General features: G+C 40.5%; 2 protein-coding genes across 6 annotated transcripts; one reads left to right on the top strand and one right to left on the bottom strand.

The window, feature by feature from the left end:
* Positions 1 to 3,598: 3,598 nt before the first annotated feature.
* On the bottom strand, positions 3,599 to 6,340 carry hbae4 (hemoglobin alpha embryonic-4). 2 transcript variants are annotated; one of them, XM_080872074.1, is made up of 4 exons: positions 6,239 to 6,340; positions 5,977 to 6,092; positions 5,308 to 5,512; positions 3,599 to 4,330 (listed from the first exon to the last, which is right to left on the bottom strand). In XM_080872074.1, the coding sequence occupies exons 2-4, from the start codon at positions 6,066 to 6,068 to the stop codon at positions 4,202 to 4,204; spliced, it is 426 nt and encodes a 141-aa protein (XP_080728200.1). In that variant the 5' UTR covers positions 6,069 to 6,092; positions 6,239 to 6,340; the 3' UTR covers positions 3,599 to 4,201. The 2 variants fall into 2 exon arrangements, with proteins under 2 accessions (XP_080728200.1, XP_080728199.1); XM_080872073.1 differs by having other exon boundaries at positions 3,603 to 4,330; positions 5,977 to 6,326.
* Positions 6,341 to 14,198: 7,858 nt separating this feature from the next.
* Positions 14,199 to 58,400, top strand: rhbdf1b (rhomboid 5 homolog 1b). 4 transcript variants are annotated; one of them, XM_080873285.1, is made up of 19 exons: positions 14,199 to 14,508; positions 37,177 to 37,318; positions 40,266 to 40,399; positions 46,454 to 46,562; positions 48,006 to 48,212; positions 49,356 to 49,478; positions 49,726 to 49,868; positions 49,955 to 50,209; positions 50,287 to 50,398; positions 50,498 to 50,572; positions 51,173 to 51,334; positions 51,712 to 51,812; positions 52,005 to 52,068; positions 52,596 to 52,690; positions 52,824 to 52,899; positions 53,238 to 53,338; positions 53,487 to 53,640; positions 53,745 to 53,968; positions 54,766 to 58,397. In XM_080873285.1, the coding sequence occupies exons 2-19, from the start codon at positions 37,205 to 37,207 to the stop codon at positions 54,959 to 54,961; spliced, it is 2,445 nt and encodes an 814-aa protein (XP_080729411.1). In that variant the 5' UTR covers positions 14,199 to 14,508; positions 37,177 to 37,204; the 3' UTR covers positions 54,962 to 58,397. The 4 variants fall into 4 exon arrangements, with proteins under 4 accessions (XP_080729411.1, XP_080729409.1, XP_080729410.1 ...); XM_080873283.1 differs by having other exon boundaries at positions 46,454 to 46,682; positions 54,766 to 58,396; XM_080873284.1 differs by lacking the exon at positions 14,199 to 14,508 and adding an exon at positions 20,371 to 20,508 and having other exon boundaries at positions 46,454 to 46,682.
* The last annotated feature ends 13,689 nt before the right edge of the window (positions 58,401 to 72,089 follow it).

Below are 72,089 nucleotides of genomic sequence, written 5' to 3'. Positions count from 1 at the left end.
AATGTCCAGCGCAGATTAGTTGCTCAAAAGTGTACACACCATACGAGGGAGTGCAAATGAGAGATTTGCAGGTGTTTGTCTCTGCTGTTAAGATAAATGAGAGGAGGCGGAAGAAGAACCAGCATGGTTTTCTGTAAGGTTGAAGTATTTTGTTAGAAAGCACCGCGAATGAGTGTGTTCCAGGGGAACAAGACTGAGGTGGAGCGCAAGATTTATCCAGAGGAGAGCTACACTGTTATAAACTATTCCATCATAAACCTGACATCCGTGTGTATAGCTGACCTGTGCTATACCGAGAAGAACACCAAACATCATTTACCGTCAGATCCCGACCCCTCTATTTAGCAATGAAGACATAGCTAATGTGTCTCATGCGTAAATGCTCACACGGCCCATGTTTTTTATTTTTTCTGCAGATTGCGCACTAACACAGTCACATTGACACCTACCCCTTTTTAATGATAGAAAATACATTAATGCAACATTAAAATCTCTGTCTGCCCACTGCAGCAGGAAGGACCAAGTTAGAGGACAGAGCCAAAGATTTAGCATTCCGCTCACAGCTTTGGGCCACCCACCAGTCACAATTACGCACTCGCTTCCATTAAATGAACACACATCAACTATCGCATATCTTACAACCGAAATGACGCGTCTCCCCCCCTTTCCCCACAGCGGTAAGTTTCGCGTTAGACTATTGTTTCCTTCTTCCCTCTAATCTGTAACAAACAAAACTGAAAGTTTTGACGGGACTCAAAGGGTGGAAGTGTCTAAGATTAATGTCTTAAATCTAAGCCGTTCAATAGCTGTTCTTCTCCACAGCGGAACAGGTCAGCTGCAACACTGATTTCAGGTTTACACGGTGGAAGACTTTGTGATACAGTGCAGTTCCTGAGCTGTCCCATATATCTGTAACTCTGACATTAAGCCTGTGAAAAGCGGCGGAATTCATAATTCACAAGAGGATAGGTAAGGGAGAGAAATGACATTAAAGAAGTAGGAGACAATCCTACGGGGAAAGAAACAGAAAAGCAGCAGGGTGCTGTGATAGAATTGGCAGTGATAAAAATGGTCATGCGGATGACTTTACGTCACTCGGTCATTTGATTAGTTTATTTAGTTATAGCTGAATAACGCAAACTATCAAATGTGGCGGAATAGCCCCAGAAATTAATGAGAACTCAACAGTGAACCCATGGACTTGGGCGGGCACGTGACCGCCCCACTACTTGATCAATTAGCCCTTCACCTCTACACATCTTTACAATAGAGCTATTTATACACCACAAACTGGGCATAAAGATATTTGTGTTTATTTATAGAAGAGTTAATGTAGTTAACCGAAGCTAAGCTACAAAATAAAATGAGGTGTGGAAAAAAAATCTGAATTAACAGAAAAAAACCTACACTACACTTAAAAAAATGAATGAAAAAAGGACATTGAATACAAAAACAACTAATTAGAAAATACAAAATTATAGCTAAGTGCAGTGGAATCAAACTAATTTCAGCACCAGAGACAGCGCCGTGTTCAACGTCCTCACAGCAGCTTCATTTTTAATACGAAAGATTAAACGGGCTCCTTCTGTGTTTTTAAACATTATCAACAAGATAGAAGTAGATATTTATGCTTTTCACATTTAATGAAATAATGGAAAACAAAAACGTATAATTTCAGAAAATACATTACACAATAAACGTGCTAACTCAACCCTGAAAAAGTAAAACTACAAACACATAACGATCGAAGAATATCTTCATAACCTACCGAGAACAAATGCCCAGAGAGAGATCACCAGTTACAGTTTTTATTTTCTTCCACTTTAGTAACTTTTGTAAATGTACATCTGGAGTCATAGCTGTAAAATCAGGCCCAACAAAAGGACCTTATCTTTCCATGAGAATAAACTTTTCTGTCAATAAAAAAATATTTTTCACCAAATGACATTGAAAAATGGTGTATTGAAGAGCTAAATCACAGCTCCTTATTAAACACAGGCTATTTGGGTTTTTAAAAAAGTATCTAATTCATGTATTCAAACAATATTCTTAAGAGAAATTGTGAACATGTCTATGATACTAACGATTGAATTAGACTCTTCAAAATGACCTAGGGTCACTTTTACTTGCAAGGACGTCACATTTCATGACGTTAGAACAGAAGTCTGATGGTACAGATGAGGAAATAATTGTTTTATTCTCTGGTGAATTTGTATTTTTCTCACTTCCAAAGAAATGAGCACAAACAGAATTCTGGCTGGACTGTAGGGATCAAATAATCATTTCCTCAGTGACCTGAAAATGAATTTATAATGTTTGTCTCATGTGTTTTTCTAGATTTTTGTTTGATATTCTGTACAGTCACTGTACAGTAAACCTGCAAATTACAAACGTACAAATTTACCCCAGGATCAAATAATTATTCCCCCCACTGCGTACCTGACATCTACACCTGGTTTTTAACTATATAAAAATTAAAATTTTTTTAAAAACCCTCACATAATTAGATATTCTGACATCTTACATTAAATGTAATATTACTGTAATATTATTATTATTAAAATGATAGAAAATGTATTATTTATTAGTGAGTTATGAAGAAAAATGTACGTTTTAGGGTGTCCCACAGTACTACATTTCAATACAGCAGCCGAAAGGTGGAGAAGACTGCTGATTGCTCAACGTTTGAACAACAGTAGCTCCCTTCACCCTCCCTATCTCCAACTCTCATCTTCTCAAATCCCCCCAATCACCTGCCCTTCCTCTACCAATCTCATCTACACCCACACCCCACCTACTCTTCAGCATGTGCTCTAACTGTAACTGCTTCCTTACATATTGCACAGTCTCCCAGTTATTTTAATGCTAAGATTGCTTCAAGCAGACTCTTACTTCAGGCCAACAGGGCACGGTCCTCACAGATGTCAGGTGTATAAAAATTTCATCTGTGTCTCTGATGTTTTGTCTTTTTTCCCTCTCATTAAAAATATTTCAACCTTGTCTGACTCATGGATTTTCACGTACGCGAAGCTACAGATAAGAACCAAAGGTGAGAACACCAGTCTCTGCAAGTTTAGGGTTCACAGGAACTATCAAGCCTGTGCATTTTTACTTTACTGGGAAAGAAGTCTGAGGATTTTAACTTAAGCGTAGTACAGCTCCTAAATTATGAGTAATTTGGCATTATTTGGACTATGTAGCCTGTAAAATGTAGATTGTAAAATTACAACCGTGCGTAACTGTGCGCAGATACAAACAGAAGGCATAAATTATCTCTCATGCTCTTCACATGAGATGACTGCTACAATCAACTCAAAATGTTAAAACAACAACAACAACAACAACAACAACAACAACAACAACAACAACAAAAACCCAGCAAAGGTAAAAGCAAGGATGAAGAAATGAATGCAGTTCATTCTGCTGTCATGATATTAAAAACATTTACACTTCCATTAAGTAAAAAAGAGTATTAGCACGTTTTGGCAATCCTAAAAAAAGTTAATTTTTGTGTAATCAACCTCACAACAAAGATGTCTGTAAATTACAGAAGTTATTTCACTTAAATATCTAAAAAACTGACATTTAACATCTTGTCTATGAGCTGCTTTGAATATTGCATCAGCATGCGTCTGTATTACCACCAGTTTACCAAATGGGGGCACTGTTGCTCTGTGTACCGTAAATACTTTATTTGAGGTCCATAGATAAACCTGGAGAGTCCTCCCAATTCACTGGTGTTAAAACCTGAATCCTTTGTTTCTGTAATACTAGAAAAATAAAACAATAAAACAAAAAACAGATTAGATTTAATATTAAATGTGCCTTTGTAGTTGTAAATGTATTATTTATTATGAAAATATTTTACAGTAGGAAAGCTTGCTTAAGTAAAATAATGTAAATTATCAGCTGACATGACGGTGAGCAACTAAAAAAACTTAACTCAGTCAAATGATGAATTCCTTGAAAATGATCAACACAATGCATTTTGAACGTGATATGATAATGCGTGAAACACCACAGATTCGATTTGTTTTTATTTGATAATATAACAGTACAAAAACTAACACACGAATTGCACATTTTTTACCATTAAAAATGTAACAAAGTAATGACAGAGACACATACAGAGAAAAACAAAAAGATTTTACATAGCATCATAAATGCCTCGTATGCTTTCTGGAAACCCAGTGCTTGAGTCTCATCTGTATTTCTCAGCAAGAACAGCAGCAAACGCTGACAGGTACTTGTCCATGGCGGCGTGAGCCACCGGTGTGAATTCATCCCCCAAGTAACAGGCAAGGCTGACGAGCATACTGTGCGACAGCAGCTGCAGGAGAAACACAAAAGATTGGTAAAAAGTGAACAACATACTTACATAATTTATAGTATGTGTCAGTTTTCTGAAAATCATGAACCGTGCACACACTGCCATTTGTCGTCCCCAGTGTGTTATTGTTAATATAGTGATGTAGTATTGTGTAATTTGCACAGAAAGCATGTCTGATAATTTTAAGTGCCAAACAATGCATTAAAAATATCGTCTCCTCCTCACCCTCTCGCCTCACAACGGCTAGTTTCACAGCTTGTAATTCCCCAAACATCCACAATTGTCATATATGTATAATACAATACCGTATACTTATACACATTGTCATTTTGTTCACTTATAATTTTTTTAACCATTTTTCAGATTTCCCGACTGGTTCACATACTGCCTTTTTGCACCCCATTTCAATATTCCTGGAGGAACCCATTTAATCAAATGTATTATTTATTTTAATTAGTGCTGTCAAAAGATTAAAAAAAAACATTTTTCCATTTTTTTTCCTCCTCCATAAAACAAACTAGTTGATTTGTCATCTGAACAGGCTGGAAAAACAAAACAGCAGCAGACTTACAGTTAGTAAATCTGTTGTTTTCTTTTTAGTTCAGTTAAACTCTATTATAGAATTACTGAAAAAATCCCTACATACTAATAGGATTATCTTTTGCATGCAGAATTAAAATGCACAAATAAATACAATTTCATACATTGCAGTCACCTGTACGCCTTATAGCATACAACAAAGAAATTGCACAAGTATATATATTAACCCTGTAGCAAGTGCATCATATTTGATACATGAGTTTCTGGCAATTATTTTGTGGTTCAGGCTTTACTGGATTAGTAGATATACTTAATAGGAAAATCTGAATAACAAAAAACTGATTATCTCTGATTAAAAGATTAAAAGTAAATTAAAAAAAAATCCAATGCAAGAAGGGGATGGAAGGGCTGTAAATAGGTCTGAGGTGTTTAGGCACCTTAAAGTTTCCGGGGTCTACCCGAAGCTGGTAGGCGTGCAGAGTCTGCAGGGGAGCCAGGGTGACAGTTAGCTGACTGATGTCTTGGGCCCCCTCAGCTATAGCCAGGACTATCTTCTTCCCGTGAGAAAGCAGGTGGGAGGAGTTAGGACTGATGTCTAGATGGGAAAAATATGTCTTGGTGCCCGGATAAGAGGCAAACATCCTTAAGAAGGGAAAAGTGAAATTATTTCCATGCTGATATGATAGGAGCAACAGAGTAAGTGCTACATGTTGACTGTCTTTGGTCACCAACTATCATTTGTGTGAACTCGAGGCCCACAAGTTTCTAAAATGATCTCGGATCATTGCCAACACCTTGAAATCCCTATTAGAGATTTCAGGAATTACCCAGCAGTGAGCACTAGATAAGCGTTACATTCTCTTGCGGGATTTGTTTGCAGTAACTACTTACTTTAGTAATGGCTAGGAAATCCTGTAACAATACTAAAATCTAATATTAACATCTGCAAACTGAAATGAAAGCTTATTGGTAGAGGAATCTATTTATCACAACACACACTCTTACTGGAGATGTTACTTTGTGTGTAGGAGCCTAAATCTTCATGCAAAACCATTTAAAGACAATGCAGTAAAGTATGAAGGTTACACAGGTAAGTCTCAACCTACCTAAGGAGTGCATCTGCTCCAATCTCTGCTGCCACAGGAGTCAGTCTTTCCCATATTTCCTTAATTAAGTCTTTTTCCTTCTTGGACAACATTGTGGCCTATCATACACAGAACCACTGTAGCCAAATATGCAAAGTGTTAGGTCTTTACAGCCAAAAAAACAAACAAGAAACTAATCAACCATTTTTTGCGCTGCATTAACCTGTTAACCTAAATGCTAAAAAAGAAGGATGAGTGAAAGAGCAAAAGTAATAGTTCCTACTGTCTGAAGAAAACAGCTTGTACTGGTTGACCTCTCAGCAGATGTGTTGTCTCTCTCTGCCTCTGTGTTATCAGACCGCAGCCAGGGCAGGGTGCGGGCGACACACCACCACACTATCTGCTACCGTATGTGCGTCACACTGCATATTTACCATATCATTGGTGGGGTAGAGCTCAAGGTGCAGCTGTAGTTGAGCCCCCCCTTCATTGATGGTAGAATTCTTTTTCTTCAGCCTATTGTTAATAGTTTTTAATTTATAGGCATTTCAGCAGATTAGTTGCTGTATCTGCTTCAGGGCTTTTTGCTCCCATGTAATGAACAAAGACACACACGCACACTAAAAAGTAACATTTTAAAAAACTAAGACTGAATCATAAGTTTATTTTAATGAATATGTTCTCTAAACCTTAGCAACTATTAAAACAGAATTTAGTGCTTCTGTTAGCAACATTAAAATAAAGAAAATGAGTCAATACTAGTGTAATTTGGATGATAATCTTTTTTGTCTCAGCTGCTCTTATCTGCAGGTCCACAAGTTGCCGGTTACAGAACAGTGGGTGTGAGCCCAGCCCATAACGTTATGAACCACACTGCAGTGCACATAGAGATCACATACATATAAGCCAAGTTTTAATGCCTCTGCTGATCTTAACACAAGACGTGAAAATGAGCCAGTGTAAAACTACCTCACTGGACTCAGTGAGCCTTGTATGTAAGTTAATATTGTTTATTGGACTTGTTTCTGTTTCCAATTTGAAGCTTGAGTGAAGTTTAAACAAATAAATAAACAACAAATAAAGAAACTAAACGTTTCTTCTGGATACCAAAATTCAGAGTTGTAAACTTTGGATTTCTAGCAATGGTAAACTTACTGGGGAGCTGTTTTGCTCATTTCCAGATCCACGTTTTTTTTTTTTTTAACAGCTCGTCAGATCATCCACTGAAACAAGCTATTTTTTATTTTTAGCTCCTCTCCTTTTAAGCCACTCCTAATTCTCCTGATTGACTCTAGCTGTCCATAGCAGTTTTATATGGTGAACCAAAAAAACTCAGCAAGAGTGTCTTTTTGTTTGGGTAAATATACATTAAAAGTGATGTTTAATGCTGAAGAGTCACAGTTACTCAAGTGGCCCTTTAATATTTATAGTGATTAAATAACATTACATCAATAATAATTGGAAGAATAATAAGCTATAAAAAAAAAAACCCTTCTCATGTCAAAAGTCACATAAAACCTCTTATGTGGCTCAAAATTATTACCAAAGCTTAACATGGTAAATTAGAAATAACCTTTTTATTATGATTGTCGACTTGAATTTAGTGTTACACATATACTGTGCCAAAGTAAGTTAACGCACGAATTGAGCTGAATAGAAAAACAAAGAGATGAGATTAAAAAAGCCAGAATCGTTCAGTTTGAAAGAAACAACTCCAAACAATTACTCGCCTACATACACTGAACATCTATAGGAACATAGTTTTGATAATGGTCTCCTGTCAGTAGGTAAGCCCTACCACTGTTTGTAGCCACACTATAAATAATATCACAAATTCACAAAAATGAGAACATGCACAGATAATTAAAATAAAAGTAAATACATTAAAATGACACCACCATAGAGCAAGATATATGATTTCAAACAAGCACCAACAGTCTTCTGAGTCTTCAGGTGCCAAGTGTGAATCTGTCCACACCTACAAAGACCAAGCTTGTATTCTTAAAACAAGTATGCAGTTTTTTTGTTAGAGACATATTCCAGTTATTGCTTCAAACTGACTGGCCATGAGGATTTAAAAAGCCTTTTAATGTAGAGTATGTGTCCTGTAGTGCTTAAGAAATGAATGGTACCATTATGTCCATAGGTGGACTGTTAGGTTTTCTAGAATGTGCTCTTTGTTGTTCACCATATTTGCTATTGATTAAAGCTGCCTGCTCCAGATGAGGCTTGAACTCAGAACTGCTTTCCAGTATATTAAGTCATTGGTACTGTGCACTAACTGATTGCCCCACTGGAGCACCAGACTGTGACTGAAGATTTCCTTAATGGTGTTGAAATTCTGTTAAGCTCTTTTAAATGAAAACGGAAGATTTTGAATGATTTTTATGAACGTTTACTTAAATCAAGTAGTGAGACTAACACAGATTAAATTGCTATTTATGGTCATGTAACATAATTTCCACACTGAAGAGTCCAGGTGAGGCTTGAACCCTCAACCTTAGTATTTCTTCATACATTACTGCCTTAGAAACACTGCACGCTGACTAGCTGCACCACTGGAGCTGAGTTGCAATATAAAGATTAAATCAATTATTAATTTTTGATAACTGTTGATTAAACCAACCAAATAGTTTTGCTGGCTTTTAATGGCACATGGCTGCCGTTTCCTGAGCCTAGTTCTGCTGGAGGTTTATGTGTAATAAATTATTTGTTTATTTCACAAAACAATAAAAGACCGCCCCAAAAGACCACCGCTTACCTAAATGACTTCAAACTCACTCACTTAGACTAGGATGAAAGAAAGATGAACACACATACAGAGATTCCTTTATTTACGAATAAAATGATTTCTCTACCTGCTGTAACAAAAAAAGCCAGCATCAGCAGGAGTACATGTTTCAGTGAGCAGTACAACACACAGAGAGCCCTTTATTTGTTAGAGAAATAATATTAATAATAAATAAGTTTGCTGCCTTCAAAACCAAATAAACCGAATAAGCTGTGGGATCCATCTAATGACAGTTCAATGAAGTCCAACAATATGAGGCAAAAAAACCCCAAACAAACCTGTATGCTGTTGACTTTATTTGTTGATTTACATTTGTTTGCCTTATATAAATTAGTAACCACTAACTCATTGGTGTGATTGTACAATTCCAGGTTGTACAACATCTGCATTTATGAATAATCAGGTCTTGGCAACACAGCAGTTTTCAATCCAGCAACAAGAAGCACAATCATTCCAACATGTTTCCAGACTGTGTGATTTGAATGTTTATAAACTGCATGTCAGCAGTAAAATAAATACAACCATACAGTTATGATTGTTTTACATTAGCTACTTATCTTTCACTCATCCTGTGTTAAATTGTACTCTAATGTTTTTTTTAAATCTCAACCTTTAAAATAATACTCAAAAAAGTTAACATATTTCCCTCTAACACTGATAAAAGTCTCCTAAAAGCACAGCACGAGTCTGTTCTGATTACCCAAGGTAATTATCCTCAAAGCTAGTTTGGTGCAGCTCCTCAACACAAGCAGTTTTTACAGACAGAAGCGGTTCTTTGTACTCCCACGTGATGTGCCACACAACAAACTGGAAATAGCTTTAAGTGACATGTGTGCACATGTTTATGGCTTCTTGTATTTGTGCTGTTACCTGAGTGTCTGTAAATGAGCTTAAACCAGGATTTGGATGGTCGATACAGCATTTACGATCGCGGAGGTTCTGTCCCTCTCAGTATAGTGCTGAGAAAAAAGAACTTGGCAAATGATGTTTCCTGTTCTGGCCTCCAGCAGTAGAAGGAAGTGGCCTTTGAAGTGCTGCATGCAGCCAAGCAACTCACAACTAAACAGGCAGCAGGAGGAAACCTGCTCTCCAATACTCAGAAAAGACAAACTGCACACAGCTGTTTACCACACAACATCCCTTTTCAAACCTCAGCAAAGCTAAACAGTTTTGGCAATGGTTCTTTTTTTCAAGGAGACCGGTGTTTAGTGTGCAAATTTGTAAGCATGTTTATTTAAGCATAATTGAAACACTTTATTTAGCAACTGGTTCCCAATTCATTTTAACATCTTACATTTTCTTGTGTATAACTAGATGTAACCTAATTTTAAAAGCAACTTGAAAATACAATATATTCTACATTAGCTTCTTTCCTTTCCATCCATCCTTGAATAGTTCTTTAAGTTACTTTTGGACATTGTAATCCCTCAAATTTCCAAAGGTTCAATGGCTTCTTGCTTTGATTTTTTGTGTATGCATATTTCTAGTCATTATACCATTTCTGCAGGTTTAAATAACTGCCTTGCATTCTTTATTTTTTCATGTAACCTCCATTTCTACTGAAGTGAAAATTTATCCCTAACACACCCAGGAACACCTGGCCAGGCTTGCACAACCTGTGACCGCAAATATGATCCGTTTTCTAGGCTATGACCTGTGGGCAATATTGTTTCGCTTACAACAATCACATCGCCGTGTGAACTAAATGTTGTGGGGGTTATGATGAGAGACAGTGGTCAGATGAACCTATTAAAGACTTTAGATGGCTTTGTATAGAAGAGGATGGTAAGAAGATCCAGGAGACCAAGACACTGACCCTGAAGGGGAGTCTGTTTTAGGGCGAATAAATCACTACTGCAGTACCTGTGCTGGAAGAGATCTCTGACCAAGAAGATAAAATTACTTTACTATATATATATATATGACATGTTTGTTCCAGCATATATGTAGGACCCTTGGATAGATTTATCCTTGACATACAGAGAAATATGGATGTTTAAAACGCCAATATCTAAGATAAATAAAGAAAATGCCATTTAATGCATCAGCAATAGTAATAAAATTCATGCAGACATTATTTCATTTATGAAATGTGATAAACTTATAATTTTATTTCGTTTTTTTGCATTTGGTTAGTCTGTATTGATTCCCTCTTTTTAATTTGACCTGTTTTTTCATGCTTTGATTTGTTTTTTTATTTTTTATGCATATGTTTTTGTAATATTTAACCTTGAAGTTACCCAAATTATTGTATTTTATTTTTGCATTTAATTGTGTTGTTGTTGTCGGTTTCAAGTCTTTGCATATATGTTGACTGAATCATTGAGCCAAAATATATGCAAAATAGATTTAAGGTATTTTCACTTCTTTACCTGGTGGCAAACAAAAAAGCCAAAGCCATTATCTTCATCTCTCCAAAACCTTGTTGAACTAATGCAATAACATATCGGTTATGTATTTCTGATCGTGACAATTCTGCTCTTCAGTCATTACATTAGGTTTCACTAGCTTAACAGTACACAAATATTCCTGGGGTCTAGCGGGATCTTAAATATAGATTTCATGCATGTTTAGTGCTTCTGGAACATAATAAACTTTATTTCTTCACTTAGACCCTAATAATGAGGGATATGTCCAGTTGTTAAATATGCTTTCTTAGTTAACAATGTTTTGTCTCTTTTAACACTTCTAAATCCTACAATATGAGTACAATTTGCTCTTGGAATGATTTGAATTACTGGGACACTGGCGGCATTTGTAATTGTGAGCATTTTTCTTATTTTTCTACAGCTACTCTTAGTACCATTGATGTTAAGTTAGACTCTTTTTCTCTAATTGATCTTTCTGAGTTAACTTCAATAATTACTTCCTCCAAGCCATCAACGTGTCTTTTAGACCCCATTCCTACAAAACTGCTCAAAGAAGTCCTGCCATTAATTAATTCTTCGATCTTAAATATGATCAACCTATCTCTAATGATCGGCTATGTACCACAGGCCTTCAAGCTAGCTGTAGTTAAACCTTTACTCAAAAAGCCATCTCTAGACCCAGCAGTCTTAGCTAATTATAGGCCAATCTCCAACCTTCCTTTCATATCAAAAATCCTTGAAAGAGTAGTTGTCAAACAGCTAACTGATCATCTGCAGAGGAATGGTTTATTTGAAGAGTTTCAGTCAGGTTTCAGAGCTCATCACAGCACAGAAACAGCTTTAGTGAAGGTTACAAATGATCTTCTTATGGCCTCTGACAGTGGACTCATTCGATACTGTCGACCATAATATCCTATTAGAGCGATTAGAACATGCTGTAGGTATTACAGGTACTGCACTGCAGTGGTTTGTATCATATCTATCTAATAGACTCCAGTTTGTGCATGTAAATGGAGAGTCCTCTTCACACACTGAGGTTAATTATGGAGTTCCACAGGGTTCAGTGCTAGGACCAATTCTGTTTACATTATACATGCTTCCCTTAGGCAGCATCATTAGAAGACATAGCATACATTTTCACTGCTATGCAGATGACACCCAGCTCTATCTGTCCATGAAGCCAGATAACACACACCAATTAGTTAAACTGCAGGAATGTCTTAAAGACATAAAGACCTGGATGGCCGCTAACTTTCTGCTTCTTAATTCAGATAAAACTGAGGTTATTGTACTCGGCCCTGAAACGCTTAGAAATATGGTATCTAACCAGATTCTTACTCTGGATGGCATTACCTTGGCCTCCAGTAACACTGTGAGGAACCTTGGAGTCATTTTTGACCAGGACATGTCCTTCAATGCACATATTAAACAAATATGTAAGACTGCGTTCTTCCATTTGCGCAACATCTCTAAAATTAGAAATATCCTGTCTCAGAGTGACGCTGAAAAACTAGTTCATGCATTTATTACTTCCAGGCTGGACTACTGTAATTCATTATTATCAGGATGTCCAAAAAACTCGCTGAAAAGCCTTCAGCTAATCCAAAATGCTGCAGCAAGAGTCCTGACAGGGACTAGAAAGAGAGAGCATATTTCTCCTGTTTTGGCTTCCCTTCATTGGCTTCCTGTTAAATCCAGAATTGAATTCAAAACCCTGCTCCTCACATACAAGGTCTTAAATAATCAGGCCCCATCTTATCTTAATGACCTTGTAGTACCATATCACCCTATTAGAGCACTTCGCTCTCACTCTGCAGGCCTACTTGTTGTTCCTAGAGTATTTAAAAGTAGAATGGGAGGCAGAGCCTTCAGTTTTCAGGCCCCTCTTCTGTGGAACCAGCTTCCAGTTTGGATTCGGGAGACAGACACTATCTCTACTTTTAAGATTAGGCTTAAAACTTTCCTTTTTGCTAAAGCATATAGTTAGGGCTGGACCAGGTGACCCTGAATCCTCCCTTAGTTATGCTGCAATAGACATAGGCTGCAGGGGATTCCCATGATGCATTGAGTTTTTCCTTTCCAGTCACCTTTCTCACTCACTATGTATTAACAGACCTCTCTGCATTGAATCATATCTGTTATTAACCTCTGTTTCTCTTCCACAGCATGTCTTTTTTCTTATCTTCCTTCTCTCACCCCAACCGGTCGCAGCAGATGGCCGCCCCTCCCTGAGCCTGGTTCTGCCGGAGGTTTCTTCCTGTTAAAAGGGAGTTTTTCCTTCCCACTGTTGCCAAAGTGCTTGCTCATAGGGGGTCATATGATTGTTGGGTTTTTCTCTGTATCTATGAAGCGCCTTGAGGCGACTTATGTTGTGATTTGGCGCTATATAAATAAAATTGAATTGAATTGAATTATTATTCCTTGTAATGCTTTAAGGGCATTTCCTGATCATACACATACTTTTACTGCTGTGACATTTTTATAGGCTTTAAGAAATTGTAGGAGTTTTATATATCCTTCTCAATTAGTGTTCAAGGTGCTTTATAAAGGAATGTTGAGGAAAGTACTTTTTCATACATCACTTTGCTTCCAGATCCAAATTAGCAGAAATTTGGATTTCTGCTATATCGACCTTGCTCATGCTGTAACTGATGGAATGAGGGGTAGGACAGTGGCATGTTGGTTAGCACTGCTACCCTACAGCAAGAAGGTCCTGGGGTCAAATCCATTATCCTGCCTTTCTGTGTGGAGTTTGGCTCTTCTCTCCTGTGTCTGCATGGGTTCTCCGGCTTCCTCCTACAGTCCAAAAACATGCAGTTAGTGGGGTTAGGTTAACTGGTGATTCTAAACTGCCCATAAGTGTAAATAGTTATCTGTCTCCATGTGTTAGCCTGGTAACCTGTCCCAGAACCCTGCCTCTTGCCCTATGGCAACTAGGTTAAAATACTGCATATGACTAAAAAAACAACTATGTAGATTACTCTTAGCCCGTTTTATCGCCTAGCCTGTAGTTGCTCGTTATCGCCGATAGACGGCGCCCTCCAGTCGCCCTTAGGTCGGTCTGTCGGTCGGCGTCCATCCAGCGGTGGCGGCAGCAGCGGCAAAGTAGGCGGACCGGGTGAGAGACTACACATGAGCAGCTCAGTGGCTGACGGAGAATCCGGTGTACGCGCTATAGTACGGAGGCTTCAGCTGGCAGCTGTTTCACATTTTTATGGCACGTGAACACGGTACCGCCCTCACTAACATCTGGAGCTCGCGCTTAACAGGGAGACCACTCTTCCTTTTGGCCGCGTGATGAGGCAGGTAGAACTTATGTAGGGCAGTGAGCGTTTCACTGGCGGGGACCCCTCTGTGCTGTACTCGGCAGAAGGAACCGGCCTCATCTTGAAGGTAGGTGGGAATAACGTCGCCTGTCATAGCGGACATCGTCGCTGCTCAATGAATACACACCGTGTAGTATTTATAAGGCGGGAGCTGAGCTGTCAGCATCTCACTCGTGGTGCAGGTACGCTGTGTTTTAACTGCTTTGCAGCACACGGGCTCTCTGGGTGGGGTCTCCCGAGGCTCACACCAAACACCCATTGGTGGCACTGTGCGTTCATGCTTGTTGTGTGTGTGTGTGTACTAAGGGAGTTTAAGCCTTGTGAATTAAAACGCCACGCTGTTGTGTAGCAAATGTGTGTGACACATACCTTGGTCTGTCAAATGGGTGGAAGTCCAAGACATAAGGACCATTAGCGGGTCTAATGAGGTATGAAAGAGAGGAAGGGAAAGTCAGAATAAGGCAGACCTTGTTACCCACTGGCAAAATATCTCTGTATGTTGTCTACTCTTAAATGATATAGTAAGTCAAGGCAGGGTTGGATGATTCACACACACAAACAGACACACACGCTAGGGCACTTGCAGGTTTTTAAGAGTGATGAATTGATTTCAGAGTGCTGCAGGCTCGTCTGTTGCTGAGATGAAGGGGACTGCTAGAGTTGCTGGCTGCGCAGGAATCCCACAGAGACAATTAAACCACTGACCCGTGTCATCAAGGATTTGTTTTGCCTTCCTGTTCGGAAACGTGGTAGGGAGCTGAATTTTTGGGCCAGATGGCAGGAGCATACACTTGCACACACACTTGTAAAGCGCGCGCGCACACACACACACACACACACACACACACACACACACACACACACACACACACACACACACACACACACACACACATCACCTGGCGCAGCTGTAAAAAACTCCCTACTGAGGGACACAGCAGTTTTGGTCAGGGTTAAAACCTGCGATCTCAGTGATGACTTAATGGAGTGTGGCAAAAACAAATTCATTGCTCAGCTGTCACAAACACATGTTTCGTTAAGATTCTGTTCTTTCAGCTGTAACTGTGTTGTGTTGTATGTTAGTAGTACCTGATGTTACTAATAAGACAGGATGCAGGATGCTCTTTATTTTGGAGGGAAATGGATCTGGCAGTGAATTTGGACATACAATGAAGTATTTTATGAAAAATGTCTAGATTTATACCACTTCTAAACAAGTAAACCTGCTGTTTTCTATGATTTTCTGAACTGTTGATACAAGGCAGGCTGGATCGATGCTGCTGTGTTGTTTACACCAAACTCTGACACTACCATCCAAGTGCTGCAGCAGAAATCGTGACTTATCAGACCAACCAACGTTTTTTCAGGCATAACTTGCCCAATTATTGTGAATCTTATCCTCAGTTTTCCATTCTTAGCTGACAGGAGTGACATCTGGTGTGGTCTTCCGCTGCTGTAGCCCATCTACTTTAAGGTTCAGCATTTTGCATGTTCAGAGATGCTCTTCTGCATGCCTCAGGTTAAAAGAGTGGTTATCTGACTTCCTGCTGTCTTCCTGTGAGCTCTGACCTCTGACATCAACAAGGCTGCTCACTGGATATTTTCACTTTTTCAGGCCATCATTGGTTCGATGGTTGTGCAGGAAAACCCCCGAAAGATCAGCAGTTTCTGAAATACTCAGACCGTCTGGCACTAAAGCCAACTAACTACCCTTCCTTCTCAATTCTTATGTTCAGTTTGAACTTCAGCTGGTCGTCTTGACCAAGTACGCCTTAATGCACTGAGATGGTGGCGTGTGATTGGCTGCTTGGATGTTTGAGTTGAACAGGCATACCAAAGAGAGTGGTTGGAGATTGTACATATCATTTGATCTTTAAAATATAATAATCAAAACAAACTAACATTTCTAAAGCGAAAAACATTCAATTTCTCACGTTAAAGGAAATATATGTGGGTGATTTTAAACTTTGCTTTAAATTGCTGTTATTACAGATCCTTTCATCACTCTACAACTCTGTTACAAATACACGTGGAAAAGCAGCTCATGGTGTCATAAATCACCTCTGCTGTGAAGTCCTGATTATGATGGTGGCCCTAAATTAGAACTGAAAGCGCCTAATATAACCTGATGACAAAAGTACGACAGCACACATGCACCCACAGCGCTAAACAGGAAGCCAACAGCATAACCTAGATGTAAAACGGTAGGCATCTGTAAAGCATGAAGACATTTCGCAGGTGTGTCTTTGTCTCTTGCCTGGGCGCACTGAGGTTGCCGCATCGAGCTTGTTTGAACAAGTTAGACATAAAAGCGACGGTGACAATAGCAGGTTTATTTCTGGGCCGCTGCTCTCACAAGTGAAATGCACCTTCATGTTTATACTGAGCCCTCTCCGCTGGGTGCACCAGGGTGGAAAACTGCATTGGTTTTACAGGAGCCCTCAAGCATTTTCTACAACTCATTTTTCATGGCAGCTTGCCCAGGAGTGGATCATCTCTAGTGCCTACAAGCCATACTCTACATTTTTCATGTGATTTATGCAACTACTTGTTATCGGGCAACTAGTTCATTCATGTAGGATATGTCGGTAAATAGGTTTGCGCAAATTTGAATGGGAGGTGTCGTGGTTCCTTTTTTAAAAGGCATTTTTTCTAAAGGCGTGTTTTTACAAAAGGAGGTCAAATTGATCAAATAACTGCAAAAGAAGCAACATTCTCCCCAGCCTTAGTGGCAATTTCAGTTTAGAAGTATTTAAACAATGGTATACTGATGCTAAACTAACTCAGTGAAAGTGTAATCTTTGATGACTCCTAAACATCTCAAGAAACCCTCCAACTAAATGGTTGTGTTGGCGATTTGTGCCTGTCATTTCAGCTGGCTGCTGCAGGCATCCCTGGCCAGTCTGCAGTCTAAGTGGCAGACACACACAAACTCTTGACTTCTGATCAACAGTGGAGTTCTGGCTGATGGGGACCCACACCCAGTTTCACACCTTGGCTCAGGCGATTAGAGGATCATCAGGGGGTCCTTTTGTCCCTCTGTGGGGGGTCACTCCCACTAGGTTTATATCTGGGACTCTCCACCATTTGACCTTAGAACTGAAGAAGCTTCTCGGATGAGAGGTGAAACGTCTTCAAGCAACTTAAAGAAGTCCAGACGCTTTTCTTTGCAAGCTCCTTTGACAGTGGAGTTCAAGCTTTGTCTTGGCTGCTTTTATGTTTTGCTTTCACTTGTGGTTTGGTTAGGGTTTGGCACAAAACCTATTTGGTTATAGTTCAGGAAAACCCCCAGTTTGGGTTAACTACATGCAGTTTTTTCCACACAACATAAAAAAGAAAAAGCTGAGAAAAAGCAAAATATCAACAAAAATTGAATCAATACGTTTTTGAGTTTTGGCAGCTTGAATTTTCTTGTTCATCTACTTAAAATATTCCTGTGAGGTTAATCCATTCTTGTTTTTCCAGACTTATGATTGGCAGTGGGAGTGCACTAGGCTTTGACCTTTGGGTTTGTGTTTGCTCCTAGTTGCTGACAATATATGATGCAGTATTGTCACAATGCCTCACTCACGATACAATATTATTGAGATTTTTAACATTTTGCAATATGCTGAGTTTTGGAATATCTGTTCCATCTAGTGATTCATCCATTTTCTTCTACTCTCCAATTCAGAGTATCGTAGGGCTGGAGCCTATCCCAGCTGTCTGTTTTATCCAATGAGATAAAGTTATGTCACATCTGTTATTTTTTTTCTCCAAAATGAGGTGATTAAGTATTCCAACACTGTCACTAAAACCTGACGTAAATGTTGCCACATGCTGGAGTCAGTGTGTTATCAGATATCTGCAATTGAATAAGGTCAAGTTTGGTAGTTACATGCAGTCTGTTTCTGATAATACAGTAATTAACTGGGATAAACTGTCAAAAATCGCACATCTGTTGCTGTTTACGTAGACAGACATTCACATTTTCACACAGCAAACTTCCCGTTCTACAGGAATATAACCAGAATACAACCAGCTGGCCGGCTGTTGCAAATTTTATGTTTCTAATACTAGCTTTTTAACATTAAATTTTATTGTTAAGCCCATCAGTATAGTGCAATTATGTGAACAAGAAAGTTCAAGTTGTCAGAACTCTTGTCTAAATGTGTGTATATTTGTAAAATCAACAAAAACTATCACGAGTTGAGAAAACTCAAAAAGCTTTTGAATCGTACTGTCACAATATTTAGATTTTTTAAATAGTTAAGCTTTCTCAGCTTTGCACATAGAATCACAAGTGCACTCTGCAGTGCTTTTTAGATATTCTTTATCCAATCACAATTGTTGTAGTAATATTGAATATTGTGTCATCCCCTGACTCTTATTTTGAAAGTTGAGTTGCTGCTAACCAGCTTCTCCGTGCCTTTTCTGTCATTTTTGACTTGGCTGCTGTTGTGGTAGTTCTTCATATTGTTCAGCTGCTTCTCCAGAAGCTCTTTTGTGTTGATGCAGTATCTTTACTCCACTGTCATGGAGATCAGCTAACAGATGGAAGGCCCTTTTAGGGAGAACCTTGAGTGTGTGCTGCTACGTCAGGCTCATGTTAGCTGCAGAGCAGAACAAGGTTTACTTTAAAAAGGTAGACTCAAAGTCTCCTCTCTCTGTGCCGGGGCAGCTGACGATCTCTGTTATTCTTGTGCACTTCCGTTTGTGTGCCTGCACGTGCACATGCAATTGCATACTGGCACTAACACTTGCCTCCATTGCCTTTCCTGCCCTTCCAGGATGCTGTTACATCTAAAAATGACAACAGCACAGCACATGATTTACATGCACGTGTACCACACAAATTACCTATGTGTTTTTCTGGAAGAGGAAAGTCTGAGGCATCAGCAGATTAGCTCAAATTCTGTAGTGAAGCCAGGTAAAAGGTGTGAATCCTCTAGCCATCTTTAACAAGTCCAACATGAGTTAACCCATACTTTTGGGTAGATAGTGTACACAGAGGAGTTGTCTGATTGTTTGGTAACTGTCTGGTGCTGGCTGCATAAAAAAGTTTGTTTTTACAGTCAGAGTGTGCAGAGGGGCAGCAGACCGCGGCTGCCTTTCATGGCTGGCAACAAATTCAGACCTTCAGCTGCAGCATGAATGATTAACAGTACGATGACATGACTTTCCTAAATGTGCACTAACAGGTAATGGTTAAATAGTTGAGTATGTGCAGCTTGTTTTACCCTGCATCCACCCCCCACCCCCCAAGAAACAAATGATCAAGATTTGAGCTGATCTGCACAGATCTGGACGGGGATTTCTCTAATCCTCTCTCTCCATTATTGTGTCTCTTCCTCTTTTTTCTTTTTTTCCTGTCACTACATGGTGCTTGCGCTTTCATTTTTTTTCCTCAGATAAGATCAGACAGGTGCTTTCAGTGCACCATGCAAGTAGTGACAGATAATAAAAAAAAAGGTGTTCACATTCATATGTGTGTTATTTTTATTTACTGTAAGCAATAAATAGAGAGAAACCTCTGCACTCTGACATAAGTATGCATTTTTAGTTTGATTTTAATATTCTCTAAAGTTTCCTCGATTGTTCAAGTCTCGCGTAAAAATAAAAATCAGACTCCATAAATTCGATGAAGTACCGTGCAACAGATTGTTGTGGGTTCACTTATTTATACAGTGTAAGTGCGGACATGCAGGTCACGGAACAGTCATGAGTGGATCAGTGTGATAAGTGTGTGATGGGGTGATGACCGATGGGCAGATGTGCAGTCTTGCAGTTACTGTGAAACATTTGTTTCAGGATGAGTTGGGTAGGAGCTGCATGAACAGATTTCCCGAGTGTATGTTGAGTCTTTGAAGAGTAGACTTGCAGTGGGTGTGCAGTGATACTGGAGGGACAATACCTTACTTCAATATTAAAAGTGAAAGAGATGGCGCTCCAAGTATCCTGAATCAAATTTTTAGGAGAGTTCTGGAATGACAAAGGCTGCGGTTGCCTCGCCTCTGCCTCCAAAGAAGCAATAAACGGACAAACAGGGAAGGACGTGAGGCACATGTGCTTGTTAGCATAAATGCAGGTAAGTCTACTCATTGTTTTTCTTGGCTTACTAAATCTAAAATCTGAATTACCACGGCATTTGCTCAAGAGCTCTGGAATGCACCAGGGGTGTTGTTCATGTCAACACTATGGAACAAGCTTTGTTTTTTTCCCAGTAATAATCCTTTGTAATTCTACTCAAGCAGTTTTATTGGAAAAGTTAAGACTTTCTCTCCATTCATTTAGATAATAATTGCTCAGAGGTGCTACCAGAATGGTTGCCTAATGGTGAGACTTGCTTCTACATGGATTAAAATGAACAGCTAGCAGTGTACCCACTATGGAGGTCTTTCAGTTGGTACCAAAATTAAACCTGTGTTCTTTGTAATGGCCAGCTGGGAAAATATAGTATTACAATATTAATCTTACCTAGTTATCCAGAATTCTTAGGCAGTATTAGTATTCCTAGCATGTTTCAGCTGTGTATCCAGTGTATTTTACTATTTAATCCTAACTTTGAGACAAATATTTTATCTGTTTATCCATCATTGTTGGCTAATTATTGCTCCACAGCTACTGCACTCTAACTGGAGACATACTTGCTAAATGACTTGTTGCAGGTGGTAATATCATAAAGCGTAGAGGATTGCTGGAACATCAAATCACTCCGGCCTCTTTGTGACTTTGGCGAGAATACTTTCACTCAGCATGAAAAGAAAATCAGTGAGAAAAGATCATCTTTATCTCGAAATTTAAAAAATAAAAGTCCGGATGAATAGAAAGCTGCCTGTCAAAAAAGAATTTTAATCTGGCCATTATGTGGCCTCCAAACACTTCTTCAGTGTCTGTTTGATGACAATGCTTTCCCCCGGCCAGACTGCTTTATGAAAATCCTGAATAACTCCTCTGTGTTTCTTTGAAACCACAATTATGACCACCATTTTTCCTTCATATTCTTTTCAGAGCCAATTCTCTATCCCCCTCGGTATCTTACTCTAATGTGGCATCTGTGGGCAATTACCATTAACTTTTCATACAAGGCCAGCCAACAGAGGAAGCTGTTGTATTGGCGCTCACAGCATGGATTTGCTGGCAACGTAGAGAGACGGCAGGAAGGAGGAATAGTAGGAGGGTTAGACGGCTGCTGAGGAGGCCTATTCATGTCTCCAGGCGAGCCCACACTTGACTAGACACTTATTGTAGTGGTGACCTTCCTGTCACCATGCAGCTAACACAAAACAGCTTCATATGAGGCGCATGTGCTGTTTGTCCCCTTCCCTGCGAGTCAACCCTTCCCTTGGTCTCGTTTTTAGTCGTTATTAATATTTCTTTTCCTAGTTATTACATTCTCTCAATGCCCCAGTGTTTGGCTGGTTTAAAGCCCCTTTTAACAGTTATTGTATTATATTATTATTTAATTAATTAGTAACTTATTTATCGCAAGTGTGACAGTATTAGCCAGTTAAGGTCACTGACTTACAGTATATGAGTGTTCTTCTAAAGTCCTTTTGGCTTGAGTTCAAGGGTTCATTTGTTTTAGACAGATTTTGCTGTTCGATTAGTCTGCACCTGTGCAAGGCTCAGACTGGCCATCAACACCACATTTAAAGAAACATTTAAATTGTTATCTTGATGTGAGTGTTTGCAATCAATGGTGGTAAAAATTTATTGTGGAAATTCGTTTTTTCTTCCCTGAGCAGTCATTTTTTAATGCTTTGTTTAGTTTGTTACATGAAAATAGTGATTAGTTACTAATTACTAATTACTTCTCCAAGAAAAAAATCTTGTTACTTCACTGGTTAGCGGCAGGTTACTTAGTTACTTTTTAAAAACTTAAAACACAACCTGAATAAAGCACCAAACCTTTCAGCCCAATTCTATTTTTTCTGCATAATCCATCATGTAAAATTGAATGAAATGAAAAAAAAATCTCTTTTTAAAACTTGTTTTATTTGTTTTAATCTTTTAACTTCATGCACATTGCATCAAGCAAAGATTATATTATATGCGACTGGCTTGACCTGGAAGAAATTTGTTTAACATTTAAACCTATTGTCTACATATTCCAGCATATGAAATAAAATGTTTTGTGTCTTTCAAATAGATGAAAGTAAAACACAGCAAAAAACAAATAAAATCAAAGATTCAGCAGCACTAAGTCCTGTTGCCCTTAAGTCTATTTTCAGCTGTTGAGCTGGAGTGGAGCCAGTGGAGGTTTGCCCGGTGCCGGGGGTTTCTCTATGAATCTCACATTCCCGTGGCAGCGTGCTAGGTGCTTGCTCAGATTTGAAGTTTAATTTTTCGCTTTAGGAAGAAGTTTTCCTCCCACGCAGATTGTACAGCAGATGCTAATGTTTTTATCACTTTTTAACCAATCAAACTCAAAGTAATGTCAGTACCTCCAAGCTTTAAACGCTGCACGGTCGTACTCTCTCCCGCACTCCATATTATCTATTGTTGATCACACGCCACAGACGTCGCATGTGTCATGAGACACTCTCACGAAATCACAGTTTAGTAAAGCAGTAACGCAGTGTGCTTACGGGAAAGTAACAGTAATCTAATTACTTTTTTTGCAATAGTAATCCCTTACTTTACTCATTACTTGAAAAAGTAAACGGATTACAGTAACGCGTTACTTGTAATGCGTTACTTCCCATCTCTGGTTATGTATAACTCTTATCTTTGCCTTTGACATTAAATGAGGGTTAAATCTTGTGTTTTCTGGCTATTTCAGCTAGAACGCAGTGCTCTAACCCAGGTTAACCATCAGACTCAGAGTTATTTGGCGTAAGTCAGTCTTTGGTTTTACATGAATTCCCCTTGCCCGCCCCAGAAGAGGGCATGGTGATTGGTCGGCTAGTCCTGTTTTTAGCTGAAAGGGAAGTCCTAAAAGCGCCCAGAATCAACCTTATAAAGTGCTCCTTTTATTTATTATTGAGGATCTAATGATCACTGATTCTAAGATGCCATGAAACATAAAACCCATCGTCAGTCTCAGTCTGCTCTCCCGGGGCTGTTACTGTGTAGTCTCTTTCACTCTGTTTTGGCTTCTGTCTCTCTTACCCTCTGTCACTGACTTTTTGTTCAGTATTTTCTTCCTTTCTTTTTGTCTCTTCTTCCCTCACGTTATTGTTCAGTCTGGTGTTGCCACCTTATAACAGACCAGGATGGTAGGCGGGGGAACCAGTCTTCCGTTCTTGCTGGCAAAACTCTGCACCATCATCTCAAGTCCCATACCAGGCACAGGGGCTGTAAACTGCTGCGCTCTCTCCAGCTGCATTTTTGGCAGCGATATATGCTATGAAGCTATGAGGTGTTGGAACATTTAAAGTGATGAATGGCAATGCTGCAGGCTAATTCTTACAGAGAGGTTTTCCATCGAGTCTTTTGTGTTGAATTATCTGCAGTTGCCAATAATTACCTACTGTTTAAACTAATAATGATACCATCAATTAATCCGAAAAGATTATACGTAAAACTATAAAAGATGGATTCAGTGCTTTGAGCGAAATGAAGAGAAGTGCTTTTAGCCTTTAAGCTTGCAATGTTTTTGATAGCCACCAGGGGGACGATAGCTGTGGTTACAAGTCTGTGGAAAGTTTACAGGACAAGTGGGCCTCGGACTTGAGACTGACGAGTCAAATGCCGACTGATGTGTTGTCTGACAGTGTGATCCATATCCGCTTGTCACATCCAGTTTCAGTACACAAAGATGGCGATTGCCACACGAATGCTTCATTTGCTTAATGTGTAAATAACGTCCTAATAGTGCAGTGTAATTCAAAGCTTGATCGTATCTGCATTGCTCAGGAAATTCAGTTACAGGCTTCTCAATGCTCTGACAAGATGAACATGTGAAGGATTTCATGCACCGAAACGAAACTCTGTAACTAAAAGGCAGAAACAGGTAAACGGATGCAGATGTTTGGCATAGCAGACAGACAGACGTGTACATGGATGCATACACATACACAACAAACAGCTTGTTTATGTTGTTTGGACATGCAGATGACTGTTTTCGTTTCAGAGGGATATTTTGTGTGTTCTGTGTCCATCTCCTCTCCACACAGTATCACACTGTTTGTTCTCTGCTTTGCACTGGATTTCCTTTGGGTTTTTTATGCTCTTTGACTTGGTGCAGCATGTCTTTTTTTTTTTTCTTACCCATCTTTCATCTTCTCCCAACATGACATAAAAACCATTTTCTCTCCATCTGTTTTTCTGTTTTTCCTCTCCTCTCTGCCTTGATGCATTCCAGGTCATCTCAAGTCAAGAGGCAGCGTGAGGTCGCGTCCCATTATCATGTTATAACGTCCTTGGAGAACTTTTCCCAGCCTTAATGAATGCATCCTTGCAACTTTTGCCACTTTTTTTTACTGGCATCACTGTCACAGTTTGATGTGTTATGAACTGTTTGCTTCCCAGCAATGGTTACCTTGAGGTTCGACGCGATCGCTAGCTCTGCACAGATAAAAAGGCTTGTCTTCCTATGCAGACTGCTTCATCAGAATTGTGTGGGTGTGAATTAAAGTGCAGCGGGTCGGATTTTGAATGCACGCACGTCTGCGTGCCTTTCCTGCTTGTCAGTCTGAAACTGCTTCCCCACGGGCCACGTGTCAATCTACAGTGTGGAAACACTTGATGCCGTTAGTCTGTGCCAATCCTTTAATCTCTTAATGACATTCATAGGAGACATTTTTTTTCCTTTGTGAAACACATCTGAGACTTTTGGATTATGCAAAACTAAGAGTGCAGGAAGTGTAGGTGTCGATTTTTTACTTCCCGCTTCTGCCCCAATTAAATCCATCCTGCTTCGATAGCTCACTAGTTGAGAGACATGATTGTACTAAGAGGCAGATTTGACCTCTGACCTGCTCTCATTGTTTGGGCTTCTGTTTATCTTTGTATAGCTAAGCAGCTTTTTTATGCCGTTGCCCTCTGCATTAAGGCAAAAGGACATTCTAGCAATTCTGCCAAGCATATTTGTAAGCAGATAAACTTTGCATTTAGATTTTAGAGTGTATAAATTATTAGAAAGTAATGATAAAATCTGGTTCTTGGAGTAAAAGGGAACATTTCTCTGCTTGCCTACAGGAGACTCATGGGTTACTCTCCATATATGTAAGTTTTTTTCCTTACAGCATAAAAGGCTTTTGTTGCAAACTGGTGGTCTGTAAATAAAACTGAATAAAAAGTGTCTTTTTTTTTTTAGCCTTTACTGGGTGATAGTACCTCTAACCCATTGTTAAGGGAGAGCAATAAAGCTTTACTAGAGATAATAAAACTTGCCCCTATTACATTTATTAATATGTGTCAAACCACAATATCAAATTGAATTTTTTAAAGATTTCGCATCTCTTGTAGTCAATATTATTCCCTGTCAGCTTTTCAGTTTCACAAGAATAAAAATCTGCTTTTTAGTAACACATTCCTTGGAAAAGTTGATCATCGTATATCTAGTCTGATGTTGATCGGTCACGGTTCTCACACTTATCATACTGCAGCTGACAAATTAGAGTAGAAGTAGGCTGCAAGGTACTTTCCAGGAATGTGAGGCATTTCCTAGCCTACAGTGTAGCTGTGAAAGGCAGACAGGATGAACATGGCACATTTCTGTTTATTTTAATTCTGCTTCTGATTGTACCAGTGTCCTCAAGGCAAAGTTTCAAAAGTTTATAAAATCAATTGACATTTTATTCTTTTTTGTGACATTTGAAACATCAAACTGCTGTAAACAAGCGATTCTGTCAATAAGAAGCCTTGCAGCTTCATTTAATAATTCAAAATTGTTTTACAAAGTGTGCAACCAGATCACGTTTGACTAAAGCAGTTTTATGGCACAGAGGGAGGTTGCTTATAGAGGAAGGTGAGGGCTGTGGTTTTCTTCTAAAATAGATGAGGAGCTCTTGAGAGTTTTTGTCATGGCAGATGGTGCAAAGATTCAAAAGCAGATGGAAAAATTGCTTGAAAAACGTTCATCTTCTGTGAATGAGAAAACCAAGCATCACTAAGGAATGGGATGCAAGGTGTCAAAGACGTCTTTGTGACAGGTTTAGACTACAGTGTGGTCTTAATCAGCCTGTCTCTTTTATAAATTATTCCAGTGTGTTGTGTTTGACAGTGGGATGTGTTTATGTACACACATACAGTAGCCTTAAGTAGCAGTGTCACTTGTGTGTGGGTTTCTTTTTGGTGGTTTTGTGTGTGTGTGTCTAAGTGGGTGGGATATGTTCCCGCACCCCTGTGCGCTGATCTGCACAGCGGCTGATTAACTAATGAATTGCTCACTGTCGTGTAATCTTCGGTAAGAAGATAAAAGACAGACGCCGCAGGACAATCAAAGCAGTGTTTAGACAGATGGTTTGAACTCATTAAGACCCCCCACTGTGAGTCTGTCAGCGCGTTTTGCAGCACAATCAAACTTGTAAGTGAACAATCTACAGATTGATGTTAAACAGGCAATCAGTGGTGGGCTTTCTTGTAAGAATGCATAGAAACTTACCGATTTACCAGTCTGTTAGCTTTTTACCAATCTATTAGTATTGGAATTTATATTGGCCAATGAATGAACATTTAAAAGATAGACATCGGAGGGATACTGTAAATAAGTAAACAAATAACTACATATGACAAATGTTAGGAAATCTGTTTATGTTTCATGTATCTGAAAGAAAAAAGATATGTTGGCCGATATATCGGGAATCTTTTTTTTTAAATCACCAAATAATGGTATGAATATCAGTCGACATCCTCACTTTCCTTCCTGTGTCTGGGACATAGAATTTTATAATTGATAAATAGCTGAATTCATCTGATCGTGAGTCCAGATAATTCAGTTCAGTGCAGCTGAATACTCTGAACACTGATGTCTCTGAGGAGCTGCTTTACAGTCTTGTTCTGTTTTACAATGTTTTTATTTTGTCAAATTTGAGTCTCATTTATTTGGGTTGAGCCTAATTATAACTAACCTGGGCAAAATCATTTTGTCATCCAGCGCATTTAATAAGCAGGCTGCAGAAAGAAAAAGCAAAAATAGTATCAACGAGAGGAGGTGGCTGCTTGGATTATGGCACAAAGACTGATGGTAATATAAACTGTTATGTTCATATTATTCGTTTATTTGTTCTTTTTCAAACATATTGCATGTTTCGGATATGCAGCTGAGAACACGATTTAGCAATGAGTCCAACTTAGACTTCTGTGGTGAATAATCTTTTCTGGCCAGCGTTCGGCCTCAGAGTGGCTGCCAAAATGTTAAATAAGGCTGCGTCTTATAACCAGGAGTTGGGGTATAGACACAAAAGTTAAAGTCTCCTCTTAATAATGTCTAAAGATCTAAATTAATTTTATACATGTTATTGTAAATCTTTTATTCAGCACAGTACTTTTATGTTTTTACAGTAAGAAACCCTCTAAAAGAAGCATTTAATGCTGCCAAATTTAGAAAGTCAGGAAGTCCAAAAGTCAACATACAATTTTAATTAATGTTTTTGGCAAGGAAAGACGTGACTGCTCTTCTCTTTTATTTGTCATTCATCATTTCTTGTTTTTACTTACTGACATGACCGAAATTCTGTTTCTGTAGCGGCAGATGTTTAATCATTTATTAGTGTTTGTTTAGAGGTAGTAGCAGATTAGAGAAACACACGCATGCACTCATCATCCAAACTCTGCAAACAGAAAGGAAATGACCTACTGTGTTATGACTAACATCTGGCACAGATGAGAGCCCAGAGCAAATGTAGTCCCTTTGTAGGGGGTTGGGATTGAGGGTAGGATGATAGAAGCACACAAGATAATTCAATGCAATTCAATTTTCATGCATTGTTACATAACCATAACAAATAATTAAAAGAACTGAGATGCACAGTTGTGGGAAGTCTCTGGGAGAAGGGTTTTTGTGTGCAAAAGGATCTGTAGGAACAGATGAATGCAATGAAATGGCAGTAAATCAGAAAAGCGCTGCCCTGCGAAGAAAAACTACTTTAACACTGAAGTTGAAATGGGCCCAGTGGTGCTGTTTGGCAGGTTGTAGTGCCTATTAGAACAGAGCAGTGCCAATGTAATAAAGTTCAAACCCTCCTGGGCTGTCTGAGTTTTAATCTTATGCTGAGTCCAAGCCAGTCAACTTGGAACTGCACTGATAATTGTCAGTTTTATAACACATTCTTGCTGGAGAGCAAAGGAAACACCAGGGCTCTTTACTAAATATACCATATATCCTTCAAATGAAAATAAACATATGACCTGAAATTTAACAGTTGTCTGGCATTATTATTAGAAAGAACTGCACAAATAAAATCCAAGTAACAACTTCACTAACACTCAGTGGATACAGTAGTAGGTACAGCTTGCTTTTGCCCTCAGATCTGCCTTAATCCTTCGTGGCATCCATCAGTGATTTTGGTCCATATTGACATGATAACATCACACGGTTGCTGCAGATTTGCTGGCTGCACACTCAGGTTATGAATCTCCCATTACACCACATACCAGAAGTGCTCTGTTGGATTTAGAGCTGGTGACTGTGGAGGCTGTTTAGGTACGGTGAACTCATCGTTATGTTCAAGAAACCAGTTTGAGTTGATTTGAGGAATGTGACATACTATGTGATCTTGATGGATACCATGTGGTCATAAAGGGATGAGCATGGTCAGCAACAATACTCTGGTAGGCTGTGATGTTTAAATGGTGCTCAGTTGGTACTAAGGGGCCCAGCATTTGCCAAAAACATATCTCTTACACCATTACATCACCACCCTGAAGCAAGCTAGAAGGCAGGATGGATCCATGTCCTCATGTTGTTCACGCCAAATCCTTGACCCACCATCAGAATATTGCAGCAGGAATCAAGACACATCAAACCAGGCAATGCTTTTACAATCTTGTCCAACTGGTAGCAGTTGGTGAGCTGGTACAAACTGTAGCCTCAGTTTCCTGTCCTTAGCTGACAGGTACGCAGTGTGGTCTTCTGCTGCTGTAGCCCATTTGCTTCAAGTTCAGTATACTGTGCATTCAAAGATGCTCTTCTGCACATCTTGGTTTGTAACGAACTGTTATTTGAGTTGCTATTGCTTTGCTATCAAAGGCAACAGTAATGCAAAAGATTAGTCTGGGCAATCTGTCAAAAGTCAGTATATTAAGGTTGCAATGAAACTGGCTTCAGCCAGCTGAAAAACTTTTATTGGTTTTCCACAATTCAAAATATGTAAAAATAAAATTATGCTGGTATTAAGGCATGGCCACACCATGCAAGTGTATTTAAATCAAGTGGAATCATTGGGATTTGTGGATTTGCTTCCAGCAATGAAACCAAAGCACAGAAATTTAGCCAGACATCATTGATCTTTGAGGGAAAGCGAGCCAAGGGTTTTAAAATGAAGAAAACATTTCTCTCTGAGAACATGAATTGTTACAAAAAGTAGAAGACAGTGCCTGGAGTCACTGATACAGAGACGCATTGACGTCTTGTGTCGTGGAAATCTAGCTAAGCTAAGCCTGCTTACTTCCCAGAACTCTAGAAGCCTTTTTTGCTCTTCTCTGACTTCTTGCTGAATGAAATTCTGTACAATCACAGATAAAATGCCAGGGGTGCTAAATGTGCTACCGGAGAGAAATAGAAAAGAAGCTCAGATGGATCCTGCCAATGGAAACAATGGAAAGTAACACTAAAACCAACCCAGTGCCCAGAGATTATACTGGACAGCAGGAAACAGTTGATGCCTGGGTGTTTTAATTGACTGTTTTTTGCCTGGCTGGCAGGAGCAGCAGCAGCTGGGCTGGCAGGTACGCTAGTTTACCAAGTGTCACATTGTCACAGAGTTTTTAAAGCTAAATATTCTAAAGATGCATGGATTAAGTTAACTGTGTTACTCGGTCTTTGCATGAAAGAAGTTGATGTAATACAGCACTCTGATTTAAATATTCAATATCCAGAATTCTTTTAGCCATCCTACCAAAGCACCCAAACAATTTTTGTGCAGTACACTGAATATTAAAAAGCAGAGTAAATGAAAGTCTTGCACCCTCAAAGAGGAGCCAAAAAGAAAGAAAAAGAACAAAGAAGGCAAGAGATTTAGAGAATAAAAGGGAGACAGTGCAGAGAGCAGATTGTGGCCTGCTTAACATGATGAGCCACTGAATATCAAAGCTTACTGACATGCAGTCACGGTAGCTTTACATGGTACAGTTACTGGTTGCAGCCTCAAAGACCAGAATGGTAAATGAACTGGTTCTTATATAGCGCTTTTCTACTCTTCTGAGCACTCAAAGCACTTTACACAACTTGTGCATTCACCCGATGCTTTCTAGCTAAATAACACGCATTCACACTCCGATTGATGCATTAGAGACCAATCTGGGGTTAGTATCTTGCCCAATGATATTTGGCATGCAGACTAGGGGAAGCCAGGAGTTGAACCACCAACCTTCCGATCAGTAGATGACCTGCTCTGCCGCCTGAGCTACAGCCACCCCAAAGGCAAAGGATCAGGGAGCAGTGTCAGGACAAGTCCTGCTTCGGTGCCAAAGAGATGCCTTTGTTTTATTCTGTCTCGACACGTCAGCAAATGTCACTCCATGTAAAGCAGATCCAATTACGCTACCATTCTGCTGCAGTCCCCTGAAAGCACAGCAGGCTGTGCACAGAAGTTCATATTTCCTTTGAGGTAACACTTTGACATGACAACATTGGAGTTTTGATGGCAAATTGAAGCCAAAATAAGAACTTAAAAGCCTTTAAACGTTCTTTTTTGCTATCATAAAAAGTATGCTACTTCATCCAGAGCAAGTAGTCAGTCTTAATGCTTTCAAAAGGAGAGGATAATTTTCAGAACTGAAATATGAAGGCTCTTTACTGGCAAGTTGGATTATGTGATGACACTATCTTTTGCTTTTTTGCTCAATTTGACTCACTGATATCAGTGACACCACATCCTGCTCACGACACTATCACAGCATCACCTCCATCGAATCGTGGGCAGTACAAGCTTCTGTGGCTGAACAGCAGGGCGATGTCATGTGGCATACAGCACGGGGATTACATAACCTAATCTGCCTGTCATGAAAAATCCAACTAGAGGAAAAAAAGAGGAGAGAGATCAAGATTATGGAATAACAAATGGCGAATGTTACAAAACCAGATAAAAAATGGGGATATTGATTTTGGACTGCTTTGCACCTTCTAGCAGAGACCTACAAAGACCTGATGCGGGGGGGCTGAGGCGAGCGCTGTGTAGTACATGCATGTGAGTGAATTTTGACCTTACTTGAAAAGTGCATATCAGAGTGCCTGAGTTCATGTTGCCGTGCACACACAATATCACCACTACAAAATAAGCAAAGGATGTGGTGAAGCAAAGGATTTTAGTGAAGCCTTCTATTTGCAGGGGTGTGTTTATAAAAGAACGCGCAGACTCCTTCATGTGACCGCAGAGGCACCAAAACACTGACACAGGCAGCTGAGAGGCGAAAAGAACGGAATCCAACTTTTGTTTGATATTTTACTTTGTGACCAAAAATTGCGTTGGCCCAGTGCATGAATGCACTCTACATCTACATGTGCATTCTCAACTTACAAAGAAGAATTCTAAAATACTTTATTAGATAATCTGAGTTCAAAGCCACATTGTAATTACATCTGTTTGATCACCTTGAAAATTGGCAGTAGCACGCTAGTGTTTACTGTATACTGTACTGTCCCAGAGTTTCTTGTAATTTTTAAAAAGTGGTCCTGAGCAACTGTTCTGCAGGCTTTCTAAAGGCCTTTCAGTCTTTCATCAGCACTTATTTTCAGTCCAGTCCTTGTACCGGACCTTTTCAGAGGAATGTTTTGTTTGTAAAACCACTTAACACTGACCTACGAATCATTCAATCATGAAAAAGAACCCAACTCAAAGGAGGAGAGAGTGTTGTGTCTACACATAACAGACAACATAGCAAAGAACCCATTTTAAACTGAATCACTTTGCTAGCAGCCAGTTGAAAAAACACACGTTTTCTTTCGTTGAATCTATAAAAAATGTTTGACAGACGTAAAACAGTATTTTTGCACCAATAAACCGTACATTTTTACAAAAAGCCTAAAACTTGGTCTAATCTGAGCATGCTGTTCAGTGTTTCCTTGAAAAGTTTGAAAAGAAGAAGTGGCAGGCCTAAATGCTATTTACAGCAGATGAACAGTACATGAAAGTCATGACTTACAGAAATAGGAAATAATCCAACAAAGACCTGACACAGGACCTTAGAGATGCATCTGGCCTTTTGGTTCATCAGTCTGTCTCAGTGAAGAGTGGCTGTCAAGAAGCCATTATTCTTAAGGAAAGGAAACAGGGAGAAAAGACAGAGATGTGCCAAATTACACAAGAACTGGATTTAAAATCAGTTGCCTTAGGTCAGGGGTGTCAAACTGAAATACACAGTGGGCCAAAATTCAAAACTGGATCAAAGTCGCGGGCTAACATTAATATTCATTGAAAAAAATCTTCCTCCAAATATAAGAATGAATCTTTTCTTATGGACTCAAACAAGTTTTGCTGAAAAACTGAGTATGGAACAAGCAAAGCTTAATACTAAGCAATATATATAACTTATATAAACGTATATATATAACTTAATATTGCACACATGCAAAATCGAAATTCCAATTAAATAACACATCAGTGGAATTCATTTCTTAAATAAAAATTGTATTTGCAGCCAAAACACCAACAGAGCATTCTGGGAATTGTAGTATTAGCAGTACATGAACTGTATAATACCAGCAGGCCAGCTCTAATAGTAATTTTGTATGGCTTCGCGGGCCAGATGTAATTAGGCTACGGGCCAAATTTGGCCCGCAGGCCAGAGTTTGACACCTATGCCTTAGGTCTTTTTTAGGTCTAAATTTTTTGCTTCGGATTCTCATCTAGGTCAGGAAAGAGGTCAAATAACAGCCATCTGTAAAACACAGTGGAGGCTCTTTCATGGGTTGAGGCTGCATTTCAGACAGCAGTGTTGAAGATCTTCTCAAAATAGATGGAATTACTGATCCAGAAAGATTGAAGTATTGTTGTATGTTTAGCCAGTATGACAATGATCCCAAACACGCTGCCAATACAGTAAAAATTTCCATTTCTGGATAGAAAACCACACAATGGATTTTTGTTAGTGTTTTAGCATGTTAGTAGGTATTTATAACAGGGTCTTTAAAGTGTAAATTCCAGTCACATTAATTTTGGGCCTTAAAGTGTCTGAAAACCTCCACATTCTGAAGTTTTTTTTTATACATTTGTTAATTATCTTTTTTTGGAAGGGGCGGGGTATTATTGACCATGCAGTAACAAAACTATAAATTAAAACCAACATGTTGCCAGTAGCCACTAATGGAAACTACAGCGTGTATAAAACACCCAGCTTGTGTTTTGTTTTGCAGTGTGAGGTGTCTGCTAATGCGACATACCCACTCATAAGTGAACATGTTAGGTGTTAAAGCTGTACAGTTGCGCAGGAAGTCAGAAAAACATCGGTTGCCATAACACACCAACAGCAGTACTGAAAATCCCACTCCAGTGAAACCCACTCTGCATTAGCAGCATCACTCCTGTAACTCCAGACAGTGCTTGGAGCTACGCTGACATTAAAGTGGTGGTGCTCTGGACTAATTCTGGCTCTGTGATTCTCATTCGTATCCGTCATCCTTTTCTTCTGCCAATATGGATGTGAAATAAGTCTTAAAAAGCATTTATAATCATCTTAAACAGGTCATTAAGAAATCTTGCTGGACTAAAGACAAAGCGCAAAGAGCAAGCTGATGAGGGTGTGATTAGTTTTGCAGACTTTAAATGCAAAACAAAGTATTGGATAAGGTGAAAATTAAGCCTAACGATTTACCTCGAGAGAGAAACATCTGTGCAAAATTTCATGGCAGTCTAGACAGCTCATGCAAAACCACAAATATAAACCTCATGGTGGCGGCTGAGCAATCGGGGGGATCGTCAAAGTCAGTAGACTTATCCCCTGGGAACCATGAATGTCTGCACAAAATATTTGGCAGTCTAATGCAATATTGAGATACATTATTTGATAAGGGATGACGCTGCCGCTCCTTCAGTCTTATGTTCTGCTGTCACTAACGGTTTGTGTTGATATTTAACATGAATATTTATAGTGTAGGCTGAGTATTAGAGAACAATACAGTTAAGGTTGAAGCAATCTAACAGAAGGTACGATTATTCTGTCAGGACTGACGTTTTTACCACCTAGACAAATGATTGTGGTGAACCCTTCCACTTTTCACTTAAATCTGTCACAACCCCTCCAAAATAAACTGTGCTTAGCAGAAATGAGTTTGTTTTAGCCAAACCAAACCTCCCAGACTCCACCAACCTGAATAGCTCCAGCATATAATACAGCTAAACATACTGTCTACAACAAAGAACATGCACAACTCACGCTCCTTGTTGTGTCACTACTCCTACTACCATCTGCAGCTGAGTAATCACGCTTTATTTGTGCAAACGCCCACCCTATACTGACAACATCGAGTTCACACCTGCTCTGTAGGCACTGCCATGTAAAGATCACTATCAAAATAGACATGGCCTTTTCGCCTGAGAGCAGATACACAAGAAAATCGGATTTTACTGAAAAATACACTCTCGAAATGACAAGCCAAGTTATCCAAAAAAGAGATTCCTTCGCGTTTTTGCTGCAACTCTATAGGTTTGTGTGCAGGAGTTCTTGGGCTTTGGAAGTACATGCCGTCCTGTCTGGATTCGTTTGCATCAAGAAGTACTCCTGCCTTTGATTTTCTGGCCAGAAGTCTGAATATCAGCTCCGGGATCACCTATGATGGAAGAGATTATTGTTGACTTTATGGCAAAAGAGGAGAGCCTGTAATTTCACTCACTGCCACGAATCACAGAACAATTCGCAGCAGAAACCTCGGCGGTGGTCGCTCATTACTTCTCACTAGAGCCCCATGCAGATGTCCTATTATGCAGTAATAGTCCCCTTCACTCATGCATAAGGACTTCCACTTGGCACAGGCTGTAACTGTGATCTGAGAAAGACTTCTCAAAATGAGCTGAAATGCAGACATCCTGCAGGGGCTCCAGTGGCGCAATCGGTCAGCGCGTGGTACTTATAAGACAGTAACCTGCAGAGCGATGCCGAGGTTGTGAGTTCGAGCCTCACCTGGAGCAGTGAAGTTTTAGGCTCTTCGGTTTATGAGATTTAAGCCAGACCGTGTGTGTGCGTGCGTGGGAGGGTAGAGTAGTGCTAAGTTGATGACAACTTTAACCCCACAAACACACTGCTGGCTTTTGATAGCTACACAATACTTTGTCTGATATTCTTTAAGCAATGAGCACAAAGTAGTTTAAAAATTACTCTAAAGACGGTGCTTGACTCTTCAGCACAGCAAGAACTTTTCACAATATATCACATATAGAACATCAATTACACCAACACAGATAATTAATCAGATAATTCACATATGCCAGTAGGTCAGGATCGTTTTTAGAGTAGAGTAACTAAATAAACAGTGAGACAGTAAACAGACAAAATGTGCACACATCATCAAGCAGCAGCAGCTTTGAGAAACAAATGACAGTTTTGGTTCTGCACATTATTAAAAAGTTCCAGAGCAAACATTCACAAACTGAGGAAATGTCTCATGAATTCCCATACAGCTGCTGTGGAAACAGATAAACAGGAAAACCCCTTTTCACTCTCTGAATGCCTTCAAAGTCATAAACCAGTGAGCAACTGAGATCAGTGGAAGCTTCGGCCTTTTAATTTCTTTTTTTTATCTTTCCGTCTGCTGGTGTGGCTCAGCTTGGGTCAAATTTTCTGTCTGATGCTGTCTGTTAACGGGCGGCCTGCAGTGCAACAGCATCCATTTCTCTCCACACAAGTGGCGTGCTTGTGTTTTATCTGAGCACAAGCCTTCCATGTGAGCAGCTTAGTGCCACCTTGTGGTTGTGAAACATAGCTGCACCAACGTGCCTCCAAAACTCCAGGGGAGGAGTAAGTACTGGTAGATCTTAGTTTGCAGATAAATGCTGAGTATCCTGTGGGAATGGAGAAAATATTAACTGGTGTTTGGGAAAAGTTTAAGCTCAGCTGAAATAATGTGTCATGTGTTTGCATTAAGTTATCTAAATGTGCTGCAGTGCTGCTTGTAAGACGGCAAACAGCAGAGTAATGCTAAGTTTGTGAGTTTGAGCCTTACCTGGAGCAAAGGAGCAAACTGAAGCTATCAGTGTTGAGGAGTTAAACTTCAGGACACCGGAGGCGGAACGGTGCAGCTTGCTTGTGGCCAGAATAAGAAAATAGTGGGCCGCTGCTCCTAATAATATCAGCATGTTTATTTCAGTCAGTAATTCAGTTGACACAATCATCTGAAAGAAGATCATATAGTAGATCTGCTCAACTGTGGTTCAGTGTCACTCCACACTGTGATTCAGTTTGTTAGGAAAAGACTTCAAGTTGTTGGCAGACTAGTGGCTCATAATTTGGATTATTCAGGAATTTGCCTCAGTACTGTGTCTGTGCGAGGTCACATCACGTGGATTACAGCTGTTTATTGTTAGCACGCTCTGTCTACTGTCTGCGATTAATCGACCAAGCTGGTCACTTTGGATTTTTTGGCTTGTGACAGTTCGGTAATTTGTCTGAGCACTTTTTCCAAAAACCCATTTCCTTCTCTGTTTGTGTTGCCCAGCTGGCAGGTGTCAGGAGAGGCAGCGAGCATGGATGAGCCGAGCAGCAGGAACAGCAGCCTGCAGAGGAAGAAGCCACCATGGCTGAAACTGGACATCCCAACCATCCAGCTGACACCGGATGACACGCCAGCGCCCAACCAGGTGAAGGCACAGGACTCAAAAGCATGTCTGGAGTAAAAGCAAGATAAGAGGTGTAAAATTCTGACTACAAGCACATGTTATACTGGAAAAAAATCAATGTTTTTGAGCGCTTTCAACAACATCTGGCGGTCTTTCACCTGGTGGCAACCAGTGTTGGTCAAGTTACTTGAAAAAAGTAATCAGTGACTAATTACTGATTACTTCCCCCCAAAAGTAATCCCGTTACTTTACTGATTACTTATTTTCATAAGTAATTAATTACTTAGTTACTTAGTTACTTTTTAAAAACACGATTTACAACCTGAAGAGGTGATAAAGCGATAGATCTTTCAGCCCAATTCTACTTTTTCTACATAATCCATCATACAAAATGTAATCAAATGGAAAAGTCTCTTTTTTTAAAACTTGTTTTATTAGTTTTAATCTTTTAACTTTATGCATCAAGCAAAAATTAAATTATATGCAACATTCTCTGACTGGAAGAAATTTGTTTAACATTTAAAACTATTTTCTGCACATTCCAGCACATAAAATAAAATATTTTGTGTGTTTACACTCAGTCTTTCAAATACAGTGGGGCAAAAAAATATTTAGTCAGCCACCGATTGTGCAAGTTCCCCCACTTAAAATGATGACAGAGGTCAGTAATTTGCACCAGAGGTACACTTCAACTGTGAGAGACAGAATGTGAAAAAAAAATCCATGAATTCACATGGTAGGATTTGTAAAGAATTTATTCGTAAATTAGGGTGGAAAATAAGTATTTGGTCACCTCAAACAAGGAAAATCTCTGGCTCTCACAGACCTGTAACGTCTTCTGTAAGAAGCTTTTCTGTCCCCCACTCGTTACCTGTATGAATGGCACCTGTTTGAACTCATCATCTGTATAAAAGACACCTGTCCACAGCCTCAAACAGTCAGACTCCAAACTCCACCATGGCCAAGACCAAAGAGCTTTCGAAGGACACCAGGAAAAGTATTGTAGACCTGCACCAGACTGGGAAGAGTGAATCTACAATAGGCAAGCAGCTTAGTGTGAAAAAATCAACTGTGGGAGCAATCATCAGAAAATGGAAGACATACAAGAGCACTGATAATCTCCCTCGATCTGGGGCTCCACGCAAGATCTCATCCCGTGGGGTCAAAATGATCATGAGAACGGTGAGCAAAGATCCCAGAACCACACGGGGGGACCTGGTGAATGACCTGCAGAGAGCTGGGACCAAAGTAACAAAGGTCACCATCAGTAACACACTACAACGGCAGGGAATCAAATCCCGCAGTGCCAGACGTGTTCCGCTGCTGAAGCCAGTGCATGTCCAGGCCCGTCTGAAGTTTGCCAGAGAGCACATGGATGATACAGCAGAGGATTGGGAGAATGTCATGTGGTCAGATGAAACCAAAGTAGAACTTTTTGGTATAAACTCAACTCGTCGTGTTTGGAGGAAGAAGAATACTGAGTTGCATCCCAAGAACACCATACCTACTGTGAAGCATGGGGGTGGAAACATCATGCTATGGGGCTGTTTTTCTGCCAAGGGGACAGGACGACTGATCCGTGTTAAGGACAGAATGAATGGGGCCATGTATCGTGAGATTTTGAGCCAAAACCTCCTTCCATCAGTGAGAACTTTGAAGATGAAACGAGGCTGGGTCTTCCAACATGACAATGATCCAAAACACACCGCCCGGGCAACAAAGGAGTGGCTCCGTAAGAAGCATTTGAAAGTCCTGGAGTGGCCTAGCCAGTCTCCAGACCTCAACCCCATAGAAAATCTGTGGCGGGAGTTGAAAGTCCGTGTTGCTCAGCGACAGCCCCAAAACATCACTGCTCTCGAGAAGATCTGCATGGAGGAATGGGCCAAAATACCAGCTACTGTGTGTGCAAACCTGGTAAAGACCTATAGTAAACGTTTGACCTCTGTTATTGCCAACAAAGGTTATGTTACAAAGTATTGAGTTGTATTTTTGTTATTGACCAAATACTTATTTTCCACCCTAATTTACGAATAAATTCTTTACAAATCCTACCATGTGGATTCATGGATTTTTTTTTCACATTCTGTCTCTCACAGTTGAAGTGTACCTCTGGTGCAAATTACTGACCTCTGTCATCATTTTAGGTGGGGGAACTTGCACAATCGGTGGCTGACTAAATACTTTTTTGCCCCACTGTAGATGAAAGTAAAACACAGCAGAAAATAAATAAAGTCAAAGACTAGCGGTCCTGTTGCTCTATTTTCACCTGTAAACCAGGAGTGGGGTAGGTGGAGGTTTACCCTGGTGCAGGTGTGCCGCGGTCAGTTGAAGAATCCGCGAGTTTCTCTGTGAATTTCCCATTACGTCGTTGAGCACTCGGTGCTTGCTTTTAGGGGGTTTTTTTCGCTGTAAAAAGAAGTTTTCTTCCCACGCACAACGGACGCTAATGTTTTTGTCACTTTTTATGGAATCAAACTCAAAGTAAGGTCAGTACTTCCACGCTTTAAACGCTGCACGCTCATACTCTCTCCGCACTCGATATATGATCCATTGTTGATCTGCACACAGCTGTTGTCACAAACGTCGCACTTGCTTACGTCACTGTCATGAGACACTCTAGCAAAAAAATCACGGTTTTAGTAACACAGTAACGCAGCGTGCCTACGGGAAGTAACAGCAATCTAATTACCGTTTTTTTGCAATAGTAATCCCTTACTTTACTTGTTACTTGAAAAAAGTAATCAGATTACAGTAACGCGTTACTTGTAACACGTTACTGCCCATCTCTGGTGGCAACTCAGTAAATTCCATCAAATGAAGAAGACCGTAGCACTGAAAACTCTAACCCTAGCGGATTGCTTCTTCTGTGTGGAATTAGCTTGTTCCTTGACATGCAGTCACTCATTCCCAGTGGTACAGAGCATGATTGTATCATTTGTGTGTGTGTTTATGTGTGTTTACGTTACAGCCAGTGAGGCGCCTGCGCAGCGTCAGCATGCCAGGGGAAAACCCTCAGACCTGCATTGCTGCCTTGGAAACCTCCAACAACTACCTCAGACCTCCTGCGGAGAGATTGCCCTCCATCACTCAGTCCATTAAAAGGTTAGACACACACACACACACACACACACACACACACACACACACACACACACACACACACACACACACACACACACACACACAGGGGTATATAAAGAGAACTCCTCTGTCCTCTCTTCCTATTTTCTCCAGCTGCTAATTTCCTCTTTCTGCTTCTGCAAGCAAAATCCATAATTCTAATAATTCCTCAACTAAACTATTAGATGCTTTTGCTTCCTTTCAATTAATCCTGCTCTCTTTTTTCTCTTTCCCCCCCTTTTACTTTGGCCTTGCTTTTTTCTTTTTTCTTTCCCTCTTTGTCTCCCTTCAAACCTCTTACTCCGATGTGAACGTAGTGAGAAAAGGGTGCACTTTGAACGCATCAACACCGTTCCCCCAAAGGGCCAGAGGAGCCCCAGGAGGGTGTCAACCATCCGAAGGCGGTCCTGTATCCCCAAGATACTGACCCGGCGGCGTTCATCTATACCAAAACAAATCATCAGGTACATGAGAGGTGAAGTAGGGGGCCAGGATAACAGCGAGTAGAAGCTGTTAGTTGATTTTTTTTGACTAGTGGTAGATTATTGGGTTTCAGCAAGCTCCAGGGATGCCAGCATGGACTTAGTTAGTTGAAACATCTTGTCATGTGAGTCTTGACTCAGACTTTCAGGTGAAAAGCTACTGCTTAACCCGTTGCAACACAAATTCTATCCTTTAAACTACTCACCTGATCTAAAACAGGACCTGAAAATGGGCTTTCAGCACAGGTTCGATTTCCTAAATCCCAAAGACAAAGCCCAAAAGGAAGTAAAGGACTCCAGTTCTCTGTCACTCCACTTGATTTGCAGTATGCTGAAAGGTTAATATGGGTTTATTTTTTTTGTCCAGTGATGCTAAAAACATGTTTGTTGCTTAATGTCTAATCCAGCCTTAACATTGAGTAAAACAGCTAAACTGAGACTGAAAGCTGGTGGACTAACATACAGACATCAAATAACTACTGAGTCTTCAAAACAGATGCTATTTGCTTGTAAGATCACACCTTTAACTCCAAAGGTGACATATCTGTGTTGTGTTTGTGCTTTATCTTTAAAACATGTTGAAATTCTCAGTAAAAATGGAGCTGATTTGTGAAGCATTTACACGCTATATTGAAAATAATAGAAATAAATTAAAAAATGATTTTCTTTTGAAATGTTCGTGTAAGATTTGATACATTTTATGATGATGACATGTTTATCACCCAGAACGCTTCATGTCATATTTATATTTACATTATATTATGGCAGTCATCATTTATGAATGCAAAAATGCTATTTTATGTCTGTCAAAACTGTTTTACTTTTGGCATTTTTCTTTGATTCAGCCAAAGAAATTGGAACAAATTATGTGTTCCTGACTTAGAAGGCTGTTAGTAAGTGTCCAAAGATACAGTTTACAATGGGTTACTGCTAAGTTGTCTGTTACATGTAGAAACAACACTGGTCCATCCTTTGAGGTACGTGCCTGTTTTATGCTTGAATGATTCATAGGTCAGTGTTAAGTGGCTTTACAAACAAAAATATTATTCATCTGAAAATGGTCAGATACAAGGATGGGACTGAAAGAAGCCAATGAAAGAGCCTGAGAAAGCCCAGAGAAGAACACTTTAAAAAGTGATAGGAAAAGTCAGTCTCCTTGGAAGCAAAACATAAAGAAATGAGGGGTGACTCATGAGTTTTGCTCAGTACTGTATGACAGTACTAAACTGGCCTGCCTGCAGTAACTGATACATTATTAAATATGACAGCGTTGAGCGGCTGAAACTGCGTGTCAAGCAATAACTGTGCAAACGTGTTTTTCAAAACTAACTTTGGTTCACACTTGATGCAACACAAAGAAAAACACATTACTGTCCCAACGTCTTTTCCAAAAAACATTAAGATGTACAAGTTTCAGCATTTAATGTGTTGTCTTTGTTATGTTTTCAGTTGACATGGTGGTTTAAAAGATTTTCAAACTCATTGGTCACATTTTCTTCATGCCACAGCTGCGAGGGTTTGTTGGTGTCAGTCCAGGTCATACACAGGACCACATGGTTTGTAGGAGACAACATAACACAAACGCTCATTCTGGCTATCTTATGTGCGTCATACCACTTCAAAGCGGCTGCTTAAACAGAATTAAATTAATGTAGACGTTTGAAGACGGAGCTGCAACTCAAACCTACAGATACTCTTCAAAAGAGAGTGTCCTAATGTTCTAATTTCATCTTGCAGAAATGTATTAGCTTTTTATTTGCATTTGTGGAAGAAGCACAGGACGCGTTTGATGTTCGTGAGAGAATTAATGCGATTGTATGTGACTCGTGGAGGTTAGCTGAGGTCCCTCCTCCGCAAGAGTTCACGAATCCATGCTAAATCTTTACTATTCAAACAAAGCACGTCTCTGAGTGTGATTTGTTGTGTGCACGCGGGGTATCTTGGAGGACACCCTGATGTTTGTTTATCTGGAGGACAAGCGGAGCGCTCTTTATGGGTCATTATTCATGTTAAGGAGGCCACAAAATTAAACGGTAGATAACTTTGCCATTCACCGCAAGTTCACACGCTCAGTTTGACTTCTTAAAGAAGCTCACGCGAGTTTCCGAACTGCAGAGCACGTTGGGGTTTTAGCTTGGAGCGATGAGAAAATAAACCTCTCCGGTAGTGTGTGTATATACAGTATGTGTGTATGTGTCATGTCCAGGCATGTCCAAGGTGCACTCCCTTCATCGTTTCTCCCTCCTAATGCCCATGATGATCTTTCTTCTCTCCCTCCTTCTAACGTTCCATTTCCTGTGGTATGTTAGAGGGAGAACTGGTGTTTACATTCACTCCTGCAAAACAAGGCAGAGACACAGGCCGGCAGAGGGAGAGGGGACTCACTGATAGAGATCGTTGGGGGCTGTTGATGTGGGGAAAATGTTCAGTTTGACGAGGACCAGCATCGCTGTCTTTTTTGCCCAGTAGGTCACATCCTTTCATGTGAGCTCTTAAGGAGGGACGTCTCCAGACAAATTAACGCTCTTTGTTGGGTATGGAAATTTAGGCTGTGTGTGCTGGTGACACAAGTTCAGAAAACAAAGATCCACCCACTCATTGTGTGTTATATAGTCCAGCTGGATGAAATTGGAAGCTCTCTGTGGATTTCTTTTCACGTCATGATGTGGACATCAGCCTCCCGTCTGACTGAGGAGTTTAGCACTGGATTCTCTCAAACTTTGATTAACCAGGAGAGCACAGTAGAAGAAAGGGATGTTCAGCAGACTCCAGACATGTGCTGATCCTCCGCTCTTTGCTTAGCGGTGACGTAGAGCTGGCCTGGATATCAGGAAATCCCCTTATGGAACGTTGTATGTGGGATTTGTGAAGGATCAGTTTGTATTTGGCAGATTGAGGTTTATTAGGAGTCAGGGGCTAAGCGGGGACAGTACTGGCGATGGAGATCACTCAGCTCCAGAGTCCCCAGCCCAATCAGGAATGAGCCATACCCTAAAGCCCTCTTGGAGATCTCAGGATAGGTGAGTGCGCTGAGGCAAACTGGAGCAGAGCAAAACATCTGGCTCAGCATGAGATGCTTTGGAAAGTCAGTGAAAATTCTCAACAAAGCACTTGTTCTGTCTTTGAGGGGGATTAAGATTTTCTCAAAATTAACTACAGGATTTAGAGTCACTAGCAGCTCACATTTTAAATTGCTTTCAGTCTTATATGTTGAGTTTTACGGAAGGGTTTGTGATTGCCAGCATGTACATCTCATCTGTTTTATGCCATCTCTTTAAACATAGGAAGTTTTGAAGCTTTGAAGAGAATAGTTCTGAAAAAGTGGCTTATTTGCTTTGCTTTAGGAAGTTCAGTAAGAAGACTGATAAAAGCTGTCATATATGTGGGATAAATATAAATTAAACTGTAGCCAGGAGATGATTAACTGTGATCTAATCAAAGTGTATAATAATTGGTTACTAGCGTAACCCACTGCCACTGAAACAGCTCTGTTCAGTGGTAGCATATCATTTTTGTTATTTAGCTGTCTATGGAAGTTAAACAAAAACGATTAAACTTGTTAACTTGTGACATTTAAAGGTGCCATTATTAGGCTCATTGAGTTGAAGGACCAACAAGTTTATACAACTGCGAGACACGGATCCGTCTCTATGTCCGTCCATCCACAGTTCACAAGAATCTCTACAGGATTTTTGCACAGAATGATCAACTAATCCAAATTATGAACCAAGGTCAATGTTAAGTTCATACTTTTATGAGTTTTATGAGTAATTTTCTATATTTTTGTCTCTTTAATGGCCAAATGAGACACTACGTCATTGACATGCTGGCCTTTTAAAAAATGGTGTAGACAACCAGCTTTCAATGGATGGACAAATAAATCCCTGATGACCTTTCAGCATATTGTGGTTCACAAGTATTAGAGGGAACTAGAGTGCTGCACACGTTTTTCAGGCTTTAGAAAATGTAACTCATGAGAGAGACTCTGGACTTCTCAGACTAGGGCAGATGAACCATTTACCTACCTCACAGCACAATGTTGTACTTTGTAGTTATGTATTAAAAAACTCATTCATATTGTTTCTAGAAAACATAAAAGTTGAAAAGTAAATATTAAATTATAGGAAAAATGTAAACCAACATAAAGTCGTACATAGGAAAACAACTTGAATGAGTTTGCCGTGAATTACAATGCGTTCTTAAAATAATGTCTATTTTGACTTTAATAGTAATTTTATCAGTGGTCACACTTGCTGCCTCCACATGTGGCTATGAATGAATGAGACTGGGCATGTGCAAACTGAACCAGCAGTAGTCTAATTGTTTTATAGCTACCTGGATTTTTTGTGTAGTGTTTGTTTGGATTGTGCAAAGCTTTACCCTTCTGCCTTTTCTTCTCCCTGATGCCCAAAATGCCGTGTGAGCCCATAATTACGTCGACTGTTGTTTCATGTGTACCAGCCTTACCTGGAGGATGTGGAGACTAATGCACGCGTGTTAAAATTGCTTTAATCTTCTGCGATGTGTGGTTGTTTCGTGCTGTCGTCAAGCAGTCTGAATGTTTTGTTCGCGTTTTGTGTGGGTGACTAAGAAAAAGAAAAGAAAGAAAAAGACATGCTCGCTTGCTCGTGCGTGTGCCCAAAAAGAAAAAGAACTGCTTTTCTAAACAAACAACTGTCACCGAGCCTGAAATGAGCCCATTTCTGAAATTTGGCCTTGTTGTTCCACCAGGATTTAATATTGTTTATGAGGTTTGTGTGATTGCTAGCTGCATTTAAGGAAACAAACATTTTGTAACTGTGCAAAAGTTTTTGAGAAGTCTGGATCTCCTGTCCTCCTTATTTCTCTCTCTCTAATCCCGCTGTTTACGTCTCCGTTCTTGCTCAAGGCATCCAGTCTAAATCCTACCGTTGTTTTGTTTTTGTTCCAAACCTGTTTCCTCTTTTTAAGAGATCCCTCTCTGGAGGGACAGTAATCAGGGCTGCGCCACCCCCACCCTGTCCTTGTGCAGCCTTAAAAGGCTTCCCCAGCTGGCGTTTTTCTTGATGATGAGGGCTGAGTGTTTATTACTAAACGTTCTGCTCTCTAAACAGCCTCCCCCTCCTCCCACTGATCGGTTAACACGCAGCCTGATGTGCGGACACAGTTCTTGGAAAAAGGGGGACCTGAATGCACATTTATCGAACTGAAATGTAATAAACAAAGACCCATATTGTGTCATCTACTCTGGGAATATGAGGCAACATCTGCTTCTTTTCTGCCAGCAGAGGGCTGTAAATTATATAAGGAAACAAGACAGTGTATTTCATCCAGGCTCTCAAAGCTGGGTTCAAACTTGCACACATTAGACAGAGATAAAAGTACAAGAAGAGCATCTTAGATGTTATAATATAAAAGTGTTGTTTTCTTGACTTTTTAAAATCATGGCCCGTATTTCATCCTGATTCATTATTAAGTTCTTGTGCTAAGATGAACCTGATTCATTTCTGACACACTACCACTACATCAAAAAAAGTATATGCTTTCACTAAGCAGAGTGTGTCCTCTCCCCCAGGGGTACGGCTGACTGGTTTGGGGTGAGTAAAGACAGCGACAGCACCCAGCGATGGAGGAGGAAGAGCCTGCAGCACTGCAGTCATCTGTACGGGGGTCTGAAGACGCAGGTGATGAGGGAGATGGAGCTTCACAGCCAAGACAATCTCTCCCTTGCCAGCACTGAGACCCCTCCTCCCCTCTACCTCCCACCCCTCCACCCCAGTCATCACCACTATGGCATGCAGAGGGTAGGCCTGCGCCAATGTGGGGGGGGGGGCGCATGTTAGAGGGATGGAGACGTAGATGGGCACCTTTTCTTTCATCACATTTCTCCCCCACCTCTCTCCTCCTGTTCTTCATGTCACATCTTGAAAATCGGGGTCGCTTTAGCGCCTTGCTTTGTTCGCTTTCGTAGGGTTCAATTGATGGGGTCTTAACAGAGAAAGAACTTTTTATTGACGATTTGTTTGACTAACCGCAAAAACAACAAGCCACTGAAAGTCACAATAATGAGTGCAGCACTGATATTAATTATACAGTTACAGATGACGGTTTTTCCAAGTAGCATTTTTAAACACATTAGACGTCTTTAGAAAGCATCGATTATTTCTGTTGTTACACAAAAATATAATTATTTCAGAAAAAAATAAAAATTACCAGGGTTAATATCATCAGTCCCAAGTTAAAACTGCAAAACTTTGAGCCGTCACTTTAGAAAGCATCAGCCCAAAAGTCAAAGAAGTCATTTTAGAGCTGAGAAAAAGAATTATTGAGAGAATGAGGTGGATATAGAAAGTTATCACAGCATTTCAAAGTTATAAGAACTGAAAAATCATCAAGAAATGTCTTCCTTCTCTCACCCCAACTGGTCCCGGCAGATGGCCCCGCCCCTCCCTGAGCCTGGTTCTGTCTGAGGCTTCTTCCTGTTAAAAGGGAGTTTTTCCTTCCCACTGTCGCCAAAGTGCTTGCTCATAAGGAGTCATATGATTGTTGGGTTTTTCTCTGTATCTATTATTGTACGATCTACTGTACAATATAAAGCACATTGAGGCGACTGTTGTTGTGATTTGGCTATATAAAGAAAATTGAATTGAATTGAATGAATTGAGTCACACAGTACACAGTAATACTAATGTAAGCATTCAAAATAAATCTAGGATGCTGGAAAAGCTGTGTTGAAATTCCTTGCTCTGTTAAATGCTTAAAAATTAAATTTTCATGGCGGGGGAGGGGAGGGGCTAATAATTCTGTACTCCTTTCATTGTGAATTCTGTGTAGCTAATAGCATGTCAGCGTAGCCCGCTAAGTGCTAGTAGCCTAAAAAGCCCTTGGTTTAGCAAATTTATCTGAAACTTTGCCCTTAATTTTAGTATAAAAGATCATATCAGACGTAAAACATAAAGCACATGTGAAGTAAAATCTACTTACCCCCTTTTACATCAATTTAACCCTAATATCGATGTGTATGTGCATCCCTGTTGCCTCTTCTGTTCTGTCGTGTCAATCGAGCTTAAAAGAAAAAGGTTGTGGTGAACCGACACACTTGTGCGACGCGTTGTGTTTGTGTGCAGATCGTAGACCCCCTGGCTCGGGGTCGTGCCTTCCGCAATGTGGAAGAAGTAGATGGCTTGAGCGCCCTGCAAACTCCCATGACGCCCGGCACAGCTTCCCTCTGCTCATTTTCCAGCTCACGCTCTGCCCTCAATCGTCTCCCACGACGACGCAAGCGAGAATCTGTCGCCGTCATGAGTCTCAAGGCGGCGGCGGCGCTAATGAAGGTGTATATTTGTTGTTTATTCCAGAATTCCTACCTAAGATGGTCTTGCTGTCTTTGAATTCTTCTACACTGCTGCCTGTCAAGATAGTCATGCATGTTCCTCCTTCCTGGTATTAAAAGCTCATGCAACAGATTCTAGTAAGATAGCCCATAAAAGGACTTTGATTTACATTAAGTTATTTCTTATTTGTCCCAGAAAAAATACACTTACCATAATGATTTGGCAGGTTTTTTTTCTGTACACAAGCATGTTGTGTAAAACAGGAGATTTGCGTGTCCTGTTGGGGATTAAAGTCAGGCGCTATACTTTACAGCAGTGTGCACGTGACTGTCCTTGTGTGAACCACGAGCTACAGAACACATATGTAAAGCAATTATGCTGCTGTTCAGAGTGTGCGTGTGTGTGGTGGGGGGGGATTACTGGGGGTTTTACCAGCAGATGTTCCGTGACAACACCAGTGAATGCTCAGTTATCTGCTGCTTTGTTTTCAGAGCACTCTGGAAGAGCTGAGCTCATATAGGTGCAAACCCGCAGAGGCCACATCGCATCATTAAGATACGCGGTCTCACTCTTTTGCATCAGTGCTTAGGTTTAGTTACCAAAAACTACTTGGGGAAGATTTAGGAAAAGTTTCACTACTGTGTTGTTCTCTTTTTGCTTGTGTTTTTTTTCCAGCAGGTGATCAAACTGATCCTTTGTATCTTCTCTCTCTGTCTCTCTTCTCCTCTGTTTTTCTTTCCCTCTCCTTCTGTTGAGCTTCTTCCCAACTTCTCTTTTCTTAAAAGTAAAATAAATAAATAATGCAGATCGAACAAGCAATGACAATCAAGTAGACCAGTATGGGAAACGGCATAATGATCCACTTGGGAAAGTAAATCTGTTGGGCATTTTTCTGGTTGCAACGGTGACAGACAGGCCAAAAAACATGATACTTAGATATTTCATTTAAGTGTGACGCCGAGGGGTTCATAGGTGAGCAGGTTAGAGCTTTTTCACTATTACCATGAACCCAGTGAGCCACCTTGTGGCTCTCATTTCGCAATGATAAAGTAATACCTTTATTATTAAGGTGCTTTTGTCGATGTGATTTAGAAAATTTCCTCCATCTTTGTTTGAAATGTCCTGTTTATGATCGTTTCTCAGGGCCGGACGTTAGGCGAGAGCACCGCTGGGCGGCGGCGCAGACGGAGTTTCATGCCTCCTAGTTTCTTCGAAGATGACACTGCGGATTTCCCCGATGACCTAGATACTTCTTTCTTCACCAGAGTGAGCAGTGGACACACTCTCTCAAAGCGACTTTTAGTCACTGTGACATTCATTTGAATTCACAGATTGATAAAGCTTGCATTTTTTCGTTCAGGATAAGAACTTCCTGCAGCATAGTTTTCAGTTCTGCAATCTTCTGAATGCGATAGCCCGCAGAGGCTTCATGTAGCAAAAACATGTGTGCTTATTTCTGTGAAATAAATTAAAAATACTGTCTACGATGTATTTATGAGATGAGTCTTTGCAGGAAGGCCTGCAGGATGAGTTGTCCAGCTATGCTGACGAGGTTTTTGAGACTCCGTCGGAGGCTGCCCTCAAACAGCTAGATGAGAGCGAGCTCACGGGAAGCGCTCTGGATAGGAACGAACTAGAGAGGAGTCATCTCATGATGTAGGTCTCCACTGTATCCTTCACATGCACACAAAAAAATGAAAGGAGCTGCAATCCCTTAGAATGCTTCCTCCTCCCCGATTCAGGCCTTTAGAGCGAGGGTGGCGGAAGGCAAAATCCGGCTCTGCGGTCCAACCCAAAGTCCGCCTGAAACAGGAGGTGGTGAGCGTCAACAGCCATCAGCAGCGAGGGCAAAGAATCGTGGTTCCGGTTAAGAAGCTTTTTGCCAGAGAGAAGAGGCCGTACGGGCTGGGCATAGTCGGACGTCTCACTAACCGGTCGTATCGCAAACGCATAGACAGCTACGTCAAGCGGCAGATTGAAGACATGGATGATCACAGGTGAGACGGGATGTGGCTGTTTAGAAATGTTTAAATGCAAAAAGTAAACAATGCATTAAAAATGCTTCCCTCTCCAGGCCTTTTTTTACCTACTGGATCACCTGCGTCCACCTGCTCATTACCATTCTGGCTGTCACCATTTACGGTATTGCCCCCATCGGCTTCTCGCAACACGAAACTGTCGACTCGGTAAGTAAAGTGTTCGACTTTTATAAGGGTTTAATGCTGCTTTGTTACAAATTTTTGAATATTGAGATTTTTATTTTTTATTATTTTTTTATTTTTGAGGTGCTGAGGAACAAGGGGGTTTATGAAAACGTGAAGTTTGTGCAACAGCAAAACTTCTGGGTGGGTCCGAGCTCTGTAAGTACTTCCAGTCTTTTATCCACCGCCTTTCACACTACTAAAAATCGCAGGCGAGTTTGAATCTCAGTGACCTCTGCCTCAAGGTCAGAGGTCAGAAGTCGAGTTTTCTAAAAATCTTGTGAATGCGATAATTAAAGAACAAAGTGATGTAGAATTGAAAGAGGCTGTACGCCCTCTTTAACCATAAGTGTGTATAATCTGCTCATGTATTCATGAACACTTGTTGTATTAGCTACTAATACACACAAATATCATATAAATATAATGTATAAATAGTACAATAAAGCAATGGAAAAATGGTTAAGTGTTAGTTTAAAGTTAAATGATTCAAACGCATGTCGAAATTAAATGCATGTATGATTTTTGACTAAATAAAGGAATAAATGGTTAAAATATACATTTTCTGTTGTAGTAGTATTTAAACACACCAGGTTCCATATTTAAATTAATCACACAATCTTCAGTTGAAATGAATGCGCAAATGTATTTGTTTGTTTCCTGTGGCTGGTGTCTTGAAAGACTTATTTGACAGAGGTGTTAGGATCTACATGGACATTTTTCTTTTCAAATTGTCACGTCATCTCTTCTTCGCCACAGGAAGCGCTGATTCACCTGGGAGCCAAGTTTTCCCCGTGCATGCGTCAGGATGAAGAGATCCACAAGCTGATCCAGGAGAAGCGAGCACTAGAGAGAGAATCGGGCTGCTGTGTGAGGAATGATCGCTCCGGCTGCCTGCAGACTCTACAGGAGGAGTGTTCGGTCAGTCACACCAGCTTAGATTTGAAAGAGTCTCAGCACCAACCATGACCTGTTTATTTCAGGCACACTATGATTTTATTGAAACTTGTGCTCAGAAAATGATACCTTACTGATGGGCAGGTCACCTACCAATTGGAAGGTTGATGGTTTGATCCCTGTCTGCTCCAGTCTGCATGCCAAATATCTTTGGGCAAGATATTAACCCCAAGTTGCTCTCTGATGCTGTTGGAGTGTGTATGCATGTTAGGTAGAAAACAGTGAATGAAGCATGTTGTGTAAAGCACTTTCAGTACTCAGATAGTGCTATACAAGAACCAGTCCATTGATGTATAGTGTCAGTGCATTCTGAATATACATGGCATGTCTTTGCTCTGCAGAGCACACTGGCAGTGTGGGTGAAGTGGCCTCAGCACCCCAGTGCTCCTTCTTTGAACAGTGAGCTCCGGCAACATGGTGCCGTTTGCCATCAGGACCCCAGGTAACATGATTATCATTCTTCAGCTTTAATAGAAAACAATTTTGGATGAAGGACTCATAACTTAAGACAAGAGCAACAGTCTGCCGGACAGACTTTGTTTTTATCCATGTGTGGGCTGAGCTGTTGGAGCCGACTTACCCTGCTGGAAGACGTCAGTGTTCACTCTTATTTCTTGTACTTTTGATTTTGCAGAATCTGTCTGGAGCCAGCCTCTGTTTCACCGCATGAGTGGCCGGATGACATCACTTCTTGGCCTGTAAGCGCAGTAACATGTTATCAGTCTAACCTCACAACATCCACAGGGTTAGATTAAGGGTTTGGTTTTATTTAAAACAAATGCTAAACAGGCCACTGTTCGGAAACTAGGAGATACATTTCCACTGAAGTCTTTAAGCATTTTTCAGTGTTACAGCTAAAATTCGTAACCAAAGCCAAACCCTACCCCTAACTCCAGATGGGCCAAGTGTTCATCTGATACTATTATTTATCAACGAGTAGATACATGGATCAGGTAGTATCAGATAGCAATGATTCTGTTTCTAAGCCAGTCATATACCAAAAGGCTAAGATGTCTGATTATACAACTGTAGCTCAGTACAACTGTACTGCAAGAGAGTCTCTAAAGACTAATGTAATATTGCATTTAAGTGGTTTGGTTCAAGTCAATGTGAGGCAAACAGTTGTCTCCTTGTTCTCCTTGTGTGTGTGTGTGTGGTTTTTTTTTTTCTAAACTGTTGTAACTGTAATCCGATGAGAAACTTTCACTGTGGTTTTGATTTGTAGGTTTGCACAAGGTTCAACTCGGGGAATCACACTAACCTCCCCCACATTGATTGCACCATCACAGGCCGGCCCTGCTGCATCGGAACCAAAGGACGGTGAGGATCGGGATCACTTATTTACAACACGTGCTCAGTAACAGCGTCAAACATTAACAGTATCTTTATAAATGTGTTTGAATAAAAGATTAGTACACTGATCTCTACTTAAAAACCTGAATTCGTGTTGCAGGTGTGAAATAACTTCTAGAGAGTACTGTGATTTTATGCATGGCTACTTCCATGAGGAGGCTACGCTCTGCTCACAGGTAGGACAAACAGCACACACACACCTTTTTTAACTGCATGTTTAAAAACAGTGGCCTGTGTAAATTTGCTCCTTTAAGTGAGAGCCTGGTGATTTAAAACATTGTTGCTCCAGGTGAGGCTCGAACTCACAACCTCGGCATTGCTCTGCAGGTTACTGTCGTATAAGTACCGCGCGCTGACCGATTGCGCCACTGGAGCCTGCAGCACACAGTGCAACAGAATGGACTGTGGACTGCATTCACCTCTGGCACGTTCCACCACAAGGTGGCAGCAGAGCATCACTGACTGTTGTAGCCGTAACCCTGACTGATTGTATTGTTGTTTTCATTTGTGTCAGGTGGCCTGCATGGACGATGTCTGCGGTTTGCTGCCTTTCCTCAACCCAGAGGTCCCTGATCAGTTCTCTCGGCTCTGGTTGTCCCTGTTTCTTCATGCTGGGTGACTGCACTCTTCCTTTCTCCCTTCAGTATTTAAAGCAGCCATGAAGATGTTAAATTATGGGAAAAACTTAGTTGCCTGAATACTTCAGTGAAAATGTGCATGCATTTGTGGAATGTTAAGGATAACTGGTTGCTTGTCCCTGCAGAATTCTGCACTGCTTGGTTTCGGTGTTGTTCCAGATGACGGTGCTGAGGGATATAGAGAAGTTGGCTGGCTGGCTCAGAATCTCTATTATCTACATGCTCAGTGGCATCACTGGCAACCTGGCCTCTGCCATCTTCCTGCCCTATAGAGCAGAGGTACAAGCTGATGTTGATGTTGCCAAAAAAATATCATAGTTATACATTGTTTTCATTTAGTCGATCTGTGTGCGATCTATAGGTGCCTGTCTTTTTCTTCCCAGGTGGGTCCTGCTGGCAGCCAGTTCGGCATCCTGGCTTGTCTTTTTGTGGAGCTGTTTCAGAGCTGGCAGATCCTCGAGCGACCGTGGCGAGCGTTTGCTAAGCTGTTGGCCATCTCTGTGTTCTTCTTCTCTTTCGGTTTGCTTCCCTGGATCGACAACTTTGCCCACATCTGTGGTTTCGTTTCCGGATTCTTCCTGTCCTTCGCCTTCCTCCCATACATCAGGTAAGTGACTATTGCTCTGTGTGCTTTTCTATCCAGGCTTTACTGCATTGGCAGTACATTCGAGGCCATTTTAATGCTAAGAAATGAAGCAGCTGCTAATCAGATGCTTTCTAGATGGTATTACATGGTAGGTCAAAATGTGACCGCACTTTTATGTGTGTTCAGTCCAGCTCTTGTGTAGCTCTTGTGTAATCTAGCATACCTCAGTGTTGTCTGATGGAGTAGAGGGATTAACTGAAGGGCCAGATGCATCTCTTAAACACTTTCATCTACTGTTTATCTGCTTCTACTACTTCTCCTTTCCTCTTTTCTTTTATCTTTTCTATGTTTTTTAAGACAGGCTGCTAGTAACAAAGTGCCTAAAGATACAGTTTAAAACAGATTCTGAATACGAGTGAAAAAGCAGTAAGTGTCCAAAGAAAAGCTGTGAAAGACCTTCAGAAAGCCTGGAGGACTACTGCTGAAGGAAGGTCTGACTCCTTGGAAGCAAAATATAAAGAAATGAAAGGAACGGTTCACATGTTGTGGAAATTGAAGAGACTGAAAACTGTTGCCACTACTTTATATTTAAAGCTAAATTAAGCTGGCGCTAGTTAGCTTAGCTTAGCATTCACTTGACTTACCTCTAGATTCTTTATTCTTTCCTTTGACTGAACGTTTCCTCAGTCTATATGCAGTGTTTTCATTCCCTTCATCACTTTCATGATTTAAGAGGTTTGATGCAAAACAATGACCGTTCTCTGAGGGAAGTAATGATGTCACTGTTGTTTTGTTGTTGTTGTTTTTTCACCCACCAGCTTCGGCCGTTCCGATATGTACCGAAAGCGAGTCCAAATCTGCGTCTTCCTGCTGATCTTCCTGGGTCTGTTCTCCGCTCTGGCCGTTCTCTTCTACATCTACCCCGTGAAGTGCGACTGGTGCGAGTACCTCACCTGCATCCCCATCACAGACAAGTTCTGCGAGAAGTACGACCTAAACGCACATCTCCTCTGACTGTTAGTCCTTGGAGTCCAAGCTGATGTCCACTGATAAGATTAGGATGTGTGAAATGGTGCTTGGCAGCACTTACGACTGATAAAACCATCAGTATTTCTAGATTTTGTACGGACTGGTGAATTCCAGATGTATTTTTTCAATATACAAAACAACATGCATGAAAGCCTTCAATATGCATGAAAACAAGGAGAACAATGGACTAATAACTGATCTGTGTGTGACTGATCTTGTCCTGGGCTATTCAATGTCCACTTGCACTGGCCAGTAACAGTACACCTTAGTGGCCACATGGAAGTTTTATTTGGTACTTTTTACCCAGCAGTCACAGCTTCCTGGACGCTCTGCCGTGAACTCTAAGGACACAAGGCTCTAAATTCATCAGCGTGCCTTACTGATACAGCACAGCCTCTGACTTTAATGTCTGTGGAAACTGCTTTCAGACACAAATCATGTCAAATATGTTTTTTACTTCAGTATTTGGAGGCTGGAATGCCATTTTGTTTATTTGTTTACCACTCTGGAAACCACAGCCTTTAAAGCACTCCAGTCACAAATGGATGTTCTGTTTTTTAATATTCACCTCTTTTTTATATATATATATGTTTACAAAAAACAACAACAAAAACAAAAACAGGTGGGTTCATGCGCTCAATCGTAGAAAGCTGTTAAAAGGTGAATTTGTGTATGTGTGTGTGTTTTATTAAAAGTGGTGGCGTTTTAGCTACCTGGCAATGAACACAAGAGGACAAATCCGTGACTGTGTGTTGTCTGTTCTCAGATAGCCAGAGATTGATGCTTAAACTCACAACCTCAGCATTGCTTCATAAGTTAGTACTCTCTACCAGACTGCACCACTGGAGCCCACTGTGTCTGTGGTTTTTGAGTTTGTGAATTGTCATGAATGACTGTGACTCGCACAGATCTTTTTTTTTAGATGTGTCCTTGATCCAACACAGCTGATTTAAATGGCTAAATGACCTCCTCAACATGTCTTGAAGTTCTCCAGAGGCCTGTTATGAACTAATCATTTGATTCAGGTGTGTTGACCCAGGGTGCGATCTAAAACCTGCAGGACTCCAGCCGTTGAAGCCTGGAGTTCCCCGCCCCTATTTTAGACCATGGTCGACAACCAGGGGCAGAACTGGCCTGGGAAAGACTCCAATCTGGTCCGCTGAATGGACTTGGAAAAGCTGCATTTTTTGGACTTTTAAATTATTTGAAAACATTTTACAACTTTTTCTGATAACAACACCCCATCCCCACCACCACAGCTGCTCATATTGCACCACAGTAATCAAGTAATAGATAAACAATAACATAACAAAAACGTTCCTGTTTTTTCACTACTGACTATATAAATGTATATTTATTTACAACAAATCCACAAAAAAGGACATTTTCTGTGAGTTAACACAGAAACTTTGTTTTATAATTACAGGACAGTCTGGCCAGTGAGCTACCAGATCATTTTCTGTCATTTTACACATTTATTTCTTAACTTTGAAGTTGTGTTTTTAATACATTAACATCATTAATCACTCCTTGAAATGGAGAATCCATTATAATACACAGAATTCAAAAACACGTACACTTTTTGTTTCAGTGAATATAGATATTTTACTTTACGTTACTGCTAACAGAAGTGATTCTTTTTTTATGGTATATCATAATGAAATTGGCATATAAACTGACCTTTTCGGTTTGTCAGATAATCAGTAACCCTCTCTTGGGCACGCAGAAAGAATCAAATCAGATGTGACGCCTCGTGAGTGCAATAACGTAAGCCGACAATGATGATAGTGCCCTTTTACACTGAAACTATAAACACCATTAAATACTGATGGCTAATTTCTTAACACTGGTCAGAGCCCAGAGCCGGACAAATAGAAGTCTTGCTGCGTTTGGGGAACGGCCAATAGATGGCAACCCGAGACCAATAACTTACAGGTTGGGTGAAACATGACCGCCGCTGAGGGTGCGAAGCTCAAATTACAGCAATGCTGTTGTGGTGTTTTCGGGGATTTGAATGTCATTAATTCAAGCAGAAGGTTTATTAGCGTGCAGAGCGCTTATTGCGGCCCCTGATGCTCACCGCGTGTTGCACCGATGGGTTTGTTGACGCCGGCGCTTTCTTCCTCCTCTCTTTGAGCGTGCACGGACACACGCACACGCTGGCGTTTGCATGCACATACACACGTGTGATTGCTCTGGCATTCATTAAGTCTTGTCTGTAATTGACTCTAAATAAGTGCGCACTTATGCTAGAGAGGAGCTAAGAGGACAACACTGATCTGCATACACAATGGAGCAGAAGTCGTCTTTGTACGACTAGCTGGAGTTGACTTTGGTGTTGTGATAATTGTTGTCCTACTCTCTTTTATTATTAATATGCAACTGGGCCAGGAATGCAGGATTAACAATTAATTGACAATTAATTAATTAATCTAAAAATCTCATATTTGATCAAAATCCGGCTTGATTAGATGCTTTAAGACAGTTCTGCAAGCATGAAAGAAAAAACAGTAACGCTTCATAATACAGCCTGTGCAAGGGTGTAATTCCCCAGTAATTAAATGGAATTTAAATTGAATTGTAATTATAAGAAACAAACAAATAATAATTATATATGAATGCATAAAAAGAAAGAAAGACAGATAAATTTAAAAAAGAAAAGTTCCCCACTCCTTACAGCTTGAGGGCCCTGAGCAGTATCTTTACTGTTCCTATGACTGCGCTCTTCTGGACCGAGATCTTGGATGTTCCTGGGATCTGGAGACACTGGCCCAGTTTGGGGTTTCTGCCCCGACTGCTGCGATTACCACTGGGACCACTGTTGCCTTCACCCTCCACCCTATTTCCCCAGCTTCTCCTGTTCCTTCTTCCTGATATTGCTGTCACTTTCTATCACTATCACTTGGTTTGTCCGTCTGTATCTAGAAGTTCCACAGGATCTTTGCTTGGTTATGGTCAACCACCACTCCCATTTTCCCCTATACTATGCCAGCCACTTGGTTCTGGTGTTCCATGTATGCCCTGCCTGCTAGCCTCTTGCTCCCTGCTGTTATGTGCTGGATTGTCTCAGGGGTATCTTTGCACACCCTGTACCTGGGGACCTGCCTGCTGTGGTGTCCTGGTTCCTCAACAACTGAGCCGGTATGGCTTCAGTTATGTGTCTCTCAATCATACCCCAAAGTAAGCTTGAGTAGCATGAAGGACCTAGCCAGGTGACACTTACTGGACGTTTGCCATGGTCAGGATTCAAACCCCAAACCTTTTGTTCCAAAGGCTGTTTTTTTGTTTGTTGTTTTGTAATCACCAGCAGATTGTGTTTTGTTTTTTTTAAATGAATTTGATTATACGTTGATCAAGTTGAGACTGCCAGTAACTGAGTTGAGATTTTTATACGTAGCATTTAAGTGAAATAAAACTTGAGCACTATAAAAAAATCACTGCACTGCTTTGTTTACACAATTTCTACAGTTGGAACTGTCTGGACTCTTTGGACAGCATGGTGGCACAGTGGATGGATAAATGGGTAACACTGTTCCCTCACACGAAGAAGGCGCCGAGTTCAACCTCCTTTTTCTCTGTGGGCTTATTTAAATTTCATAAACTAAAACTTTGTGGTGATTTGTGATTTTATACTATAAGAAGTCTCCTATGATCTCCTTTTTCTGTGTTGTGTATATGCTGTATGGCTGAGCAACTAACAGTGACAAGTTAATGACCCTGCGTACAATTCCTGAAAAATAATCTCATTCTGTCATCTACTGGCTGCTTGGTGTAATTAAGGCAGCACCCAAAGCCATTACACCCCCCCCCCGCCCAACAACAACCACCACCCTGCCCACCTCCCCATCCCAACCTCACCACTCAGACTCCTCAGAGGAAATTATCTCTCCCTTCTCACAACCCCCCCCAAAACACGCACACACACTTCTGCACTGATCCCTTCTCCAATCCAACCCCTGTCACGTCCACCTCCTCCTCATGCTCATTTCATGCCTCCCTTTTTCCATCACTCATTCATCATTTGGTTTTTCTAGTCCATCCATCCATTTTGCACACCCCCACCCCTGAAACTCTCCATCAAGGCTCCCATAGAGATGGTAATGTAACATGAAGAGGGTGGTATCTGCGACCCATTGATCAGCATCAAACGAGACACATTTAGATACCCCTTCGGTGCTCCCTGAACCTCCCCCCACCTCCTTGTGTAGTGTCGTAATGGTTGGTTGGTTTTTCGGGCCTGATAGGAGTAAATTAAACTTATGTCACTTGCAGGTATGATAGATAGATAGATAGATAGATAGATAGATAGATAGATAGATAGATAGATAGATAGATAGATAGATAGATAGATAGATAGATAGATAGATGTAACTATTGCGTGGAAAGATGGAAAGGTGACCCTGAAATGGGACCCTGACAGCTGGCCAACAGGTGGCAACTGACAGACCCTCTCTCTTCATTGTGCCTGGAACACATAATAATACACACAGACTCCTCCGACTCAGCACCCTGGCCATCAGGTGAAGGAGGCTACTAAGTGGGCAAGGGAGGGGTGGCTGTATTTATATGTGTGTGTGTGTGTGTGTGTGTGTGTGTGAGTGAGAGAGAGAGAGAGAGAGAGAGAGAAGGGGGAGGTGTACCTGTACCGCAGGGCTTGCACACACCTGGCTGATGATCCCACCTATGTCAGAGCTGATGGAGAGTAATGTTATAGCACCCTCCCCCAACATGGTCCCATACACCACCTGGACTAATGCTGAAAAACCTTCTCCCTCTAGTGTGTGTGTGTGTGTGTGTGTGTGTGTGTATTCACTATAAATCTTTATCTAGTAGCTGCTTAATCTGCGAGCTTCACAAACATCAAGCATGTGCAGGTTATAAGACAATCTCTGCTCTCTGAAACTGTAAGATGTGTATCCACAGTGACATTTTTGTACTAATGTTCCAGCTTGTCTACAGGGAGTGCAGAATTATTAGGCAAATGAGTATTTTGTCCACATCATCCTCTTCATGCATGTTGTCTTACTCCAAGATGTATAGGCTCGAAAGCCTACTACCAATTAAGCATATTAGGTGATGTGCATCTCTGTAATGAGAAGGGGTGTGGTCTAATGACATCAACACCCTATATCAGGTGTGCATAATTATTAGGCAACTTCCTTTCCTTTGGCAAAATGGGTCAAAAGAAGGACTTGACAGGCTCAGAAAAGTCAAATAGTGAGATATCTTGCAGAGGGATGCAGCAGTCTCAAAATTGCAAAGCTTCTGAAGCGTGATCATCGAACAATCAAGCGTTTCATTCAAAATAGTCAACAGGGTCGCAAGAAGCGTGTGGAAAAACCAAGGCACAAAATAACTGCCCATGAACTGAGAAAAGTCAAGCGTGCAGCTGCCAAGATACCACTTGCCACCAGTTTGGCCATATTTCAGAGCTGCAACATCACTGGAGTGCCCAAAAGCACAAGGTGTGCAATACTCAGAGACATGGCCAAGGTAAGAAAGGCTGAAAGACGACCACCACTGAACAAGACACACAAGCTGAAACGTCAAGACTGGGCCAAGAAATATCTCAAGACTGGTTTTTCTAAGGTTTTATGGACTGATGAAATGAGAGTGAGTCTTGATGGGCCAGATGGATGGGCCCGTGGCTGGATTGGTAAAGGGCAGAGAGCTCCAGTCCGACTCAGACGCCAGCAAGGTGGAGGTGGAGTACTGGTTTGGGCTGGTACCATCAAAGATGAGCTTGTGGGGCCTTTTCGGGTTGAGGATGGAGTCAAGCTCAACTCCCAGTCCTACTGCCAGTTTCTGGAAGACACCTTCTTCAAGCAGTGGTACAGGAAGAAGTCTGCATCCTTCAAGAAAAACATGATTTTCATGCAGGACAATGCTCCATCACACGCGTCCAAGTACTCCACAGCGTGGCTGGCAAGAAAGAGTATAAAAGAAGAAAAACTAATGACATGGCCTCCTTGTTCACCTGATCTGAACCCCATTGAGAACCTGTGGTCCATCATCAAATGTGAGATTTACAAGGAGGGAAAACAGTACACCTCTCTGAACAGTGTCTGGGAGGCTGTGGTTGCTGCTGCACGCAATGTTGATGGTGAACAGATCAAAACACTGACAGAATCCATGGATGGCAGGCTTTTGAGTGTCCTTGCAAAGAAAGGTGGCTATATTGGTCGCTGATTTGTTTTTGTTTTGTTTTTGAATGTCAGAAATGTATATTTGTGAATGTGGAGATGTTATATTGGTGTCACTGGTAAAAATAAATAATTGAAATGGGTATATATTTGTTTTTTGTTACGTTGCCTACTAATTATGCACAGTAATAGTCACCTGCACACACAGATATCCCCCTAAAATAGCTAAAACTAAAAACAAACTACAAACTACTTCCAAAAACATTCAGCTTTGATATTAATGAGTTTTTTGGGTTCATTGAGAACATGGTTGTTGCTCAATAATAAAATTATTCCTCAATAATACAACTTGCCTAATAATTCTGCACTCCCTGTATTTGCAACTATAGCTGTAGCTCATTTGCATTTCTTTAAAGCTTGGATCCATTATGGCTCAGTCACACCAGAGCAAAAATAAGATAGCAACCTCCTTGCAACTAGAAAAAAACTGATGATTGCTTGATGATTGGCAACACGCTGCGGTCTGTCAGCCTACGCTGCTAAGTGCAACTCATATGCAGCGTGTCTCTTTGCAATAGGTTGCCATCTGGTTGCATTTTGGTTACATTTCTACATAAAAGCTAGGTTGCAGAGCACCTATGTGATGTCACTAATCTTGTGAATATTTGAATTTCTGCTTCAAATCAATGAGGTTCTGAATGGACTCTGAATATGAGTTAGTTCATACAAATTTCTGTGCCTGCTCTTTGCCAATTTATCACATTTAATTGCCGTATCATCACAGACTGCATATAATTGCCGACTTGACCCCATTCAGTTGCAAACTCATAGCAGGCTGATAGCAAATTATTGTTTTATTGCCATCTTGATACACTCAAGATGAGGGTGGCAACTGACTGCGAGTGGTCACAGACCTGGTTCATGTTTTCCAAACAACAAGTCATGCACATATATGTGCGTGCGTGTGTCTGTGTGTGTGTCTTGTTTCATGTTTTCCATGAAATTGTGGGCTGGGTTTGACATTAGTTTCTTAATGGACTTTGTTATATGCAACATTATCTTGTTGATACTTGTGCCAAATAATATCAAAGTGGTGCAACACCGTCCACACACACACACACACACACACACACACACACACACACACACACACACACACACACACACACACACACACACACACGTCTCTGTCGTCTCCAGAGGACAATCCTCCCCTTCTATGCCATGTGTCCTCCAGCCGCCCTGAAGACTTGCTCTTATCCTGCACTCATGGGCTCACAGTCACTAATTACACACACACTCACATACACACACAAACAAACAAACACTCACACATAGGTGCACCGACATGCACGTACCTCATTAGCGATCACTCTGACAATGCTCTCTCCCTGAATGCCCTCTCAGACTCTCTCCGATGGTTAGTAATTCTCTTTCTTCCCCTCGCTCTGCGTGTCCATGTTTATGTGACCACCCACCCCCTCCTTCCTGTGCTCCCCCCTGTGTGTAGGTTACGTCTCACTGGATTCATTTTCATGGAATTGTTATGAGATGTTCACACAGTACACACGGGAGGAGGGGAAAGAGAAGAGAACGTTCAAAAGCAAAATAGAAAAGCGTGCTAAAATTAACCGTGCACTAAGTGGGCTGACATGAAGTCATCAGTGGGTGCTCCTCAAGGAACTGTATTAGGACCCCTATTATTTAGGTTATATGTTGTAATATTCCACAACTGAACTGTGACAAAAAAATAACAATAACACCGACACTGTAACACACATTGCATCAGAGGAATTACATTACATATACACAGCTACATTCTGAACCAAACATCATTTGTAACCCGATGATGCTTTCTATCCACACTGTGAAGAAAGTTATAACAAATTTCTAGTAACAATATCCCCTTGTAGTAGGCTGCAGCATTATTAAACTTTTCTTTTCCACTCATGTTTATAGAGTAACTGATATACTAGTAGCATATACCAAATGCCTCTGAACAGCAAGTCCCTTCCCCAAAATGAAAGCAAAGCTCAAAGCGTGTTAAGAGAGCGTGGTCATCTGCAAGGGCACACTCTTGCAAATTTAAAGAAAGTGATTTAGGGATGCATCTCTAGTTTGTTGCAGCACACCCCTATAGTGCTGAGCAGCTGTAAATGGAGTCCAGACTTCATGTGCCAACATTGGTTTTGATGCTTTAGATAGGTAAGTGGTGCATTGTCGTTCTAAAGCAACAAACAATTGCTTGGAATTGTTAGTCTGCTTACCGACTGATTCCGCTTATTGGTTCTTGCACCCAACATCCAACCCAGTTGTCTTCTGCAGACTCTGACGCAAATTTTAAATGTGCAGCAACTATTTCACTGCATCTGTCCATAAGTGCAAAAACTACTTAGACAGACATGGTTTACACAGTTGAGTTAACAGCTGTGAAGCAACAGTGAGAATGGCTATGGAAAGGTTAACATAGCAGCTTGACCTGTTCTGTCCTGGTTTAAATATTAACAAGACAACAATAGGAATGATTTTCCTCAAAGCCAATGTGCAGCCCATTAACACTGATTTTTCATCAGTAAATAAAATAGTACATTTGTAAAATAAAATTTAGAGAAATTCAGTACTAACATCAGTGTATTACATATAGGATGGATGCTATGGAAGCAATAATTATACCATCAGTCCCTTTTCAAACTAATCTTAAAAGCTATAAATAAAAGGATGGATCTATATCATCATATTCAATTCACCTATTTAATATATTTGTTCTTCTTACTAAAAAATCCCTCTAATAGTTCATACAAACTTTTCATTAAACTGCAGTTTGGAATCAGCGCGGAACACCAGAGCTGCAAGAAAGAAAACCAGCCAATCTGTGACTCAGCTGTTTAACCACGTCCTCTTCTTTTTCCTGATTTTGCTTTTTATGCAAAGATTTGTGCTTGTGTTTGCCAAACAAAACAAAAACAAAAACAATGCTGAAGTGTGTATACATGTAAAGTGCTGTTCTGTCATTGTGCCGTTAAATTTGATCTGCCCAGCAATTGTAAACTGAAATTTGTAGTATTACGCCAACAATAGACTGTGTACAAAGGAGGTGAAGGGTGGTCAGGGTGGCGTGGGTGGAGTAAAGCATCAGGGGTGATTTGTGACAGAAGCATAGCAGCAAGAGTGAAAGAGAAGGTTTATAAGATGGTATATTAGAGGGACAACTCGGGTTGAGTGGTTTGGAGACTAAATTACACTGTAAAGAAAAATTGTAATATAAAAGTAGTTTACTGTGTATTTTACAGTTTTGTACTGTTCTTTTAGAATAACATTAAATTCACATAAATAGACTGTGATCTTACATTTCAAATGTAAATTAACGTAAAATCACTGTAAATGTAATAAAACATAATTATCTTGTTTTTTAAATGTATTTGTCTGTACATATGCATATGTAGATTGTTAAAATACATTCACAAATGCATCATAATTTCACAAATATGTGTCAGTTATTTGAAAGATTGAACTGCTAAATTCAAATGTAATGCTAGAGTTGGCAGTTTGCCTTATAATCAGAAGGTTGCTGGTTCGAGCCCTGGCTTGGACACTCTCGGTCGTTGTGTCCTTGGGCAAGACACTTCACCTACCACCTACTGGTGATGGCCAGAGGGGAATTGTAAAGTGCCTTTAGGGTCTCATAAAGCGCTATATGAATGCAATCCGTTATTATTTAAACCAACTGTTAACTGTATATTTCTGTACATTTAAGTACCATATTATTATTCATATTGCCGCATTCATTGACCTTGTTTATAGGTAATTTCATTGTTTAATCACATTAAATTGTTCCTAATTTAATGTTTAAAAGCACTTGAAAAAGGCAAAATCCAATGGAAAATTAGGGCAACAAACTGTATTGTCATTACTGAAAATAACCATATTTTCATGGGAAAGTTATTTTCTGTTATTTTCTGGTGTTATTTTGGTGCCCCAGCTGCCGGAATATTACTGTTTTTAGGGTGTATTTTTTTATGGTGTAGAGGGGCAAAGCTGAGATGGTTTGGACATGTGCAGAGGAGGGATAGTGGATATACTGGACAAAGGATAGTCAATATAGAGAAAATGGGAAGACCTCAGAGGAAGTTGAGGGATGTAGTGGAGGAAGACATGTGGACGGTTGGCGTGATAGATGAGGATGCTAGGGATAAGGTGAAATTGAGGAAGAAGACCTGCAGTATCCAGAACAAAGACATAATGGTCCACCACTGGTTTTAAGTTTATTTTAGGAAACATAACCTCCACTAAGAAAAGAGGAGGCATCCATGGCAACAGATATGATAATGGTAGAGGATTAAAAGCTGAATTGGAAGTGGGTTGCAAAGCGGCCTGCACAGGTGCTGTAACTGCTATGAGATTTGCCAGACATATGTACAGAAGGGTATCAGCTGAGCCTTCAGCTGATGTGGGCAGGAGCTGAGATCAGCTGACATGGTAGGATTGCTGCTTAGCTTCACACTATGGTTTACCTAAACTAACCAAATGCTCAATTTCTGGAAAATTTGAATAAATGAATGAATAGGGGAGCTACTAGATCCCTGTCTTGGATATAAAAAGTAAATCTATTTCTAAATAGTGCCCCGGACTTTAACACAGTACCTTAAAGTTATTGCAGAGATATCATTACTATATCATTACTATCTAGTATGTCGCAGGCTTGAATGATGTGGCAGTGCCAAGTAGCCACTAAAGCACTGCGTAGTTCTGTGAGGTGAATAAGAATGGCAACAGCCTGTCACATTTCCACTAATATACGCAGTCATTACAGACATCAGGAATGTGGCTCTCCCACATCGCACTTCTCTTATTGTTCTTAATGAAACGGTTTGGTTACCCCGCTCGTTTCGTTCTGTTCCAATTGGTTAGCACTGGGTCAATAGCTGTGCAAGGCTAAGAGGAAGGGGCCATTGTGTCCAGTGTAAGACAAGCAGGAATAATCATTGAACAAGGCAAGCCTGGACCTGCCCGGACTGAGGAGCAGCTGCTGGCTGTTACCAGTCAGTCACGATGGTGTTATGGGGCCATTACGACTCAGTATATGTGAAGGATATGGACACGTGGTGAAAGTAAAACCAGTGCCGCTGGTATTCTTGATCCAAACAAAACTTGAGCATTTTAATTGTTTCGTTCTCTAAGTGACTGCTTTGCAAACATTTTGCACACAAAGCACGCCATCATCATACCTGCGCAAAAAACCATCTGTACCATCTGACATGTCCTCAGTTCTTCTTTTGATTGTGGTACTTGAAGGAACTGAGCACATCACAGTCCATCACTTGGGCTTGAGGCCACTTGTTCACATCCTATGCCCTTCCCGATTTCTTAATTTTTGGCATATTTGTCACACTTACATGTTTCAGATCATCAAGCGAGTTTTAATATTAATCAAACATAACCAGAGTAAATACAAAATGCAGTTTTTGAATGATGATTTTTTTTTTTATTAAGTCATTTACTACACCTGTACCTGTCAACAAATAAAGTTTTCACAGGGGGGATAAGACAGGGCTAATTTTAGCAGTGTATAGCTTACATTTATGAAATTTGACAGAAATTACATCCTTATTGAACTACTGATGCTATTCTTCCCAGAAATGGACATCCAAGCAATTTCACTCCATGGTCAAACTGCAACAAACCCAAGAGCTACATCTCTACATCTCAGGCTCTGCAGGCCTCAGTTAGTATGTTAAATGTTAAAGATAACAGCACAATTAGAAAAAGACCAAACAAGTAGGACTTGTTTGGAAGGGTTGCCAGGAGAAAGCTTCTCCTCTTAAAAGAGAACATGGCAGCATGGTTTAAGCTTGCAAAGTTGCACCCGAATGAAATACAAGGCTTCTGGAACAATGGACTAAGAATACCAAAGCGGAGATTTCCGATTATAATGCACAGTGAAGAACAGCCACAGCACATCAGCACAAAAACGTCACATCAGCTGTGAAGGAGCGATGATTTGTAGCCACAGCACCTAGAGTCACTGAGTCAACCGTGAACTCTGTATGCTGAAAATATTCTACAGTCTGATGTGAGACGATGTGTGCAACAGCTAAAACTTGGTTGAAATTAGATCATACAACAGATCAATGGTCCCAAGCTCAGCAGTAAATCTACTACAGAGTGGCGGAAAAAGAAAAGAATAAAGGTGCTGAAATGACCCAGTCAAAGTCCAGACCTCAACCTGACTGAAATGCTGTAGCAGGATTTAACGTTTGCCACATGACAGATTAATAACATCACATAAAATGCTTTTTGGCTCAGTTTCTATTCCATTAATAAAGACACAATGTAATATCATGTCGTTTTTCACCTCTGGTTGTATTCACCCATTTTAGTTTCTTTTAAGCAGCAGATTATTTGTTTTTTTTTAATGTAAAACTTCACTTCAGTTTTTGGGTTTTTGTTTTTGTTTTGTTTTTTTTATAGCAGGACGACCACAAAACTGGATCAGATACTGTATGTTTATCTCCGTTACAAATTTATGCAAAGAAAATGCATTCAGCTTCCGATGATCACAATCCAAATCAACCTCAATCCCAATTTTAGTTCTTGAAATGTCTTAACATCCCATCGCTCTTATTCCTCATCTACTCCCATTATCTCTCCACAGAGCAACAAATCAGAGCCTCTCCTTTCGGAGATACAATTTGACAGGCAATTCAGCATCTCATGAATATTTTTGGCACAGCTTCATGAACTCATCCATAAGATGAGTTCAGACCAAACACTATCACCAGCATTGCTGCTTTAAGCTTTAAAACTCCCTTGCTTTGTATTTCTGACACTTGCTTGAAAATTCTAACATTGATGAGCTATAGTATTGATTGGTTTTATTCTTCGTTACTTTGTTACTGTATACCAGGATCTTGTAATCGGCTAACTGGCCTCTGACAGCTCAGAGGATTCAGTCTAGAGACAAAAGTGACACTTCCTGGGTCAAATTGGTGGAAAATTCCACATCCGACCTGGTGCCTCCAATTGATCACAACTTCTGCGACAACTTCTGTCGTCCCTCTAAAAAGGATTAAGGTAAAATCAATGACAATCTCTTTCCTCTCATTGCTTATTTGTAGGCATTTGTGCTCTGTTTCTTTATAGGTGTTTGGCTGTGTGAGGTCAGTGAACACACACAGTCAAACACACACACACTGATACACAAGCAGTACTTGTCAGCTGTTTTATCTTAAACACTGCAATCTGTTGACTGTGGGTCACCTGCGTCAATAACGGTTGGATGCAACTCTTCCTCCAGATAAGTGCCTTGTTCTTTCTTTTCTCAGCTCTTTCTCTCTCTAGAGAGATAATCCCAGATTTGTAACAGGAAAAAAAATGCCAGTAAGTGTGGCTGGCTCATATATCACAGCTTTTGTGTTACAGCTGGCTGTGTATTTGTTCTCATAAGAATTACTGGTGTATATCGTACATTTCCCGGCTGTAGGCTGCCATTATCTTTCATTTCTGACAGGCTGTGTGGCATCGCTGGGGCAAGCTGGGACTTGCACAGCCAGCCCTCCCAAGGTCTAAGGCATGCACACACACACACACACACACACACACACACACACACACACACACACACACACACACACACACACACACACACACACACACACACACACAAAACACAGCTTGCCCAATCAAATGGAGACCTTGCAAAAGCCCCACAAGTAAATTACTGATTTTGGAGCAAATGCAGCTCTTCAGATGGGGAGCAATCATACATGGCTTCTGCTAAAGAGGCTACAGTTGCCTGCTAACCCATATGACCTCCAAGTATCACCAAGGAGAACGGGCAACATTTTATGACTGTGTTTCTTATAATTTGGCAATCATCTGCACAAAACAGAATGACCTCCAGAATCAGTGGGTACATTACAGTTTCAAACGTCCTCATATTAGACTGTCAGGCTGCATTTTTAAGGCAAGCTGGATTTTGAATTGACTTCTTTTCTGCAGCTGTAACTCATTTTGCTCAGAGCATTTTAGGAAAGATTTGTAAAAATGACCTAAAGCATTGACACTAGCCGTTCACCCATGGTGCCCAGTAATACAAGCCCCTAAAAAAATAAGAATAATAGACTTACATTTGTCTAATCATTAGACAAATGTAATTATTCTATGCATTAGACTCTAATGCATAGATGTGAGTGTGAGACAGTGACAAATGTGTAATTAAAAAGATAACGTGACAGGAAAATATTTATTTGAGTTTTAAATTTTTTTTTCAAAAACCCACAATTTTCCTCTTCCCAGTGCAGGAACTGAAATCACACGACTGTGCTACAGGTGTGCAGGAACAAAAAGGTAAGTTTTACTGAAATGTTACATCAACACATTACTATGTAATGCGTCTATACGTGGTAATACTGGTCAAGATGGCAATACAATGGCAACAAGATCACAAAATGTGAAAAATCAGCAAACATGCACAGAGATTCATTGCTTTTATGTAGGAATACAACAGGAATTCAAGCAGTTAGCAACCAGCTGAGTAGAGTTCCCTGCTGCAAAAAAATTGTTGCAAAAAAGTTGCAGTCAAGTTTGTGTTTAAAGACTAGACTGTGATTATTTGCAAACCTTGTAAATCTGAGAGACTGCAGTCATTCTGGCCATGATCATTTAGAGCCAGGTTGCCTTCCAACAGGTGACTCATGTAATCAAACTGCGATTGAAGGAGTTGCTCACCGCAGCTACCAAATAATTTGGTGCAGTCACCAAGCAACAGTAAGTAAATTATAGTTTTCAACAAATCTTGAATAGTAAGTAAGCAAGTAAAACTTTAGGCAATGCTAATATAATAGTATATATATTTTTAAAAACGTATACATGGTAAGCAAAAGAACGTAAGGATACAGTAGTCATATGCAAGTTTGTAATGAGTCTAAATTGATGAAAGGGTACAAAGAAATTATGTTTTAGTGTGCATTGTAGCTGTTTAACTTCATTAAGAGGGGACTTTGAGGCCTCTTTTTACCTGACTTGAGGGACCAAGTTTTTGTCCATATTTTCCTTACTCAGCAAAAACAAATAAATGGTTATATACTATTATAAATGGCAACTCCATCTGTCGCTTTACTGTCTTTAAAAGTTGGTAATGAGTTCAAATTTCCCTGAAAGTCAGAAGATAAATTAATGTGTACATGAAAAGTAGACATCATTTAGCTAGTTAGCTAATCTTAGCTAATCTTAGCTTATCCTTTAAAACAAGATTAGCTAATATTTTTGGACTTTCTCTGACATTTCAAGTTAGATGTGAAAGGTCACATAGTTAAAAAGGTAACCCCAGTACTTGTTATACAGCATAATTAAGGTTTCTCAGAGTAAATTAGCACATAAGCTCACATGAGCACATCTCATCTTGAAACAATCTGGTCATACACTATTTCCTTTGTTCCTCCTTTTCAAAGTAAACACTTGACAGTTTGTCCTTAACAGTTTTCCTGTCCATTCAGTCTGCAGCTCTATACTGTTGGGCACATAAAGCTGAACGCCTCCTTTTTACCCCTGACAAAGCCAAGTATTTAAACCCAATTGCTCTACCACCCTGCCTCCCTTCCCTGATAGTATAGCCGACAGACAGAACAAGTGTGGTTTCGACCATTTACAGGGGGGCCTGGTTGGTCTTGCCAGGGTCTTTATAGCCTGAGTCGAGTTATGGGATTGAATGGGCTCCTGCCAGTAGCGGTGGTCGGGCTATACATGGGAGAGGGTCTCTGCAGGCAACTATTGTCATGGTAAACGGGGGTTTGAATGGAAAAGGATGAGCAGGACACACACATAAAACAGAGGAAAACATGAGGAGGAGAAGGAGGGAGCGGAGACAAAACACACGACCACCTTAGAGATGACACATGTGAGCAAGCAGAAAGGTCTCGTTTCCCGTATTTAATTTGGTTACTCCCCTACGCCCACACTAAACTTGACAAATCTTCCGTCTTTAATCAAAAGCTTTAAAAATCCAGGCTTCAAGATTTCGCTATTATTTCTAGGAGGAAGGATCTCGAAAATGTCCTCGAGCTGAAGTCAACGAATGACATCTGCAGTGCCAGTAATTGCAAGGCTGTCGATTAGGTGCAAATTTACAAATTTGTGCGTTAGGTCTCATCTCAGACACATGAAATGATCTTCATTTGACTGAACGTTAAATATGTATCTATTGGGGGGTTTTCAGGCTTTTTGCCTTTGATTTTGCACTGCATTGCAAAAAGGAGCTGCTAATGTGTAATCAGTATATAGACACAAAAAATCTTATCAAAACAACTGAAAACAATATATTAAGCACGACTGCTGGTGCCAATGATGCTCGATAGTTCTCTGTTCATGCAACATTTTCAATTCCTATTTGAACTGTGAACAGGAGAGGACAATAACAGGGTGTTTAACAGCCGCGTCGAGTAACATGAGGACGCCCTGCTGCTTAATAACTGTGTATTAATTTGTCGTTAAGATTAGAAAATAGTGCATGTCAAAGTTTTTGGAATGGGGACGTCATTGAAGCATTCATCAACTGCCTGCTTGCAGCAGGGAGGGCAGAAAAAGGGTTAAAAAGCGCCCGACTGCCTGATAATCCTCCAGCGTTAAAAGCCCTTCAGAAAGACGTGACGTGTGCGAAGTAATCAGTAAAAGATTCAAGTGTGCCAGAGACTGTGTACACACACACACACACACACACACACACACACACACACACACACACACACACACACACACACACACACACACACACACACACACACACAGAAGCACATACACCATCAAATGGACAAAAAGGGAGGGAAAAGTCTGAGGCTGAGGAGGGAAGAAAAAGAGAACAAACACTCCTCCTTCTCACTGTTTCTTCTCTCTGTATCGCTCAGCCCCTCTTCTGCTTCTCCTTTCTCCCACTCCCTGCTGTGTCAATACAATGTGACAGAAATTTTCACCAGTGT

The sequence above is a fragment of the Rhamphochromis sp. 'chilingali' genome, assembly GCF_963969265.1.
Source record: "Rhamphochromis sp. 'chilingali' genome assembly, chromosome: 22".
NCBI classification, from domain to species: Eukaryota; Metazoa; Chordata; class Actinopteri; order Cichliformes; family Cichlidae; genus Rhamphochromis; species Rhamphochromis sp. 'chilingali'.
Note: the sequence above shows the minus strand (reverse complement) of the source record. Positions and strands in the feature narration are given on the sequence as shown.

Bases quoted from the DNA above. Each gene is read 5' to 3' on its own strand.
- rhbdf1b (XM_080873284.1), top strand. From the start codon at position 37,205: ATGGATGAGCCGAGCAGCAGGAACAGCAGCCTGCAGAGGAAGAAGCCA. The intron at 53,641-53,744 runs GTACAAGCTGAT...TTTTCTTCCCAG, and splicing joins TCCTGCCCTATAGAGCAGAG to GTGGGTCCTGCTGGCAGCCA. The intron at 53,969-54,765 runs GTAAGTGACTAT...TTCACCCACCAG, and splicing joins GCCTTCCTCCCATACATCAG to CTTCGGCCGTTCCGATATGT.
- hbae4 (XM_080872074.1), bottom strand. From the start codon at position 6,068: ATGTTGTCCAAGAAGGAAAAAGACTTAATTAAGGAAATATGGGAAAGA. The intron at 5,513-5,976 runs GTAGGTTGAGAC...TCCCTTCTTAAG, and splicing joins GGAGCAGATGCACTCCTTAG to GATGTTTGCCTCTTATCCGG. The intron at 4,331-5,307 runs GTGCCTAAACAC...TTTCTCCTGCAG, and splicing joins TAGACCCCGGAAACTTTAAG to CTGCTGTCGCACAGTATGCT.